This window comes from Salmo trutta, chromosome 12 (genome assembly GCF_901001165.1).
Source record: "Salmo trutta chromosome 12, fSalTru1.1, whole genome shotgun sequence".
Lineage (NCBI taxonomy): Eukaryota > Metazoa > Chordata > Actinopteri > Salmoniformes > Salmonidae > Salmo > Salmo trutta.
Genome location: NC_042968.1, coordinates 60491657 through 60563745, shown reverse-complemented (window position 1 = coordinate 60563745; position 72089 = coordinate 60491657). Strand labels below are relative to the sequence as shown.

The following is a 72089-nucleotide window of genomic DNA, read 5'->3' as shown; positions in this document are numbered from 1 at the left end:
GGTGACAAACTTTGCCCACAAACTGTAAGGGCCTACGTAAACCTGTCCCAACACATTACCACTGCTACACCTGGCTATAAGCGGAGCCCTGTCTCACATCAAAACACTTCATTCAGCCTCATTTACTGCCTTTAAAAAAACCATAGCTGATATGGCTGACTTGCTTAAACAAATATGGTTTCTACTAACAATTGAGATGTACTAACTATGGCATAAGGGGACGACAAGCGAATAAGAGGCAATCTGTAATTTCGATTAAGACATTCATGAGCGAGCGACGACGGACGTAGTCAATATAACTATTTGTTCAGCACGACCCCCCCATCCTTGGAAAAATATGATTTGTCCCCCCCAATATATCACTGAAACATAACTATGTAATTTAAATAATATTAATAATACGCAATGAAAGCAATTGTGCTGATTATAGACACTTAATAGCGCGTTTTTAAGTTTCAAAAGATTGCGACCCCCCCACCCTTTGCCTCACAATGTTTTGATCCACTGCCAGTTCCTTAGTTGGCAAGGTAACAGAGGGGTCGTGTCTACTGTCTGAAAGGCACTCAATGAACGTAACTGACGTGAAGTTAATCCAGTCAATCGCGCACACACACTAGCTGAATATGCAGAGCTAGCGCGCAAATATTAACTATTAAGCTAGCTAGTACCTATTCCATTTATGTGGCCTCGTCAAATATGGAATCTTTGCTATCGTCAATTTATTCCAAGATCAGCATGCAGATGATGTAAGTTAGTGCTTCAAAGTCCCTGCGATAAGGTTAGCGATAAACTGAAGTCCAAACTGAACAGAACTACACTCTCTTCTGCCATTGTCTTAAATATATTTAATGGTCTCGTTGCAAAAGCTAAATTGTCGCAAGGGAACTTTTATTTATTTATTTTATTTCACCTTTATTTAACCCGGGTAGCAAAGATTATAGCAAACACCACTGAATTGGTGCTCGCTAGCTTTGCAAATTCAGCTATTGTTGGAAGCCAGCCAATATGAAACAAACTATTAAAATTACAAAAGGTTGCAGCATATGTTGTGTAAATGGTGAACTCATACAGCTGTCAACTCTTGTCATTTTAATCCGTTTCACATTTGCTAGCTACCTTTTAGATCGAAGCCCAAATAGAATGATAAAAGATAAAGATGATAGAAGCCCATCTCCTACTGTAAATAACCTACACACTGTGTGTGTGTGTGTAGCCAGCCAGCCAGCCAGGTAGAAAAATGTCAGAAAAATAAAAGACGGACATCAGAGTATTTTTCAGTACACCAAAACGCAAAGTAAGAACCCTAGTAGCCTAATATCTCAAAGTCTAGTTGATAAAATGTTCATAAGAAAGAAATGAAATTCTAATGGAAATGTTTCACAATGATGTCATTAGGCAGAGCAGGCAACAGATGGCACACAGACAGCAGAGTTGGGGACAGATATGCAGGGACAGACTGGCAGAGACAGGGAGTCTCAGGTAAGTTTGTTGAGTCTTTGTTTGGCAACATTATGAAAGGTTCTCCATTTTTTTTACTTGTAAAATAGGAACATAATTGGAAAATGCCATGGATACCCCCACTCTCAACTTAAGCTGGTGACTGAACTAAGATTTGTTAAAGGCAATGGTATTGCTGTTGTGATTAGTTGTGTAGTTTTGGGTACTGGTAGTTAGGAGTACGGCAAACACCTTATTTCTTTGGTTCCTCAATATACATTTACCATATTACAATGTAGGCTATGTGTTACAGCACTACTTTTGGTGTCCCCCTCAGGAATTGCTCTTGAGAAAATGTAATGTAATTGTCCCCTCCAAAGTTGATATCAGATTTTCGCCCCTGGGCACATTGAATGCTGTTTTGGTCTTTGCGCGTCAAAAAAAGATACACATCAAATAACACTATTTGACATGTTAAATAAGCTTTTAATTTGACACGTCAAATAACACAATTCTATTATAGAAGGTTGTGTGTGCTGAAATTGCACGTGCAAGCCAAACGCCACCACTACTATCAGTAGCACTGTCAAAGCAGTACAAAAAAAAATCTGCAAACAGGAACACACTGGCCACGAACAATGTGTTTACAATACCACGTTGGTGAAAATAAAGCAAATTATTAGGGTGAGGCACATGGGCTACTAACAGCTTACTACACAACATACACTTAGTATTACTTTCTTAGCTAGAGTGTACATATCTCCCTTGCATATTGCATAATTTATGCCGCAGCATAACGTTACAAGACATCTTTTGACTCACCTTGTGCTGTGCTCACTTAAACAGGAAGGTGGCACGGCGTTCCTTTGTGGGCAAATTTTGTCATCAAAGTCTGGCATTCTCTGGATATATGGTGGGAACTCTGGAAAAAAACCACCACTCCACTGAATAGCAGGCTAATGGTTGCTTTCCATTGCTTGCAGTTAGCCACTGATTACTTCCAAATCACTCATTGTCGAATTTGCAATTTCCAACTTGTTGTGTAATGTTTATGTCCCAATGGCCGATGAGCACCGATACGTTTTATCTATAATTTCTCTTAAATATTTCTCTTCATATGACAAGGATTAAAAAGAATTTGCCAGTAGATTGTCAACTTGATTCATGATGACTGCTCACTAAGATTTTGAAAGTACTTCCCTGTGGCTCAGTTGGTAGAGCATGGTGTTTGCAACGCCAGCATGGTGTGTGCAACACCAGGGTTGTGGGTTCAATTCCCATGGGGGGCCAGTACAAAAAAAAAGCATGAAATGTATGCATTCACTACTGTAAGTTGCTCTGGATAAGAGTGTCTGCTAAATGACTAAAATGTACAAAATTTGATGTCATTTTATCTATGACCTTGAGCCGTCTTGAAGGGCTCTTCTAATGTAACTCTATGGCAGGACCCAAAGGGCTTAAATGTTCAATGTCTACTCTTACTAAGGACTTAGACTTGGCCTGTGACGTAGTGTGCCCATGAGTGACAGAATACTGAGCCGATCACAGCACAATGCTCCTATTTTCTGCTGGCTTGCCCCACCACCACAAAAAAACACTAAGCTAGGCTGAAACACCTGCATTTTGGAGCTGCTTTACCCAAGAAAACAAAAAAAGAGACCATGTTTGTATGCGGCTTTATTAACTCAATGATATATATTTTTTACATTGTTTACAAACTGATATGTGACACGTATTAATGCCAAAATAACATGCAAAATAGGCAACCCCAAAAGAAATGACAAAAATATCTATATATCTTTTTTTGTTTTTGTCATTTTTGTAATTTGTAATGATTTTTTTTTTAATGTGGGGCTCAAAACAGTTCTGCCCTGAATGATGGGTCGCCATGGTCGTCTCGCAGAGTGAAGGAAAAGCAGCCAACAAGTGCTCAGTGTATGTGGGAACTGCTTCAAGACTGTTGGAAAAGCATTCCAGGTGAAACTGGTTGAGAGAACGCCAAGAGTTTGTAAAGCTGTCATCTAGGAAAAGGGTGGCTATTTGAAGAATCTCAAATATAAAATATATTTTTATTTGTTTAACACTTTTTTGGTTACTACATGATTCCATACGTGTTATTTCGTAGTTTTGATGTCTTCACTATTATTTTACAATGTAGAAAATAGTAAACATAAAGAAAAACCCTTGAATGAGTAGGTGTTCTATAACCTTTGACCGGTAGTGAAAGTTCTCCTGATGAGAAATGTACTGAAAAACCCAATCTAAACCTGGCCTAGAGGAATGTTTTACATGTTTTAAAACCATGAGTCTGAAGTACAGGGCAAGAAACTGGAAAGATTAGACTCACTTAATGGTTTTGAATGACCTCTATTCTGACTTTCTGGTGAGGTCTGATCACCCTCGCTAGAAAGATCAGTGACATGGCTGAAATTTCAATGTAATAAGTAAATGCTGATATTTATGTTGTTTATTGTTGTTTTGCATGTTGTATGTTTTGAGAGAAGTGTTGCTCCTGACTGTGAAGAAAGCACAAAGGGAGTGGGCGGGTGAGTTACTCACACACAACAGTATATGAGTAGTGTTAGAGAAACCTGTTTGTGGTCTATTTGACTAGATCTTGAATTCCCTTATGGGATATAATTATTTCCTTATGGATTTATCAAGGGTTATAATTCAAATTTTATTCATTATTCTGATTAGTTGATTTTCTTTTTTTTGTATTCTGAAGAAACATTGCGTTACACTGACATCGCGTTACACTGACAACATTGCGTTACACAAGAGGGGAGATGTAGAGAGGTGGTTAAGCAAAGCTACTCATATGTTCCTGTGCCCTCCTTCATATTTTGTGCAATTGTGTCATGATTTTAGACTTAGAAATGTTATCCTGCAGGTGGTTTCTGAAACGAATTACATTTATGTACGAATCCATTGAGCTCCCTGGTTTGGGAGCGTTTCCTCCCAAGGTCTAGCGAGAAGGCCCTGTTATTGGCTGTATACTCCAGCCAATAACAATCTACTCTGCATCAGTGGCTGCTGGTTGATTACTGTAACTATTTAATGCAATTTCATACTCTGTTGGCTACATATGGAGAGGGTTTTACTGTAGAACGAACAACCCTTGAACGATTAGTCACCGGCACTGTTGGGTTGCCTTGGACGCATGTATCACGGTGTGAGTCTGCATCTGTTGGATCTGCATCTGTTGGATGACACTATGATGAAGTACTGCATAGCTCTGACTAACTGTATCCGAGCTGTTCGCTCTCAGATCTCTGCTGCCCAAACTCCCACAGACGACCATCACAATCTCAAGCCATTACCCACAGGCTAACTGTCATCTTGTCAGTCTGCAATGGACACTGGAGGTAAAGGATGTGTGATAGCTTAATTTCTGCTTTCACACAAACGATCCTTAATTTTTCAGCCCATCTTTAATAATGGGACATTTCTGATCTAAAGTTGTCCCTCAACACCTTGGCCACTACATTGACATTTGGCTGTAATTGATTGTGAAGGGTATCTGATGGTCTGTTTAACTTATTCCCAGACACATACAGTGCCTGCTGTAGAGGTTAAGTTCATTAGAGTTACCAGCCTCAGAAATTGCATCCCAAATAAATGCTTCACAGAGTTCAAGTAACAGACATCTCAACATCAGCTGTTCAGAGGAGACTGCGTGAATCAAGCTTTGATGAGAAGAAACCACTACTAAAGGTCACCAATAGGAATGTAGAAAATTGTAAAAAATTATGAAAAACCATTGAATGAGTAGGTGTTTCCTAACTTTTGACTGGTACTGTACACACTGAGGAGATATCAAGCTTTTGCTCATTAGCCTATTATTGCACACAAACACACCAGCCTGGTCTCATAGACTAGACGTAACATAGTAAACGTGTCGGGGACACTCAAATGAGTATGACATGTTACATTTGGTATACATAACCTACATAAGACAGAAGGATACTTGAGGCAAAAACAAAAGTAGGGTGGTTGGTCAGGGTGGATGGGTGGGTGTACAATGCGAACGTCTAGCAACCCAAAGGTAGCGTTTTTTAGTCTCATGGACAACTTTAGCATTTTAGTTAATTAGCAACTTTTCTGTTACTTTTTAGCTACTACTAAGCATGCTAGCTGACCCTTCCTCTAACCCTAACTTTAACCCCAACCTTAACCTCTAACCCTAACCCTAGCCTAGCTAACGTTAGCCACCTAACTAACATTAGTGTTAGCCACTGTGGTGGCAGAATTTGACTTAAGCTGTTGCAACTTCAAGGTTTATGCTTTGTTCTGTGTTGAACTGTGATAAACTGCATTTCATAGACTCCTGTTATGTCTGCACCCTAACACAAGGTCATTGTGTTCTGGAACGGTTGCTTTGCTTGTTTAATTTACCTGTTGTGTAAACAATATGATTGTATTATCATCTCCCTCTATATGAAGGACATGCAACCATCTCCCAGGTGAGTTCCTTCACTGACTATGCTCAGAAATAGATCTCGCCTGCAGCTGCTTGATTAAAAGTTAATAATTATACTCCAATAGTCTCTGCCTACTCTTTTCCACAACGCCACCTAGCTTACGTTAGCCACAACAAATTGGAATTTGTCACATATCAAATGTTTTGCAAATTCGTAACATATTGTATCATTTTCACGATGGAAAAACGTTTTCAGTGTATACTAAAACAAGACATATAAAGTATGTAGAAAAGGTAATGGACCCATATTATCTTTGAGAACAAACAATCACCTAAATAAAAGCTAGCATACACAAATATGTAGCACTGGGATGTGTGAAACACACACCTCAGCCTGAAGTGTACCCACTTGCATTGGTGAATAGCTGGCTTTTCGCGTGGCATGACTGGTAAGATGCTTTCAGGAGGGTGGTCATGTGTGCTAGCAAGGCAGAGGTCCTGTGTTTGAGCCTCCGTGTGAGCCGAATCAGGAGGAAGTGGTACTTGCTAAGCAAGCAGCTTGACGTCTGTTACACAAACACACACACCGGATGCCACCATTTACTTCATTAAGCACCTTCACTGTGAGGCCGCCCCCTGATTGGAGGATAAAAGTGACAGAGTGGTTGTCATGGAAACGAGCCCCTGCGGTTCCCTAATTGCAGTGGAGAGGGTGTCTGCTAACGAGCAAATGTTGTGACGCGTGTGTGTTATGTTTAAGAGCGTGTTTGTCACATCTACTCCCGCTCCCCCTCTCGATGTCATCCGTTTACTAATCACTGGCTCACACTATCATCATTACGCACACCTGGCACCATCGTTACGCGCACCTGCGCCTCATTATGTGCCTCACCTGGACTCACTTCACTGATTACCTCCCCTATATCTGTCACTCCCTTTGGTTCATTCCTCAGGGATTATTAGTTATGTCCAGACGCTACTCTTGTTTTGTGTCGTTCTTTTATTGTATTATTAAACTCACCCCCCTGCACTTGCTTCTCGACTCCCCGCGTCTCCGTTACAGTGTTATTACGCCTTTATACTTTTTGAGTTTGGATATCTGTAGATGCTCATGTTCAAGCTAAAACAAACCATTTATCCTCAGGCCTGGAAAAAGTGGTAGCCCCAGGTCCCATGATCGCTAACTTCATACTCAATCTACCTTCACTATTAGCTAAGTCGACGTCCTTAACACTGTGCATTTTCACTAACTCTCCACCCTAATTCTCCAACCTACTAACTCTCCACCTAACTCTGCACCCTCTGTCTTCAACCTGACTCTGCAGCTCTCTTACTCTACATCATAACTCTCCACCTAACTCTGTACCCTATTTCCCCATCCTAGCTGGTCCTCCCCTGCTGTGACTGTCTGTAGGAGTTTTCTCGGGCTTCAGTTGGTCCAGGAGGGATTGGAAAGTTTTACAGCTTCCTTGAAGCCAGTAAAAACATCCTGAATCTTGGTTTTCATCTCTCTCCTCTATGCACTTTCTGCCATGGCTGGTGAATCCACCCAAATCAAACTGACTGGGAGATGAAAGCCTGCACTATGCAGAGCTCTGAGATTCCTCCATGTGGATCAGTATGGTCAGGGATGAGTTCAGAAGGGGGGTGCAACTGCAACTCAATATTAGGAAGGTGTTCTTAATGTTTTGCACACTCAGTGTATATACCCATATCACTTTTATATATATATGCATATCATTGCTATACTGTAGAGATTTTCTGGTACACCCATTTTAGGTAAGCAGGCTTATATAAAATTGAATAATTTGAGTTGGCATTGGGAAACTATTCAGACCCCTTAAATTTTTCCACATTTTGTTACGTTAAAAAGCCTTATTCTAAAATGATTAAAAAAAATATTTACTCATCAATCTTCACACGATGCCCTGTAATTTTCGCAAATGTATTACAAATAAATACAGAAATATCACATTTACATAAGTCTTCAGAGTCTTTCCTCAGTATATTGTTGAGGAACCTTTGGCAGTGACTACAGCCTCGACTACAGCCATGGGTATGACGCTACAAGCTTGGCATGCCTGTATTTGGGGAGTTTCTCCCATTCTTTGCAGATCCTCTCAAACTCTGTCAGGTTAGATGGGGAGTGTTGCTGCACAGCTATTTTCAGGTCTCTCCAGAGCTATTCGATCGGGTTCAAGTCCGGGCTCTGGCTGGGCCACTCAAGGACATTCAGAGACTTGTCCCGAAGCCACTCCTGCGTTGTGTTGGCTGTGTTCTTAGGGCCGTTGTCCTGTTGGAAGGTGAACCTTCGCCCCCAGTCTGAGGTACTGAGCGCTCTGGAGCAGGTTTTCATCAAGGATCTCTCTGTACTTTGCTCCGTTCATCTTTCCCTCGATCCTGACTAGTCTCCCAGTCACTGCCACTGAAAAACATCCCCACAGCATGATGCTGCCACCACCATGCTTCAGCATAGGGATGGTGACAGGTTTCGTCCAGAATTGACTCTTGACATTCAGGCCAAACAGTTGAATCTTGGTTTCATCAGACCAGAGAATATACATTTCTCATGGTCTGAGAGTCCTTTACGTGCCATTTGGCAAACTCCAAGCGGGCTGTCATGTGTCTTTTACTGAGGAGTGGTTTCGGTCTGGCCATCCTACCATATAGGCCTGATGGATGGATCACTGCAGAGATGGTTGTCCTTTTGGAAGGTTATTCCATCTCCACAGATGAACTCTGGAGCTCTGTCAGAGTGACCATCGGGTTCTTGGTCACCTCCCTGACCAAGGCCCTTCTCCCCCGATTGCTCAGTTTGGCCAGGCGGCCAGCTCCAGGAAGAGTCTTGGTGGTTCCAAAATTCTTCCATTTAATGATGGAGGCCACTGTGTTCTTGGGGACCTTCAATGCTGCATAATTTTTTTGGTTCCCTTCCTGAGATGTGTGCCTTGACACAATTCTTTCTCTGAGCTCTAAGGACAATTCCTTCAAACCTCATGGTTTAGTTTTTGCTCTGACATACACTGTCAACTGTGGGACCTTTATATAGACAGGCGTGTGCCTTACCAAATCATGTCCAATCAATTGAATTTACTGCAGGTGGACTCCAATCAAGTTGTAGAAACATCTCAAGGATGATCAATGGAAACAGGAATCACGTAAGCTCAATTTCAAGTCTCATAGCAAAGGGTCTGAATACTTATATAAATAAGGTATTTCTGTTTTTCATTTTGAATAAATTAGTAAAAATGTGTAAACACCTGTTTTTGCTTTGTCATCATGGGGTATTGTGTGTAGATTGACGAGGAAAACGATTAATTTAATCGATTTTAGAACAAGGCTGTAAAGTAACAAAATGTGGAAAAAGGGAAGGGCTCTGAATACTTTCCGAATGCACTGTATGTTTGACATTTGAATGTGTGAAAATATTACATCACAGATACCTTTATGAACTGCTTTGAGCTTGGATAAAGAATCATCAAATATATAACATACTGTATATCTTAGATGTTCTCAATTCAAGTTTCAAGTTTTAATGTCACATGCACAATTGCAGTGAAATGCCTTTCTTGGAAGCTCTAAACCCAACAATGCAGCAATCGATAATAACGTAATACTACAAATAACAGAAGACACACGAGATATAGAAATAAGAACATGAGAAAGTAAGTAAGCACACTATGTACAGAATCAGTCAATTCCAGTACCAAATGTACAGTGTGCAGGGATACTGCAGTGATATAGGTAGATACTACAGTTGAAGTTGGAAGTTTACATACACTTAGGTTGGAGTCATTAAAACTCCTTTTTCAACCACTCCACACATTTCTTGTTAACAAACCATAGTTTTGGCAAGTCGGTTAGGACATCTCTTTGTGCATGACACAAGTAATTTTTACAACAATTGTTTACAGACAGATTATTTCACTTATAATTCACTGTATCACAATTCCAGTGGGTCAGAAATGTACATATACTAAGTTGACTGTGCCTTTAACCAGCTTGGAAAATTCCAGAAAATGATGTCATGGCTTTAGAAGCTTCTGATAGGCTAATTGACATAATTTGAGTCAATTGGAGGTGTACCTGTGGATGCGTTTCACGGCCTACCTTCAAACTCAGTGTCTCTTTGCTTGACATCATGGGAAAATCAAAATAAATTGACTAAGACCTCAGAAAATAATTGTAGACCTCCACAAGTCTGGTTCATCCTTGGGAGCAATTTCTAAATGCCAGAAGGTACCACGTTCATCTGTAAAAATAATAGTACGCAAATATAAACACCATGGGACCACGCAGCCGTCATACCACTCAGGAAGGAGACACGTTCTGTCTCCTAGAGATGAACGTATTTTGGTGCGAAAAGTGCAAATCAATCCCAGAACAACAGCTAATGACCTTGTGAAGATGCTGGAGGAAACAGGTACAAAAGTATCTATATCCACAGTAAAACGAGTCCTATATCGACATAACCTGAAAGGCCGCTCAGCAAGGAAGCTGCTCCAAAACCGTCATAAAAAAGCCAGACTATGGTTTGCAACTGCACATGGGAACAAAGATCATACTTTTTGGAGAAATGTCCTCTGGTCTGATGAAACAAAAATAGAACTGTTTGGCCATAATGACCATTGTTATGTTTGGAGGAAAAAGGGGGAGGCTTGCAAGCCAAAGAACACCATCCCAACCATGAAGCACGGGGGTGGCAGCATCATGTTGTGGGGTGCTTTGCTGCCGGAGGGACAGGTGCACTTCACAAAATGGATGTCATCATGAGGAAGTAAAATTATGTGGATATATTGAAGCAACATCTCAAGACATCAGTCAGGAAGTTAAAGCTTGGTCTCAAATGGGTCTTCCAAATGGAAATGACCCCACACATACTTCCAAAGTTGTGGCAAAATGGCTTAAGGACAACAAAGTCAAGGTATTGTAGTGGCCATCACAAAGCCCTGACCTCAATCCTATAGAACATTTGTGGGCAGAACTGAAAAAGCGTGTGCGAGCAAGGAGGCAAAATTGACTCAGTTACACCAGCTCTGTCAGGAGGAATGGGCCAAAATTCACCCAACTTACTGTGGGAAGCTTGTGGAAGGCTACCCGAAACAGTTGACCCAAGTTAAACAATTTAATGGCAATGCTACCAAATACTAATTGAGTGTATGTAAACTTCTGACCTACTGGGAATGTGATGAAAGAAATAAAAGCTGAAAGAAATCATTCTCTCTACTATTGTTCTGACATTTCACATTCTTAAAATAAAGTGGTGATCCTAACTGACCAAAGACATTGGATTTTTACTAGGATTAAATGTCAGGAATTGTGAAAAACTGAGTTTAAATGTATTTGGCTAAGATGTATGTAAACTTCCGACTTCAACTGTATATGTATAGGGGTAAAGTGACTAGGCATCAGGATATATGATAAACAGAGTAGCAGCAGTGTATATGATGATTGAATGTGAGTGGGTTAGCGTGTGTGTGTGTGTAGAGTCAGTATAATTATATGTGTGTGTGAGCAAATTATGACTTGTTTGTGTGTGTGTTGGACTGTCAGTGTGCATGATTGCATAGGGCCCCATGACTGTGTCTCTCTCTCTCTGGCTCCTTGTCTTTCTCTCTCTCTCTCTCTGAGAATCTCTTGGAGACTTTATAATGTTCTTCTGTATGATTCGATATCTGCCTAAATCTCACTCTGACTCACTCAATAAAAGTAAATTTCCAGAAACGGGTGGCTAGCGACCACAACAGAATCTCAATGTGAAAATCAAACCAAAGAAGCAATACCAAATAATGTTTAAAGTGTGTTCAGTTAAATGTTTCTTATTTTCCGGAGTTCCCATGAAGTACCCCTTCATGTGCATTTTACCATAAAGCCTATAGTCTCATGAGTTTTCTCAAGTACCCCCTGTGGATAGGCCAAGTACCTAGTCCTAGTACCCCTGGTTGGGAATCACTAGTCTAGGATGTCTGGGATGGAGTTGATGTGTGCCATAACCAGCCTCTCAAAGCACTTAATGATTAGAGATGTGAGTGCTACAGGGCGATAGTTAATGTGGCATGAAACCTTAGAGTTATTGGGAACAGGAATGATGGTGGTCATCTTAAAACATGGGGATGACAGACTGTGACAAGGAGAGTTTGAAAATGACCCTGTCTCAGCCTCCAGTATTTATGCTGCAGTAGTTTATGTGTCGGGGGTCTAGGGTCAGTCTATTATATCTGGAGTATTTCTCCTGTCTTATCTGGTGTCCTGTGTGAATTTAAGTATGCTCTCTCTAATTCTCTCTTTCTTTCTCTCTCGGAGGACCTGAGCCCTAGGACCATGCCTCAGGACTACCTGGCATGATGACTCCTTGCTGTCCCCAGTTCACCTGGCCGTGCTGCTGCTCCAGTTTCAACTGTTCTGCCTGCGGCTATGGAACCCTGACCTGTTCACCGGATGTGCTACCTGTCCCAGACCTACTGTTTTCAACTCTCTAGAGACAGCAGGAGCGGTAGAGATACTCTCAATGACCGGCTATGAAAAGCCAACTGACATTTACTCCTGAGGTGCTGACCTGTTGCACCCTCGACAACTACTGTGATTACTATTATTTGACCATGCTGGTCATTTATGAACATTTGAACATCTTGGCCATGTTCTGTTATAATCTCCACCCGGCACAGCCAGAAGAGGATTGGCCACCCCTCATAGCCTGGTTCCTCTCTAGGTTTCTTCCTAGGTTTTGGCCTTTCTAGGGAGTTTTTCCTAGCCACCATGCTTCTACACCTGCATTGCTTGCTGTTTAGGGTTTTAGGCTGGGTTTTTGTACAGCACTTTGAGATATCAGCTGATCTAAGAAGGGCTATATAAATACATTTGATTTGATTTGAATATGCCTGCCAGCTGTTTTGCGCATGCTCTTTGAATGAGCCCTGGAATACTGTCGAGCCCCGCGGTCTTGCGGGTGTTGATCTGGTTAAAGGCCTTACTCACGTTCGATCACCCAGTCCTCTGGGTTGGTGGCGGACCTCACACTCGGCACAATGTTGTTATTGTCGAAGCGTGCATAAATTGCATTGCGTTCATCTGGTAGAGAGGCAACGTTGGGCAGATCACGGCTGGGTCTTCCTTTGTTATCTGTGATGGATCGTAGCCTCTGCAACATGCGGTGGGTGGCGGAGCCTGTGTAATAATATTCCACCTTATTCCTATATTGTTATTTTTCTCGTTTGATGACTCTGCGGAGGTTGTAGCGGGACTTCTTGTACTTGTTCCTGCCTTCAGCCGTAGCATCAGGTTTGTCTGTGATAGCCCTGTGTGTGGTAGCCCTGTCCTTTAGTTTAGCACCAACCTCTGTGTTAATCCAGGGCTTTTGATTGGGCTTTTGATTGGAGAAGCAGCAAACATTTACTGTGGGGACAACGTCACCTATGCATTTCCTAATGAAGCCTGCGATTGAGGTGGTTAGCTCGTCAATGTTATTGGTGGAGTATCGAAACATATTCTAATCAGCGCTAGCAAAGCAGTCCTTTAGTATACTCTCTGATTCTGGTGACAATTTCTCAATGGAGTGAATCACGGGTACTTACTACGCAGAGTACGCAGTCATGATCTGATTTGCCGTATTGTGGATGAGGGTAGATGGTTGCTTGCTTGTGGGTAGAATAACACTGGTCTAGGACTTTATCGTCCCTAGTGGCGAAGGAGACGTATTGATCGAAGTTGGGCATCACTTGTCTTTATGACGTGGAATTAAAATCGCAGGCAACCAGAAAAGCAACCTCCGGATGTACATTTCTTTGCTTGTTTATAGCCTCGTACAGTTCTTGCCAGTTTGTTATTTTTCTTGTCCTGAGGTGGAATGTATACAGCAATCACGATAACAGCTGAAAAGTCCCTTGGTAGGTAGAAGGGTCGGCATTTGACCATCCGGTATTCCAAGACGGGTGATCAATAGGTCAACACTCCCACTGCGCTTGATTCAAATCAAATCAAATCAAATCAAATTTATTTATATAGCCCTTCGTACATCAGCTGAAATCTCAAAGTGCTGTACAGAAACCCAGCCTAAAACCCCAAACAGCAAGCAATGCATGTGAAAGAAGCACGGTGGCTGGGAAAAACTCCCTAGGAAAAACTCCTGAGAAAGGCCAAAAACCTAGGAAGAAACCTAGAGAGGAACCAGGCTATGAGGGGTGGCCAGTCCTCTTCTGGCTGTGCCGGGTGGATATTATAACAGAACATGGTCAAGATGTTAAAATGTTCGTAAATGACCAGCATGGTCAAATAATAATAATCATAGTAATTGTCGAGGGTGCAACAAGCACGTCCGGTGAACAGGTCAGGGTTCCGTAGCCGCAGGCACACCAGTTGTTGTTGATGAAGAGGCAAACCCCTCCCCCTCTCGATTTCCATTACTCCACTGTCCTGTCCGCACGGTGAATAGAGAATCCATTGAGTTGGAAAGCTATGGGAGGTATCTTGTCCGAGAGCCATGTTTCAGAAAAGCAGAGAATATTGCAGTTTTGAGAGTCCCGTTGATAGAAAATCCGCAATTGGAGGTCATCCATTATTATCCATTATTATTATCATGTGACTGTATATTGGCCAGTAGAATGGAGGGAAGAGGTGACCAGTTTTCCCTTCGCCTTAATCTCACCAGCATCCCCCTCTCTATTCTGTTAGGAGTGTAAAATGGACCTTGATGGCTAGTGTTTTTTCTCTCTCTTTTTCTCTCTCTCTCTCTCTGAGAATCTCTTGCAGACTTTATAATGTTCTTCTGTATAATTCGATATCTGCCTGAATCTCACTCTGACTCACTCTATAATAATCCATTTCCAGAAGTGGGTGGCTATCGACCACAACAGAATCTCAATGTGAAAATCAAACCAAGTAATTTTTATTATTTTCACGCTTCATTTCACTCACCCTCATGCACACAGCAGTGGCTTTTCCCCCCAGTCTCTCTTTTTCCTCACCTTCCTGGTTTTGACCCTTGCCTGTCCTGTCTCTGAGCCCGCCTGCCTGACCACTCTGCCTGCCCCTGAGCCTGCCTGCCGTCCTGTACCTTTGCCCTACCTCTGGATAACCAACCTCTGCCTGACCGGACCCTGAGCCTGCCTGCCATCCTGTACCTTTCCCCCACTTCTCTGGACTATTGACCCCTGCCTGCCTTGACCTGTCTATTTGCCTGCCCCTTTGGGATTATTCAACTATTGGTTATCCAACGTGGTCTGCATCTGGGTCTTACCTTCATATCTGATAACTGACACACATCTACTGGTGCACTTATCTAATTCAATGATTTCCCTATGGAACCAAATCTCATTCATCTGACCCCTCACCTTTACATTGTAATAACATCTGTCTCACACATATGCTTACAGTTGACTCCCTTGATCATGCTTTGTCAATCTCATCAGGTGTGACTAGGCAGTGCATGTACGCATACACATACATGAGAACGACCTGAAGTTCAAGTAATGGGTAGGACAGACGTGTTTCATGGAGTTAGAGAGAGAGGGGGAGAGAACATTTTTCAGATGGAGGGATAGCAAGGTGTGATAAGCTTCTCTGGCAGTAGAAGATTGAGTTCATATCACTTCAGTTTTCTGATGGTTTGGAGAATATTCCAACAAACTTACACAGAACATTACCATACATTTGGTGACACTTAACTCTTCTAAATGCAAATATGCAGTGAGCCAAGTAATCATAACTTCTTTTAATAGGAAATATTCAAAAATTTGTTTGGAGAACTGTCAATGTTTTGTGTTCTCTCTCATTCCATTTCATTAGAGATGACACCCAGCGACACTCACTCTCTCAGCGGACAACTGTATGTTTTAAACATTGGAATGTTTAAGAATAAAATCCCATCAAAAACTTCCCAGCTAACAACCAACGTTCCCACAACTTTAGAGAACGTTGGAGAAGTTTAGTCTCATTAGGTCATTACCTAATGTTTTCAAAGGAATGTTCCAGTGACGTGCAAGGACGGTTTCCAAGAGACCATTCCCTTAATGTCAAACAGAACTTACCCAGAACGTGGTTACCATGTTCTCAGAATATTCAATATTAACGTTCTAGACACATTTCACAGGAACAATGGAAGAACATTCATGATGAAGGATGGAGAGAGAAAATATTATTCAAATGGAGAGAAGAGATGATAACTGGGTGTGATAAGCTTTTTTGGCAGGAGAAGATTGGGTTCACATAAAATCCCATTTCATGCGACTGCTCCCCCTCTCACCCCTACGTATCCCTACATGATCCCATCTCTCCTCTCCTCTGGCGTGTAATATTAGAACGTTGAGCTCCAGGCTGTGCCACTCCCAGGGGAAGGAGCGAAGATGATTTTGAAGGAGCTAAGATGATTTCCCATCCTAGAGGTCTCCAACTGGGGCTCAGATACCCATCAATCAGCCTGTGTGGAGCTCTGGTATTGAGAGTATTACTAAGAGAGAGAAGTAGAGAGAGAGGGCGGGAAAAGGAGAGAGGGGAGGAAGACAGAGGAGAGAAGAGACAATAGAGAGAGACTGTCCTCCAGATCAATGAAGATGCAGCTAATAAAAAAACAAATAATTTCTGAAGTCTTTTTAATGTCACTGAGAGATAACGGTTGGAGTGGATATTGTGGATATTGTGTTGATGAGCAGAGATCAGGATGTGTGTGTGTGTTAAGATGGTGGTTGGCTGCAGAAGTCCTGTCTGCTTGATTATCCACTCACAGCTGCAGGTGTTTCTGAGGGCTCTAAGCTGCGACGAGCAAGCGAGCAATTGCACTCGTCACACACACAAACACGCACACACACACGCGCATACACAAGGCATTTTTGAATTCATTATTCATTATGTGGGCTGAATGCCTTAACAACACAGAATAAAACAATTAATACAAATTCTGTGATGGAAGTGACTGCCCATTACTGCTTATCACTTATTAACCATATTTCGTTCACATTACTTTTCTTTAATAATATATAACTTTTTTTATTTAAAGACTTTATTATTTAATTCCAAGTCATCATCTCATCTCTATAGAGCTACTGCCTATGCACTATTTTAGGAGTTCTTCAAAGTAAATAAGCCATACCTTTATGAATGCAGAATACCAATTATCAATAATTTTGACCATGTATTTTCAGGTAGAGATACCTCATGAAGCAACTGCTCTCTATCCCTCTTGATCACGCATTGTTCTGTCTCTTTTATGTAGCAGGCGTAAAAGAAACATTGACCGGACAAGTAGGCAGGCAATGGATTATGGTCATTGTAGTTAATTACCATGTTTTCTGCACTAAACTATGTTGAATATTGGACTGTTAGTAACAACAACTCCCTACTACATTGCACGGTTCGGGCTTGATCTGATTCATCTCTAGAGAAACTGTGCAAAGTGCGCTTTGAGCTCACAGAAAAAAACGCAAACAAAATGGAATTCAAATAATTCAACAGATGTCAGTCAATTAGTTGTTTAAAAAATGAAAAATAACCAGCATGTCGGTTAATTGCTCAGTACTAATGGCCAGTTTGTTTCATATATGAATAGGACCTGGAGATGATTGAGAGCATGTGTGTTATTTCTGTACCCTGATATGACATCTCCCATCGCTGATATGGCCCTGTGTGTGTGTGTGTATATGTGTGTGTGTGTGTGTGTGTGTGTGTGTGCTGTTCGTCTCCCACCTTCATCCAACGTAGTGGCTGATGTCACAGAGTGGATACACACACACACACACACACCCTCATGCCATCTGGCCTCTGATGAGATAAATCCTCTGTGTGAGTGAGTCAAAAGATCAAACCATTATAATCTGCTGAAATTATCTCTTAAAGTCTGACTATTACTGTGGCTTGTCTCTGTTAAAGCCTTTGCAGGCTGTACGATTTTAGCCATTTTATACCTGGATTTTGCTGTCCAAGACAAAATGTTAATGTCGTGGGCAAATTATTGGTTGTAAACAATTGTCAGTCATCTTGGCTCGTTCAGTGTAACAGGGTCTAGGTCTGCCGATTAAGTACCACTACGTGTGGTCGTAGGCTCAGACAAAGTTCTGATCGTGTCAGATTTTTTGGGCCTTTATCGTGTAGCATGGCTGGTGTTATGAGCTGATCCCGGTGAATGACCAATAGGAACACGATCGGCACTGAGTATGCACACAATAATACGATTATTGTGAATGGTCAGATTAATATAATAGTTCAAGTTAAACATTAACATGCTGTGCAAGAAGAACGATTTCCCTAATAATCTTGTTTACATGCCACATCTGAAATCAGCCTACCTGTTGGGATTTTGATAAATGCATAAAAAAGCCAATCAAAATAAACGTTCCACCACAGCAACCATGTTCTTTTGGGGAAGCCTATTTGATTCTGAGTTCGGACATACAATGAGTGTACAAGAAATTAGGAACACCTGCTCTTTCCATGAATCCAGGTGAAGGCTATGATCCCGTATAGAGTACCACAGTACGAGTCATAATACCCATAAAATCTAGCTGTCAAATAAGGAAATGGTTCCAATCGTTTTCCACCATTCATTTTTCCCATAGGGGATTTTAGAAACACTTCAAATAAGGGCTGTGTTTCTTGTAGGCTTACCCTGACATGACATTTTGATAACTGTGTAAATCTCTCTAGGACAAGGTGACTTTTATCAATACATTTGCCTGTATTTACCCCACCAAAAACGCACAGAATATGGTTGCCATGTTCTCAGAATATAAGATATGACTAGTGTAACTTGCTCTCTTTTACTCTCTCTTTCTCTCATTTCTCTCTCTCATTCTGAGAATCTCTAGATAATCTCCCTTCAGCACTATTTATACTCATGAACAAACTAGGTGTCCCTGCTCTCATGGTGCAATACGCTGATCATGACCTTGCGCACATAGTTTCTTGTCACACCCTGATCTGTTTCACCTGTCATTGTGCTTGTCTCCACCCCCCTCAGGTGATGCCCATCTTCCCTATTATCCCCTGTGTACTTATACTGTGAGGGGGAAAAAGTATTTGATCCCCTGCTGATTTTGTACGTTTGCCCACTGACAAAGAAATGATCGGCCTATAATTTTAATGGTAGGTTTATTTGAACAGACAGAATAAAAATAAAAAAAAAACGCATGTCAAAAATGTTATAAATTGATTTGCATTTTAATGAGGGAAATAAGTATTTGACCCCCTCTCAATCAGAAAGATTTCTGGCTCCCAGGTGTCTATTATACAGGTAACGTGCTGAGATTAGGAGCACACTCTTAAAGGGAGTGCTCCTAATCTCAGTTTCTTACCTGTATAAAAGACACCTGTCCACAGAAGCAATCAATCAGATTCCAAACTCTCCACCATTGCCAAGACCAAAGAGCTCTCCAAGGATGTCAGGGACAAGATTGTAGACCTACACAAGGCTGGAATGGGCTACAAGACCATCGCCAAGCAGCTTGGTGAGAAGGTGAAAACAGTTGGTGTGATTATTCGCAAATGGAAGAAACACAAAAGAACTGTCAATCTCCCTCGGCCTGGGGCTCCATGCAAGATCTCACCTCGTGGAGTTGCAATGATCATGAGAATGGTGAGGAATTAGCCCAGAACTACACTGGAGGATCTTGTCAATGATCTCAAGGCAGCTGGGACCATAGTCACCAAGAAAACAATTGGTAACACAATCCGTGAAGGACTGAAATCATGCAGCGCCCGTAAGGTCCCCCTGCTGAAGAAAGCACATATACATGCCCGTCTGAAGTTTGCCAATGAACATCTGAATGATTCAGAGGACAACTGGGTGAAAGTGTTGTGGTCAGATGAGACCAAAATGGAGCTCTTTGGCATCAACTCAACTCGCCGTGTTTGGAGGAGGAGGGATGCTGCCTATGACCCCAAGAACACCATCCCCACCGTCAAACATGGAGGTGGAAACATTATGCTTTGGGAGTGTTTTTCTGCTTTAGGGGACAGGACAACTTCACTGCATCAAAGGGACGATGGACGGGGCCATGTACCGTCAAATCTTGGGTGAGAACCTCCTTCCCTCAGCCAGGGCATTGAAAATGGGTCGTGGATGGGTATTCCAGCATGACAATGACCCAAAACACACGGCCAAGGCAACAAAGGAGTGGCTCAAGAAGAAGCACATTAAGGTCCTGGAGTGGCCTAGCCATTCTCCAGACCTTAATCCCATAGAAAATCTGTGGAGGGAGCTGAAGGTTCGAGTTGCCAAACGTCAGCCTCGAAACCTTAATGACTTGGAGAAGATCTGCAAAGAGGACTGAGACAAAATCCCTCCTGAGATGTGTGCAAACCTGGTGGCCAACTACAAGAAACGTCTGACCTCTGTGATTGCCAACAAGGGTTTTGCCACCAAGTACTAAATCATGTTTTGCAGAGGGGTCAAATACTTATTTCCCTCATTAAAATGCAAATCAATTTATAACATTTTTGACGTGTGTTTTTCTGGATTTTTTGTTGTTGTTTTTCTGTCTCTCACTGTTCAAATAAACCTACCATTAAAATTATAGACTGATAATTTCTTTGTCAGTGGGTGTCACGGCTGTTATAAGGAGCGGACCAAGATGCAGCGTTTTCGTTCCACATATTTATTAGAACCGTGAAACGTGATGCAATACATAAATACTTTAACTAACAAAAACAACAAACCGTGACGCAGGAGGAACATACCCACTCACAAAATAAAATCTCCCACAAACAACATGAAGAAACACCCCTACTATATATGACCACCAATTAGCGGCAACGAGGACCAGCTGCCTCCAATTGGAGGTCAACCCAATAAACCCCAACATAGAAATAGACAAACTAGAGCTACAACATAGAAATAGAAAACATAGAACACAAAAACACATCCACACCCCCTGTCACGCCCTGACCACTCTACCATAGAAAATAACAACTTATTATGGTCAGGACGTGACAGTGGGCAAACGTACAAAATCAGCAGGGGATCAAATACTTTTTTCCCTCACTGTACCTGTGTTTTCTTTTGTCTGTTGCCAGTTTGTCTTGTTTGTCAAGCTTACCAGTGGTTTTGTGTCAGCCCCTGCTTTTCCCCAGTCTCTCTTTTTCCCGCCGTCCTGGTTTTTGACCCTTACCTGCCCTGACCCTGAACCCACCCACCTAACCACTCTGCCTGCCCCTGAGCCTGCCTGCCATCCTATACCTTCGGTAGAAGAATGTCTCGCTTATTAAAACGAGGGTTCAGCTGATGATAGTCCCTGAACAGAACCATCAATTCTGTTTCAGTGTTTCCAAGGACTCTCATTCTTAGCACCACAAACCCTCCCCAATTAGGTGGTAAATTATAATAAGCAAATCGGCCACCCAACAAAGGGATTGCCAACCCTTACATCTTCAGGTGGTCCTGGCCATTCACTCTGGTCATCTCCATCACCAGGACAGTCCCTTGCTACATATCCTGGCTTGCCACAGTTGTAGCAGCTCCAGTCTCTCCCTCCAGAGGCACCTTGCGCTCCTAGCCCTCTCTCTGCCTCTTCCCTTTCCTCTACCTCCTCCTCGGCCTCGTCCTTGACTTCCACGGTATCCTCTTCCACCTCTCCCCGCGAAAAACTGTGCAACTGTGCAGCTTGTAGTTTAGCACCAGTCTTGGAGTTCTTTGACCTGCTCTGTCTTTCTGCATGGGTGATGTGAGGTTTACATCAGCAAGGGTCTTTGTCTCCCACTCAGTGCGTGTAGCGGTCACAGCTGTCTTCAGGTCTTGTCGCAGGCCAGTAACCACGACAGGCCACAGCAGGCTGCCACATGGTTCTTCATCAGGGGTCAGACCAAAGTTCTGGAGGAAGATCTTCTCAAATCGTTCTTGATTGTCCTCCAAGCTCTCATCGGCCTTCATCATGGTGGAATGTATTTTCTGCCAGTCTGTGTGTTTTGGGTATATTGTCTTTACATTATCTTACACGGCATTGAGTTGGTCAGCACAGTTGACTCTGGTTGCGCATCACTCTTCCAACCTCCCTTACACTGGTTCCACTTGAATTTCAAACACCGACGGAGTATTTCCTCACTTTCACGGGTGGTGGGGTTATACATGGCAATTATTGCTCTCACCTCTTCAAACTTCACAGCATCTTTCGTGGGGTACGTCACGTCCTTTACAATGGCTTTCACCTCATCCACATCCCAGAGTCGATCCACAGTAATAACAGCTCCCCCCTGAGGGTTTGGATATGAGGGGGAAGAGCTTCTTGAGTGGAGGCCGCTCGTCTACTTTGCGGTCTTTATCATCATCATCTTCAAAGCTGGATGGTCAAACTCTTCTCTCAGCCTTCTTCTAGTTCTTCCTTTGGTTTGTCTTCGTCTTTCTCTTGCACTTGCATCAGTCCCTTTTGTCACACCCTGATCTGTTTCACCTGTCTTTGTGCTTGTCTCCACCCCACCCCAGGTGTCATCCATCATCCCATTATCCACTGTGTATTTATACCTGTGTTCTCTGTTCGTCTGTTGCCCGTTCGTCTTGTCTTACCAGCGTGCTTTCCTGTCTTCCTTTTTCTCAAGTTCTGTTTCCTTGTTTTCCCAGTTCTGACTATTCTGCCTGCCCTGACCCTGAGCCTACCTGCCATCCTGTACCTGCCTGACTCTAACCTGATCACGAACACCTGCCTGTCCTTGACCTGCCCTTTGCCTGCCCTGTGTTTACAATAAATCATCTGAGAACTGTACTATCCGCCTCCTGTGTCTGCATCTGGGTCATATCCTGAGTCGTGATAGTACGAACTGGCCATGACTGACCCAACAGACTCAGACCAGCTCCACAATGCTGTCTCCCAGCAAGGAGCCACCATTGAAGACATGAGGAGTTACTGCAATGCCTTATAGAGGGACTCCATACCCTGGTGGAATGCCATGACCAGGCATTCGATACATTTCTGGAGCAATTCAGCAGATTCCCTACTAGGCAGAGGGCCACACCAGTAATCCCCCAGACTCTCAGCAACCCCACCACCAGTGGCATTTCTTCCCAGCCTACCCCAGTGTCCCGTGAACCCCCGCTTACCTCCTTCGGAGCACTACATTGGAGATTCTGGAACCTGCCGGGAATTTCTCTTCCAGTGCTCCCTCATCTTTGGGCTGCAGCCTTCTTCGTTCCACTCGGACCACTCGAAGATAGCATGCCTCATAATGCTGATGTCCGGGAGGGCACTTGCCTGGCCTACAGCAGTGTGGGAGCAACAGTCCACCGTCTGCCTCAGTCTGGAGGAGTTCCTGGCGGAAGTACGGAAGGTGTTTGATTCTCCGTTGTCCAGGAGAGAGGCTCCTTGTAAGCTGCTACATCAAGACTCCTGTAGTGTGGCAGACTATGCAGTGGATTTTCATGAGTTGGTGGCTGAGAGTGCCTGGAACCCAGAAGCATTGCTCGATATGTTCCTTCACGGATTATCGGAGGTGATCAAAGATGAGCTCGCAACACGATTCCCTGTTCTGCTACGGGCCGCTTGTCTTTTGAGTGTTCTCTAGGTTATCAGCCCCCGCTCCTCTCGAAGCAAGAGGCAGAGGTCAGAACACCTTCTGCCCAGGTGGTCATCCATTGCTGTTGAAGTACCTGGAAGAGAGCCCGGGCCGCTCTTCTCAAGACCGCATCCAGGTACCGATGACAGGTGGACCGCCACCGGACCACTGCTCCCCGCTACCGTCTTGGGTAGAGGGCATGGCTGTCCTCTCGGGATCTGCCCATCCGGGTAGAGTTCCGCAAACTGTCCCCCCCGTTTTATTAGCCCTTTCCCATTCTCCAAGATCCTTAGCCCCTCTGCTGTCCGTCTTCTGTTGCCCCAAACCCTCTCTTTACATCCCACTTGTGTCCAGAATTAACCTCTCTTGGGTAGGGGGAAGTATTTTGAATTTTGGATGAATGAGGTGCCTAATGTAAACTGCCTGTTACTCAGGCCCAGAAGCTAGAACTGCACTATCCCCCTCCTGTGTCTTCATCTGGGTCATATCCTGAGTCGTGATAGCTTTATTGTTTTCTCCTTCAGAGAATCCGCTTCTCTCCCACTTTCTAAAATCATCCCACTTCACTTTAATCTTTATATTACTTTTCTCTTTTCCAGCTGTTTTCTATTTTCCTCCAATTTGTCAGAGCTCAGGGTGCCATCCTCAGGGAAACCACCATCAGTTCATGCTGTCCAATCTTCTGTCTGGCACAGTACCCCATTAACAAATGTATTTTCCATCGCTTTACTGTGTCCCTTTGGTGCCTAATCTGGGTCTTCATATCTTCTTTTACGGTTCCCTTTCCCCATTCTTACTTTTAATTATACCTTATCAATTTACTTTACTCTAACAATTATCACGTTCATGCCTCAATCATTCTGGGAACTAATTTCCCTTTTCAGTAAATTAGGTAATCATACAAACATCATTCCACTCAATCACTTACTATTCTCTAAATCCTAAAATGGAGTTCCCAGAACTTCCATGTAGTTCCCAGAACTTCCATGTAGTTCCCAGAACTACGTAAATATTCCCTGAATACCTACAGACAATGTTGCCAACGGGGTCTCTCTACCTCCATCTTGTCCCATCTTGGGACTCTGGATCCTTTTCTAAGCTTCTCAAAACAGTTCTTATTGTTCAAAATTGATTTAAATTGACAGTGAAATTCAGTTGTCAGTCCTTCCAGGTTTCGTAGATGTGTTTTGGTCTGGGTGGGTCCTCGTCTTTGCCCAGACGGGAATTTCCCTTGCACGCCTTCACATGGAATACGCCGCTGGTGTTCCCTCACAGACCCTCACAGCCGAGCTTCACAGGTCGAATCAATCATCCTGTTTCATGACGCCAAATCGTTGTGGAAATTACCACTACGGACTCAAAGTCAAAGTAAATAAACAGTTCTTTATTATCACGGCCGGCGAGGTTATAACAAATTTAATTCTCCAAGTACAAGTCTGTCAGAAGCTCTGAAGGGAAGCTCTCCCTTCAGCACTCTTTATACTCATGAACAAACTAGGCGTCTCTGCTCTCAGTGTGCAATACGCTGATCATGAACTTGCACACATTGTTTCTAGGCGTTGGGCCAAAGTAACAATGTGTTCCCATCTTTCTGTTCTTGATTATAAGATATGAATGTTAGACACATTTCATGGGACGTTGCAAGAATATTCATGTGTCCAGTGTTCTGAGGGTTGTGAGAATTGTCCTTTTTTTCCACACTAAGCTTGGTGCAAAACCACAACCACGAGTAACCTAGCAACATTCAAAGCCACGCTGATTAGTCAGAGTTCAAACATTTCCTCTGATTAAATAAATGCGTGTGAAAGAGGACGAACGCTAAAGAGGGAATCCCCGAGAACGGGGAGTTCGGAGTTTGTTTGTGCCATGCCACAAACCACAGGAGATGCAGTTTTGCAGCCTTGTTTGAAATGATCAAAATAAAAGTTAACAAACAAGTGACTCTGTAGATAGCTAACATTGCATGATTGTCAGTAATAGTGAATCAATGTAGCTAGCTTTGCCCTTCAGCTAGCTAGCTATGCAGCATCACTTTTAGTTGCCAACTAGCATAAATGTCATGTAGCGAAGTATCTCAACAGTCCTTTCTCAAACACTTAGATAACAACACTAATTCAACACTAGACAGCTTCAGCCCAATCAATGTTGTAAGATAGCGATAACACTTAATATAATTCACAGCTTTCATACCTCCAAAAACAATGCAACTATCCATGATGTTGATGCTATCCATCTGGTCAGGCTGGCTTCAATCACTCACTAAAAAGCTGCATATTTTAATGCAACTTCATATCCAGATTCGGGGAAAATGCAAGGTATGGATGGCAAAGTTTTTCTTGGTAGGAAATCCATCTCTAGAGTTTAACCTTCTCTCGCGCGCTTTTACATCATCACAGGGAACAACCGAATTCTGCCCAATCAGCACAGCATTGTATATTGCTAGGTTTTCTCATGGGTGTGGTTTTGCACCAAGTTTGGCGTGGATAAATAGTAAGCATAAGAGAATATTCTATCTACGTCACACCAAGCATACACAGAACATGGTTGCCATGCTCTCAGAATATAAGATATTAATGTTCTAGACACGTTACTTTGGAATGTTGCAAGGACATTCCTGTCTCAAAGAATGTTTAAAATGTAGGACATTCTGTCATGGTCCCCTGGAGGTTTTTGTCTAGTTCCCAACCTGTTCCGGGGATGTTCCTAAAGATATGGTCCCGAAGAAATGTTGTCAAGCCCATAAAGCTTTGTTTGTTGGCAAGGTTAGGGACACCCCACATACACAAACAGTGTATCAACATACAGCTTTTTCAACTTACATATTTTACACAATTTGACATGCATCAGGAATGGGTAACTTTGATGGGGGGTGGGGGCCACAAAAATATCTGAACTCATGATGAGGGGCCACAGTTGCTCAGGGGTCTGCTTACCCACGTGTGCACCCCTGACTGAGTCAAAATATATTTATAATATTTTTATCACTTCATTTATTGATTCGAGGGACTTCAAAAGAGGGGCAGTGGGCTGCATTGCTGAAACAAGTAAATCAAATCAATAATGAGAGATTATTTAGATTAACGGATAACAGACATGGTGTCATAGCAGGAAGATCGGAATGCCATGACCCAAGAGGTTGTTAGTTCAAATCCCAGTTGAGGACATGTTGAATAATATTTACTGTATAAATTAACATGCACTATGTAATCATGTGTGTCAAATATGTAAGTTGAAAACATTGTATGTTAAAAGCACTGTGTGTGGTTGTCCTTAATGTTGCCACAGACAAATCTATAAATAGATTATTTGTTTAACAATCAAGGCCTTGATGGCCTCGGCAACAGTAACAAGGGGTGGTATGTAAAAATGTGTTTTATGGTGGAAAACGTTTCTTTGGGACCATCAGGGGACATCCTATAAACGTCTTAAACTGCCCCGGATCAAGCTGGGAACTAGACAAAACATAAGGCTCCTATGTTTTGCATGTCATTGGTTACAGGAATGTTCTAATGTTCTTGCAAAGTTCCAATGAATCGTGTCTAGAACCTTAATATTGGTTATTCTGAGAACACGGTAACCAGATTTTGGGTAAGTGCTGTTTGACATTAAGGGAATGGTCTCTTGGAAACAGTCATTGAACATCACTGGAACATTCCTATGAAAACATTAGGCAATGACCTAATGAGACTCTTAAATGGAACATTCTCTAAAGACGTGGGAACATTTGTTGTTAGCTGGGATCTTTGTGTGTCTCTCTCTCCCACCCTGTTTCCCTCCACCCCTCTCTCTCTGTATTTCTCTCTCAGTATGCAATCCATCTCTGAGAATCAGAAACTCATTATCAAAGTAAATTGCGAACAGTTGTGAACAAAGGCAGCTCTGCAATCTGCTTGTTTCATTTCTCCCAAAGTGGCTTTTTGTCAGCATACGCAGCAGTTATTCTGAACAATGTGTAAACTCCGATTGCACAGTTAAAGGTGCTTCACTGGAACTTCTATATAATATTAGCAAGGATTTTATTCCCCAAATGATGTGGCCCCCATGGAGACGTGTGGCATCATGTCCATACAGACACCTCAAAGAGAGAGTAGAGGCCTGCTGAGCACTGACACACGCACACACTGATTCCCAATTACTCATGGCAGACAGGAACTCTACTTACATCTACCTCAATGTAGCGATTGTTGAAGACAGCGGGGGTTCAACAGGGCTTGAACCAGCAACCCCACGAATAGGGCAACCAAACTACCTCCTGCACTATAAAGGTGTAGACCTCTGGTCAGGGTTTGTAGTGTACTCACATACAGCCAAGATACATCACAAACATGTATTTAGGTGAGAGAGTGGCTAGCTGACAGGTTGACATGATACCAAGGGAATGCGTCCCACGGGAGGTGATTGATCTGAGAGGACAGGTGAGGGACGTTCTGACCTTTTACACTTGATAGATGTGGACCTACCAGCTCCTTTTACTGACAGGAATTCAATTTTCTGGCAACAGCTCTGATGGACATTCCTGCGGTCAGCATGGCAATTGCACACTCCCTCAAACTTGAGACATCTGTGGCGTTGTGTTGCGTGATAAAACTGCACATTTTAGAGTGGCCTTTTATTATCCCCAGCACAAGTTTCACCTGTGTAATGACAATGTTTAATCAGCTTCTTGATATGGAAAAACTGTCAGGTGGATTATCTTGGCGAAGAATAAATCACTAACAGGAATGTAAGCAAATTGCTAACACGAAATTTGAGAGAAATAAGCTTTTTGCTCGTATCTAAAATGTCTGTGATCAACACTTTACATGTTGCATTTATATTTTTGTTCAGTGTAGTTGATCACACAAATGGGTAGACTATTGCTTAAATCAAATGTATTATAACAATTGGATTACTTTAGGAGTTTCAGTAAGCAACAATTTGAAGTCTTCAATTGTATTATCCTACTTTGTTCCAATATTTTCATAATTCAGTGGTCTTTATTCCCACAGTAATTATTTATGGGTCCATCCAGTTTTGGTTAAGAAAAAAGTGACATGCCTCGCAAAGTTTAGAACTGCCAGGATGATGGTAGTAACATGCGCTGCCAAGAAACCATCAAGAGATTAAGAGCATTACCACAATCATGACTAGCTATTTGGTGAAAATAAAAGTACAGTGCATTCAGAAAGTATTCAGATCCCTTCACTTTTTTTCACATTTTGTTACGTTACAGCCTTATTCTAATGGGTTAAATTGTTTCTTCCTCATCAATCTACACACAATACCCCATAATGACAAAGAAAAAAACGTTTTTTCGAAATGTTAGCAAATTTATTCCCTGTAGCTCAGTTGGTAGAGCATGGTGTTTGCAATGTCAGGGTTGTGGGTTCGATTCCCACGGGGGGCCAGCACAGAAAAAAAAACATGTATGAAATTGTATGAAATGTATGCATTCACTACTGTAAGTCGCTCTGGATAAGAGCGTCTGCTAAATGACTAAAAAAATGTACAAAAAAATAAATTAAATGTCATAGCAAAGGGCTTGAATACTTATGGAAATACGTTGTTTCTGTTGTGTTTTATTATACATTTGCAAAAATGTCTAAACCTGTTTTCGCTTTGACATTATGGGGTATTGTGTGTAGATTGATGAGGATCTCTTTTTTTTAAATGTATTATTATTATTTCCGAATAAGGCTTTAACATAACAAAATATGGATAAAGTGAAGGGGTCTGAATACTTTCCGAATGCGCTATATAAGCTTTGTCACTGGCAATACCTTTCATATATAAAGAAAAGTTGGTGAGAAAACGTCTTGGTTGGTTTGAATGGTGTATTAGTTCACTAAATGCTTTTTGGGGGGTGGGATTGTTTACTATACACTTTAAAGAGGTAAGGTTTCAACTGTCTTCAAAGATGGGCTGGGACTATGCCGGCAAAGCTTCAGGAGGAAGCTGGCTCCACCATTAGAGTGCCAGGACAGAGAAGAGCTTGGATTGCGCTGAGCGGAAGCTGCCCTCTCATAGGGGTGGGAGGACCAGGAGACCAGAGGCGGCAGAGCCCTGTGGGACATCAGTAATGAGAGTACGTGGTGCAGACACAGATCCTCTCTACGCAGTGGTGGAAAAAGTACCCAATTGCCATACTTGAGTAAAAGTAAAGATACCGTAATAGAAAATGACTCAAGTTAAAGGATTTCAAAATCCTTATATTAGGCAAACCAGACGGCACAACTTTCTTTTTATTTAATTTTACGGATTGTCAGGGGCACACTGCAACACTCAGACATAATTGACAAATGAAGCCAGATCAGAGGCAGTAGGGATGACCAGGGATGTTCTCCTGATAAGTGTGTGAATTGGATCATTTTCCTGTCCTGTTAAACATTCAAAATGTAACGAGTACTTTTGGGTGTCAGGGAAAATGTATGTAAAAATATAAATAGTAAAAGTACAGATACCGCAAAAACGACTCAAGTAGTACTTTAAAGTATTTTTTACACCACTGTCTCTACGTCACCTGGTAGGAGTGGCCTGCCAGGTAGGATGCAATCCAAGAGTGTGCAGAGCCTGAGACGCCCAGCCCTGAGAGGGTGGAGAGGAGGATCTGAAGATTCATGGTGTCGAAGGCAGTGGATAGATCTAGGACAGGGATAGGCAACTTTGATGGCGGTGAGGACCACAACACAAATCTGAAGTCATTGCAGTTTCTCGCAGGGTCTGCCTACACACATGTGCATCTGTTTTACAGCTAATTTCATGCAATTCTACACATTTGCCATAAGGTGAAGAATGTTTGCAGTTTTTAATTAATATGATATCTGAGTGAGACTAACTAACAAAATCAATGGGGACCCCCGGCCGGTAATTCGACCATGATTACTAAGTTTAGATAGTTGGCAGCTAGACTAACTTACCAATATAAAAACATTTAGCTGATGGGCTAATTGATTGACTTTCAGTGACTGACATAACAAGAGAAAACTGCTGATGCACAACCAAATTTCGAAATTGCACCTTGTGTATTCTACTACTGTAACTTGCAACGGAAGGTTGAGACCCCAACTGAGTTTTTATTTTAATGCATCCAAGGGCCTTCAAAAGAGGGGCCGTGGCCTGCCAGTTGCCCATCCCTGATCTAGGAGGATGAGGAGATAGAGTCAGCTTTGGCAGTACGGAGAGCCTCCATGACACAGAGAAGAGCATGCTCAGTTGAGTGACCTGTCTTGAATCTTGACTGGTTAGGGACAAGAAAAATGTTCTGAGAGAGATAGCAAGAGAGTTGGTCGGAGACAGCACGCTCAAGTGTTTTGGAAGAAAAGAAAAAAGGAATACCGGTCTGTAGTTTTGGTTTTTGAAGGTGGGGAGCAATTTCTGCCTGTTGAAGTCAGCGGGGACGTAGCCAGTGGCCAGGGATGAGTTGATGAGGGAAGTGAGGAATGGGAGAAGGTCTCCACAGATGGAAAAGAGTTTCCTATGGTGGAGGCAGGAGCATGAAATTTAGAGTGATAGAAAGTGCCTCTAGCAGCGAATACAGAGGAATAGGAGGTAGAGAGGAGTAGTTGCCAAAGCTACAAAAGAGCAAAATGAGATCAGCTGAAAATAACTAGGTAAACGAGTGAGTGGTATGGAGCCTTCCTCTTTCCTTCCACAAATAGCTCAGCAGAACCATCTTTGTTTCAGCGACGGTCTTAGTTTTGATGAGACCGCCGTTGACACAGACAGTATTACCAAAACCACAACAGTTAAATTGCCCTGCCCTTTAATCCTGGTTGATGTGTCAACAATCATCTGCAAGTTATGAGCAGTAAGCAGTTCACGCACCAAGTAGGCTCCTGTGACGACAGGCAGCACTTAAAGTGGAGGGTCCTAGTTACGAAAAAAAAAGATAGTACTAGAGAGGTGGAAAAAGTATCCAATTGTCATACTTGAGTAAAAGTAAAGATAACTTAATAGAAAATGACTCAAGTAAAAGCAAAAATCCCCCAGTAAAATACTACTTGAGTAAAATTCTAAAAGTATTTGATTTTAAATATACTTAGGTATCAAAAGTAAATACAACTGCTAAAATATACATAACCATTAATCATTTTTATCATGACACTAGACGAGACCAAAATGCAGACACAGGAGGCAGATGGTTGGAGTTTAAGACGTTTAATAAATCCAAAGGGAATAGGCGAGAGAATGGTCGTGGACAGGCAAAAGGTCATAACCAGATCAGTCCAGGAGGTACAGAGTGGCAGGCAGGTTCGAGGTCAGGGCAGGCAGAATGGTCAGGCAGGTGGGTACAGAGTCCAGAACAGGCAAGGGTCAAAACCGGGTATTGCCTAGAAAAAGGAGAAAAGGCAAAGTAGGAAAAACCGCTGGTAGGCTTGAACATACAAGACGAACTGGCACAGAGAGACAGGAAACACAGGGATAAATACACTGGGGAAACAAGTGAAACCTGGAGGGGGTGGAGCCAATAACGAGGACAGGTGAAACAGATCAGGGTGTGACAATTTTAAATTCCTTATATTAAGCAAACCAGATTTTCTAGACGTTTTAATTTACGGATAGAGAGGGGCACACTCCAACACTCAGAAATAATTTACAAACAAAGCATTTGTGTTTAGTGATCAGAGGCAGTAGGGATGACCAGGGATGTTCTCTTGATAAGTGTGTGAATTGGACAATTTTTCTTGTCCTGCTAAGCATTCAAAATGTAACAAGTACTTTTGCCTGTCAGGGAAAATCCATGGGGTAAAAGTACATTATTTTCTTTAGGAATGTAGTGAAGTAAAAGTTTTCTAAAATATAAATAGTAATATACATATACCCCAAAAGACTACTTAAGTAGTACTTTAAAGTATGTGTACTTAAGTACTTTACACCATTGGTACTAGACAATAACAAATTAAGACAACAATTATACTTAGATATCAGGAGTCCTCTAGCTACTGAATAAAGAATACTGTGTCCATTCCCGCCAAACTCTTTATTTTCCCCTAGTCTAGGCCTATGTTTGTCCCTCTCTAAGAGTATCCAATGTCAATAGGCTAAATAACACTTGTCTGACTATTAACTTCGTTTGACAGTCTCTTCTAGATAAAAGAAGAATATGCACAAATATGATGACTCATGCCTTCATATGTAATTTCAGATGATTAGACATATTCACACCAAAGGCAGGATGCCTCTTTTAAATGTTTTATCTTCCTCTTGATTTAATCATCTTTTTAAATGTCTTAGAAGAAATGCACGTTTTTCCCAAGAAGTTACCTTATTAACCCCCCCTCCACTTCTCGCTCTCTCTCTCTCTCTCTTATCATAAGACTCGCTGCCGACTGCCCCCTACTTGTCTCTCCCCTCCCCTGTTTCTCCCCATGTTCCTCTCGTTATAAAGCCGCGTTGACGCGCAGTGAGTCCCTCCACACAGCACAGCCCAGAGGCGGCAGCAGAGAAGCACCGACATATCACACACAAGAGAGAGAACGAATCTGTTCTGTCCGTGTAGCCTACAGCAGGTGACTTGGCTGAGCGTTCGGAGATAGACACAAGGTAAATGTCCTCTCAATCTCATTCAGACATTTGGTTTCATTCTTCACCGAGATTTGTGTTGTCCAGCTCTGAAGCTCCTGTATTCTCTCCGATGCTACCGTTTATTCGTTAGTGTAGTTGTTGTCTTCTTGAAATCTTGTCTTTTTTAAGATGTTGTCAATCACTTGGTTTCGGGTAGACAGCTGTTTCAGCACGAGGGAACCATACTGACTCTGATAAAGCGTGAATGGTTCTCACTCACGTACAGTGATCTGATTTACTGATACGCTAATGAAGTATAGAGAGAGAGAGAGAGAGAGAGTGAGAGTGAGTGAGTTCCAGGCGTGCTGTTTACCCAGGCTACTCCTGAGAAAGGAGCCAGACATCGTGTAACTCTTTGTCTGTGTGTGCATGTGTGTGTTATAACATGTACAGTGTTGAAGACAGACCATTTTCAGTAAAACACATACAGTACAGTGTAAAAGCAAACAACACATTACCCAGAGCAGGCCAAAAACATACACCATGAAGTCTTACACAATAACACAGCAGCTAACACTGCAGAATAGAACACTGAATATGGAGGACATTACTGCAGTTGAAATCACTGTGTGTGTGTGTGTGTGTGTGGCAGCTATGCCATTAGTCATAGAGTTAGACCACAATAAAGTGAATTTGGAAAGTATTCAGACCCCTTCACTTTTTCTAAAATTGATTAATACATTGTTTTCCTCATCAATCTACACACAATACCCCATAATGGCAAAGCGAAAAGAGGTTTTTGCAAATGTGTTAAAAATACTTAACAGAAATACCTTATTTAAGTAAGTATTCAGACCCTTTGCTATGAAACTCGAATTTGAGCTCAGGTGTATTCTGTTTCCATTGATCATCGTTGAGATGTTTCTACAACTTGATTGGATTACACCTGAGGTAAATTCAATTGATTGGACATTATTTGGAAAGGCACAGAACTGTCTATAAAAGGTCCCACATTTGACCGTGCATGTCACAGCAAAAATCAAGCCATGAGGTCGAAGGAATTGTCCGTAGAGGTTCTAGACAGGATTGTGTCGGGGTACAGATCTGGGGAAGGGTACCAAAGCATTTCTTCAGCATTGAAGGTCCCCAAGAACATAGTGTCCTCCATCATTCTTAAATGGAAGAAGTTTGGAACCACCAAGACTCTTCCTAGAGCTGGCCACCCGGCCAAACTGAGCAATTGGGGGAGAAGGGCCTTGGTCAGGGAGGTGAGATTTAACTCTTTGGCCTAAATGCCAAGCGTCACATCTGGAGGAAACCTGGCACCATCCCTACGGTGAAGCATGGTGATGGCAGCATCATGCTGTCGGGATGTTTTTCAGCGGCAGGGACTGGGAGACTAGTCAGGAGTGAGGCAAAGATGAACGAAGCAAAGTACAGAGAGATCATTGATGAAAACCTGCTCCAGAGCGCTCAGAACCTCAGACTAGGGCGAAGGTTCACCTTCCAACAGGACAACGACCCTAAGCACACAGCCAAGACAACGCAGGAGTGGCTTCGGGACAAGTCTCTGAATGTCCTTGAGTGAACCAACCAGAGCCTGGACTTGAACCCGATCAAATACCTCTGGAGAGACCTGAAAATAGCTGCGCAGCAACGCTCCCCATCTAACCTGACAGAGTTTGAGAGGATCTGCAGAGAAGAATGGGAAAAACTCCCCAAATACAGGGGTGCCAAGCTTGTAGCGTCATACCCAAGAAGACTTGAGGCTGTCACTGCCAAAGGTGCTTCAACAAAGTACTGAGTAAAGGGTCTGAATACTTATGGAAAATGTGATATTTGAGTAAAAAAATATATTTAAATTAGCACATTTCTATAAAACTGTTTGCCATTATGGGCTATTGTGTGTAGATTGATGAGGGAAAAAAACTATATAATACATTTTAGAGTAAGGCTGTAATCGTAACAAAATGTGGAATAAGTCAAGGGGTCTGAATACTTTCCGAAGGCCCTGTATGTACGGAGCAAAATGTATTTACAGTTTTATTCACGGTTTCAAGTACTGGTGACAAATAATGCATTCCGATTATTGCTTAGATTGTAATGGACACATATGATTTGTGTAAAATACTTTTTTGAAGGTTGTACTGATTATAATGAGCTAATGCTAAGCTATTTGCCAGGTATGTGTGGAGCCATGTTTGTTGACATTATACAATGCATTCTGGGTGTCACGTAAATGTCTGTCTTTCCAAAGATATTATTATGAGGTGAAGGAATGGTTCAATCATCTCTCAAGTAAACTTTGTTTTACTCAATTATTTTGATCAATTTTAAGGTTACCCGTATTGTGTTGAATTATAAACAGTAATTGCTATTAGCTAATTCCATATTGTAGTTTCTGACAGCCAAGAGTTATCTAAATATGACGGCTTGTGTTACGCCAATCTCTCCTCAGTTAGCGCTAGGACTAATGTAGCCTACATATTCCAGTTTGGATGATTGTGTATGCTGTCGCTACTTTTGTGAATGTCTGAACATTGCATCCCCCCAAAAACTGTATGGCTAGCTCAAATGCTGACTGTTGCCTTAATCGAAACGGTACGTTCTAAATGAGCGTTCTAATCACACCGGTTTGAGGGTAAGCTGCAGGGACCACTGTAGAATGATCACACCCATTTGTTGGTTTGTTGGTACGTGTTTTGGGGTGCTGGGTTGAGCGTGTAGAAATAAACATAGCAAAGAAATTCACTTAGATTTGGCGCGGTCCTTCTCCTCTACTTTTGCTTGGTGTCGGTCTCTCCCCGTTCTCTCTCGCGGTATGCCACAGTGCTCCTTTTATTTGACCTCTACGGCTGGTTGGCACTTTCCCCTAATTACCTCCACTTGGAGCTGTCCGTGTCGGGGTGCCCAGCTCCCGTATTCGCAGCAGAGGGAGCCAACATTGCCTCACGTACCTCCCCTCTATTACCATCCCCAGGGGTAGACCTCCAGGTATACCACACCCCCCTCCCCTTAGCTCTGACTGGGAGGGAGGCATGCTCAGGGCTAGATTTGCATCCCTCCTGGAGAGGGCGTCAACATTGCCGCGCTGGGCCCCTGACCTGTGGATGACAGAAAGAGAATCGCTGTAAGGACAGGAACCAGCGGGTGACACGGTCATTCGTGTCCTTACCTTTTGCCATCAACACACGGGGGGCGTGGTCAGTGAACAGGTTGAACTTCCTCCCGAGGAGGTAATACTTGAGGGTGTCCAGTGCCCACTTCACGGCGAGGCACTCCTTCTCGACAATCAAGTATTGCTTCTCCCTCGGGAGGAGCTTCCTGCTCACATACATGATTGGGTGCTCCACTCCTTCCTGCTCTTGGGACAAAACGACCCCTACCCCTGTGTCAGACGCGTCTGTCTGGACCAGGAGGTTTTTTGAGGAGTCCGGGGTGAAGAGTACCGGATGCGAACATAGCACATCCTTCAGGGCCTGGAATGCCGCCTCTGTGTCCTCCGTCCATCGGACCGTCTGGGGTAGTCGTGCCTTCATTAAGTCCGTGAGGGGAGTAGCTATTGCGGCAAAGTTAGGTACAAATCTACTGTAGTACCCTGCTAACCCCAGGAATTACTTCACCTGCCTCTTGGTTCGGGGGACCGGCCATCCCCTAATGGCAACAAAAAAAAAATTATTGGGGTTTGACATTTCCCCTCCCGATCTGATATTCCAGGTACTCCACCTCAGCGTAGCCCAGCTTGCACTTGTGGGGGTTCGCAGTCAGACCTGCATCCCTTAGCGCATCCACCACGGCCTGTAACCTACAAAGATGTGACTCCCAACTGTCACTGTGCACAATTATGTTATCCAGATAAGCAGCTGCGTACTCACTGTGCGGCCGCAGGACGCGGTCCATGAGTCGCTGAAAGGTTGCTGGTGCCCCGTAGAGCCCAAAAGGCAGAACCCGGTAGTGGTATAGCCCCCCCCGGGTTGGAGAAGGCAGTCTTCTCCCGGGTGGCACCTGCCAGTACCCCTTCGTCAGGAAAAGGTGCTGCTGTATCTCGCCATTCCCAAGTGGTCGATCATTTCGTCCACCCGGGGCATGGGGTAGGCATCGAACCTACTGACCTCATTCAGGCCCTGGAAGTCATTACAGAAGCGGATGGTTCCAGGTCACCATGCTGCCGGAGTCCAGCAGAGGGCTGGTGTCAATGCCATTGACACCAGGGCATGGCCTCCTCCCGGCCGGTACAGCTCCACGCGAGGTGCCCCGGCTCACCTCACTCATAGCAGCGTCTCTGATCTGGGTCCAGCAGCCGCCGACGTTGTCAGTTTGGGTCACCCTCCCGCTACCACAGCCTCGGCTCATTCCGTCCGGGCCCCCTTCAGCCCTCGCCTCTCTTTGTGTTGTTTGTCCCCCTCGCTGCGTGTCCTCTCTCCGCTCGGGCCCCTCTCAGCAGGTCCTGGGTGTTCTGGTGAATTTCCACCGCGGTCAGCAATTCCCCCGGGCTCTGCATGTTTACCGTCTTCTTCATCTCGTATCCAGGATGAGCTTCGGGAGGGATGGTACTTCCATCAGTAGCCAGCCCTTGGTCAGGTTGCTCATCTGAGCACGGGGGGAAAGGGTGGGGTCAAAGGCCCTGTCGTGCATGGCGTGTGAGATTGAACCCATAACGGCTCAGGATCTCCCGTTTGAGTCCCTCTTTTTAAGGAAAGAAGTATTTTACTAGGCAAGTCAGTTTAAGAACAAATTCTTATTTTCAATGACTGCCTAACTGCCTGTTCAGGGGCAGAATGACAGATTTGTACCTTGTCAGCTCGGGGATTTGAACTTGCAACATTTCGGTTACTAGTCCAATGTTTTAACCACTAGGCTACCCTGCTGCCCCACTTAATTCAGGCCTGGTCAGCGTTCAAATCAAAGTAGACCTTCTGGGCCTTCACAGAGAGGTAGGGTGCCAACAGGCTGGCCCACTTGGGCTTGGCCATCCTTCCCTCTGTGCCGTCCTCTCGAAGGTGTACAAATACAACTCCACGTCATCTTCCTCCCTTAACTGAACCAGGAACTGATTCGGGCCAGACTCCTGAGCCCTCCCAACCTTCAACTGGGCTACCTCCGCTACCAGTCTGCGGTTTTGTTGGTGCTGCTCCTCCAGTGCTTGCTCCTGGAGAGTCTGTTGCTTCTGCTGGCTGAGGATGAACTGAGCCACCAAAACATAGAAATGTGCAACTTTCACATATGTTGATGTTGCGGTGGTGCTGGAGATGATGAATATGAAATTGAAAAATGCCCCTTTAAGTTAATGGTTAAGGTTTGGGATAGGGTTAAAACAGAAACAACTTGACAGTTAAGTTTCGACATTAATTACGACTGGTAAGGGTTAAGGTTTGGGATAGGATTAAAACAAAACAAATAAAAAGTAGTGCCTAGCACTGGGATTGAACCCGCAATCCTCAGAGCTGGATTACACAGAAGTATATATTTTTAAACCTGTATATTTAGCTAAAAAAATCCAGGTTAGCAGGCAATATTAACCAGGTAATATTAACCAGGCAATATTAACCATTGTGTCATTTTGCGTTCATTGCACGCAGTCAGGGTATATGCAACAGTTTGGGCCGCCTGGCTCGTTGCGAACTAATTTGCCAGAATTTTACGTAATTATGACATAACACTGAAGGTTGTGCAATGTAACAGGAATAACGTTTTGTTTTCGAGATGATAGTTTCCGGATTCTACCATATTAATGACCTAAGGCTCGTGTTTCTGTGTGTTATTATGGTATAATTAAGTCTATGATTTGATAGAGCAGTCTGACTGAGCGATGGTAGGCACCTGCAGGCTCGTAAGCGTTCATTCAAAATAGCACTTTCGTGCATTTTGCCAGCAGCCCTTCGCAATGCATTGCGCTGTTTATGACTTCAAGCCTGTCAACTCCCAAGATTAGGCTGGTGTAACCGATATGAAATGGCTAGCTAGTTAGCCGGGGGCGCGCTAATAGCGTTTCAAACGTCACTCGCTCTGAGACATGGAGTAGTTTTTTCCCTTCCTCTACATGGGTAACGCTGCTTCGAGGGTGGCTGTTGTCGATGTGTTCCTGGTTCGAGCCCAGGTAGGAGCGAGGAGAGGGACGGAAGCTATATTGCTACACTGGCAATACTAAAGTGCCTATAAGAACATCAAATAGTCAAAGGTATATGAAATACAAATCGTATAGAGAGAAATAGTCCTATAATAACTACAACCTAAAACATCTTACCTGGGAATATTGAAAACTCATGTTAAAAGGAACCACCAGCTTTCATATGTTCTCATGTTCTGAGCAAACTTAAACGTTAGCTTTTTTACATGGCACATATTGCACTTTTACTTTCTTCTCCAACACTTTGTTTTTGCATTATTTAAACCAAATTGAACATGTTTCATTATTTATTTGAGGCTAAATTGATTTTATTGATGTATTATATTAAGTTAAAATAAGTGTTAATTCAGTATTGTTGTAATTGTCATTATTACAAATAAATAAATTAAATAAATAAAATCGGCCGATTAATCGGTAGCGGGTTTTTCGGTCTTCCAATAATCGGTATCAGTATCGGCGTTGAAAAATCATAATCGGTCGACCTCTATTACTCACCATATATGGGGTTTTGCTGAGCAACTACATTATTTACTTCCTTTACTGACAGTATATACTTCCAAATAAAAATGTACAAGCAAATTAAAAAATGCCTCTTCGGCTATTGTAGACTTCCAACCTGTGTATGGCAGTAACGAGTGATTTACATTGGAGTTGCCAAATAGGCATTTCTTTGGTCACTTCTAAATTATTATTTAGACATTTTTTGGATGTACATATCGGGAGGGTCACTAGAGGCTATACTGGATTAACATAAAGAAGCGTTAGAAGGTTTACATCATACTGGAAGTAGAGAGTACTAATATGTACCAGGAAGTACTCATGGTCTATTGCCCCATATTTAGTATGTTATTAGGATCCCCAATTAGCCACTACCAAGGCAGTGGCTACTCTTCTCCTGGGGTCCAAACAGGAAACAAAACAGAACAAATAAAATACATAATATAGATAACACTACATAATACAATACAAAATACAGTATAAAATATATAAAAATGGCTGTCTTCACAGTCCCTGTTGTGCCATAAGGTGTTCTTTTATCTGTTTTTTTTCATCTGGTTTTATTGCTAGCTTGAGTTACCTGAGGTGGCAGAGTTCCATGTAGTCTTGGCTCTATTTAATACTGTGTGTTTCCCAGCCTCTGTTCTGGACCTGGGGGTCTGTGAAGAGACCTCCTGGCTGCATGTCTCATGTGGTATCGATGAGTGTCTGAACTGTGTGCCAACTGCTTGAACAGACAGTTCAGTACCTTTTAACCCATCAGCACCTCACACAAAGACCAATAGTGATGCAATCAATCTCTCCTCAACTTTGAGCTAGGAGAGATTGACATGCGCACCACTGACATTCGCCCTCCGTGTACATCTAAGTGCAATACGTGCTGCTCTGTTCTGGACCAACTGCAATTTTCCTATGTCCTTTTTTGCTGCACATGACCACACAACTGGGCAGTAGTCCAGATGTGACAAAACTGTGGCCTGTAGGAGCTGTCTGGTCGATATAGTAAAAAGGTAGTGCACTATATGGAGAATAAGGCTCAAGTGGAAAGCACTATACTGCATGTGGAATAGCGTGTCATTTGGGACTGCATTTCAGTCTAAACCAAAGCCCTGTAAGTGTCAGATCACAACTAATGTCATGCTGTTTCTTTACTGTTGTTCAGAACTCACAGTGATGTTCTCAGTTAATTATCAACCTAAGCCAATTGATATTAGATTCTGGGAGCTGTAGCTTTGAGTTGATATGAATAATAAACCATATAGGACTCCTGATGGTTCTCATCAGATTGTAGTGTGTGTGTCTGCGTGTCTCTCTAAGTGTGTGTATTTGCACTTGTTTTCCTACATTATCAGGACCCCAATGTCCTAACATTTCACCTTAATGTCCTGAAAAGGTAGATAAACAATAACTTTTTTGAAATGTTAGGTCTTTTTTCAGGTCCTGAATTTGTTAAAATGCTATTTTAAGCTTAAGAGTTAGGTTTAGGATTTTGGGTTAGGGTTAGGTTTAGGGTGAGTTTTTTGGGGGTTAGATTAAGGTTTATGGTTAGGGGTTAGGTCAAATATGATTTTTTTTATTGTATAAAAAAAAAAAAGTACACTCAAAAGTCATGACATTACCTGAAAACACAGCTGTGTGTGTTTGTGTAACACACCATATATATGAGATTGTCTTGAGACTCGTTCTTGTAGAAAACAGTGAGAGAACAAGATCTCTCTCCTGAAACACAAAGCGGTTGCATCTCATTTTTTTCATATAGATGAGTACACTGTGAATGAAGCAACATGTGATGGGAGCTAAGGCTTTAAGGGAGGGAATGCTCTACTAGCAATCTGGAACTGCACTGTTAGGCTGCCCACTTCCCGGTAACAAGGTGCATGATGTGTGATGAATGTATTGTTGAAGAAAAAGTTGAGCAGAGGCATTTTTAGGCTATCCACCCATGGGGAACATTTGTTAGCAGGGCCCGGAGAAGAATTGGCCTTTAAAAATGCATTTGTACTTAATTTACATGATAGAAGACATTAGCTAAATCTTTTTTTAATACTACACAAATGACTGAAATTAGTTGCTCCTCTGACGCTGACAAACTGAGATCAATCTGGTCTTGAATTCAAAGAATGATAGTATTATTGTATATATATATACACATACTGTATATTGTAGACTAGAGTAGACTGACTCACCTAATGATGAAGTTGAAGCCATAGGCTACTACTCAAGGTGATGGTCGATGCGTCTTGGCAAAAGCCTATCTCAAGATGAGCTTCTTTGAAAAACAATGCTGCTGTTCGCCAAAAATGTGTGAGTTGTTGAGAAATATTTTTTTCTATTGGCTTTACATACAGATTAGTCTTCTCTTTTCAACAGTAGGTCATTTGCTCTCCAAACTGTCCATTTTTCCTGCGATTGTATATTGAAATTTGCAAAAGACAAAGAGCCACAACCAACCACTGAAATATAATCCATAGATGGCAGTTCCCATTCAAGTCAGGAGTGGTAGCCATTGCTAGTGTGCCCATGACTTTAATAGTCAAATTGAAAAGGTAAGAGGTTCCAAAACCCTTTTATGGATTATACATTGAACAAAAATATAAACACAACATGTAAAGTGTTGATCCCATGTTTCATGAGCTGAAATAAAAGATCCCAGAAATTATCCATACACACAAAAAGCTTATTTCTCTCAAATGTTGTGCACAGATTTGTTTACATCCCTGTTAGTGAGCATTTCTCCTTTGCCAATATAATCCATCCACCTGACAGGTGTGGCATAAGAAGCTGATTAAACAGCATGATCATTACTAGGCGATTTTAGCATGTAAATCCTGGTGGGGCAAACCCCCCCCCCCCCCACCCCCGACATTTTTTTTTTATGTATGTCAGGAAAGCAACTACACAACACAATAACAATACATGAATTGTACTATAATGGTAACAAATGGTGCCCACAAACTGTTAGGGCGAACATAAAGCTGTCCCAACAGCAGAGGTTTCTTTTCAGCACAATGGAGCGAATCCTTACCACCGCTACACCTGGCTATCAGTATAGACCTTGTCTGGCAGCCAAACAGTTCATTCAGCCTCATTTACTGCCTTTTAAAAAAACATAGCTGATATGGCTGACTTGCTTAAACAAATGTGGTTTCTACTGACAATTGAGGTGTACAAACTATGGCATAAGGGAACGATGAGTGGATAAGAGTCAATGCATAATTTCGATTAAGACATTAATGAGCAACCTAAGACAGACGTAGTCAATATAACTAACTATTTCTTCAGCACATTTGAAATGTACAGTGACAGAATTTAGAATATGGGCCGTTCTTACAATATTCTCCCTGTACACCAAGTCAGAATAAATAAAGGGGGGATATAAGCAGACAATGAACGCTCTTACAATGTTCGATGATGACATTTCTCTAAAACAGGCTATAGGCTGCATGTGCACAACCAAGTTAGAACAGTAGGCTAAGTTATGAGGGGGAAAGGGACCAAATTATTAGGGTGTGGCACATGAGCTATTAACAGCTTACTATACAACATAAACTTAGTATTACTTTCTTAGCTACAGTATACATATCTCCCTGGCATATTACATAATTGATGCAGAAGCATACAATACATTTTTGGACTCACCTTGTTGTGCTGTGTTCACTTGAACAGGAAGGTGGCGTGGAGGTCCTTCTTGTGGGCAAATTTTGTAATCAAAGGTTGTCATCAAAGTCTGACTTTCCCTGGATTTATGGTGCTTTCAAGACAACTGGGAACTCTGGGGGAAAAAAAGCTCTAGAAAGAGGCCAGAGTTCCTGGCTTGGAATTCCGAGTTGGTTGACCATTCAAAACTTATTTTCCAAGTCGGAGCACATTTTATTGCGAGTTCCCAGTTGTCTTGAACTCACTGAAGTCTGAGATTTCCTAGTTCCAAGTTCCAGCTGTTTTAAACACGGAAAAAGTAATGCTGGATTGACAGCATGGCCAATGTATTCAACCTTTTCTGGCCCATGGTGTTGAATCTGAATGCTTATCCTTTTATGCTTGGCAAAGAGACCCTTACACCTAGCCTTAGACCATACACCCTCTCCACTGAATAGCAGGCTAGTGATTGGTTTGCAACGCTTGCAGTTAGCCACTGATTCCTTCCAAACCACTCGTTATTGAATTTTGCAATTTCCAACTTGTTGTGTAATGTTTATGTCCAGTGGCCGATGAGCACCTATAACATCTCTTCAAATGACAAGGCGTGAAAAGGATTTGCCGACTTGATTCATTCGATTGTCGACTTGATTCATGATGACCGCTGGTCTAGCTTGCTAGCTAAGATTTTGAAAGTATGATGTTGACATGATCAGTCCAATCAAAGCTACGGTAGATATAATGTGATTTGATGTCATTTTATCTGTGGCAAATGACTTCAGCTTTGTTGGATAGGCACTTCTAATGTAAACCTATGGCAGCACCCAAGGGGCTTGGATTTTCGAGCTCTCCCCATAGATTTTGCGGTGGTGTATTGTTCCCATGACTGACAGAACACTGAGCCATTCACGGCGCAACTAGAGAACATTACCAACCCCTACACTCTGTATTTTCCATTGCCTGCCCCTCCACCACAGAAAGCACTGAGCTAGGCTGAAACTCTTGTATTTTGGAGCTGCCTTACTCAAGAAAGCAAAAAAACGACCATGTTTTTATGCGGCTTTATTACCTTTTTAAACTTAATTTTAAATTTTTTACATTGTTTGCACACTGATTTGTGATACAAATGAATGCCGAAATAACATGCAAAACAGGCAACAAAAAAAGTACATACAGTTCCAGTCAAAAGTTTGGACACACCTGTTTTTTCTTTCTTTTTACTATTTTCTACATTGTAGAATAATAGTAAAGACATCAAAACGATGAAATAACACATGGAATCATGTAGTAACCAAAAAAGTGTTAACCACAACATTTTTTTTTGATTTTAGATTCTTCAAAGTAGCCACCCTTTGCCATGATGACGGCTTTGCACACTCTTGGCATTCTCTCAAACATCTTCCCCTGGAACACTTTTCCTACAGTCTCGAAAGAGTTCCCACATATGCTGAGCACTTGTTGGCTGCTTTTACTTCACTCTGCGGTCCAACTCATCCCAAACCATCTCAATTGGGATGATGTCGTGTGATTGTGAAGGCCAGGTCATCTGATGCAGCAGTCCATCACTCTCCTTCTTGGTCAAATAGCCCTTACACGGCCTGGAGGTGTGATGGGTCATTGTCCTGTTGAAAAACAAACCAGATGGGATGGCGTATCGCTGCAGAATGCTGTGGTAGCCATGCTGGTTAAGTGTGCCTTGAATTCGAAATAAATCACTGACATTGTCACCAGCAAAGCACCCCCACACCATCACACCTCCTCCTCCATGCTTCACGGGGGGAACCACAGATCATCCGTTCACCTACTCTGCGTCTCACGAAGACACGGCGGTTAGAAGCAAAAAAAACAGCTTTCCACTGGTCTAATGTCCATTGCTCGTGTTTCTTGGCCCAAGCAAGTCTCTTCTTCTTATTGGTGTCCTTTAGTGGGGGTTTCTTTACAGCAATTCAACCATGAAGGCCTGATTCACACAGTCTCCTCTGGACAGTTGATGTTGAGATGTCTGTTACTTGAAGCATTTATTTGGGCTGCAATTTCTGAGGTTGGTAACTCCAATGAACTTTAACCTCTGCAGCAGAGGTAATTTTGGGTCTTCCTTTCCTGTGGCGGTCCTCATGAGAGCCAGTTTCATCATAGCGCTTGATGGTTTTTGCGACTGCACCTGAAAAAACATTCAAAGTTCTTGAAATTTTCCGCATTGACTGACCTTCATGTCTTAAAGTAATGATGAACTATCGTTTCTCTTTTCTTATTTGAGCTGTTCTTGTCATAATATGGACTTGGTTTTTTACCAAATAGGGCTTCTTCTGTTTAACCACCCCTACCTTGTCACAACATAACTGATTGGCTCAAACACATTAAGAATTATATTTTAACAAGTTAAACCTGTTAATTGAAAGGAATTCCAGGTGACTACCTCATGAAGCTGGTTGAGGGAATGCCAAGAGTGTTTAAAGCTGTCATCAAGGCAAAGGGTGGTTACTTTGAAGAACACTTTTTTGGTTACTACATGATTCCATGTGTTATTTCATAGTTTTGATGTCTTCACTACTATTCTACAATGTAGGAAATAGTAAAAATAAAGAAAAACCCTGGAATGATCATTACACAGATGCACCTTGTGCTGGGGACAATAAAAGGCCATTCTAAAATGTGTAATTTTGACACATAACACAATGCCACAGACCTCAAGTTTTGAGGGAGTGTGCAATTGGCATGCCGACTGCAGGAATGTCCACCAGAGTTGTTGCCAAAGAATTGAATGTAATTTTTTTTACCATAAGCCGCCTCCAACGTCGTTTTAGAGAATTTGGCAGTACATTCAACCGGCTTCTTAATGCTACAGCATACAATGACATTCTAGACGATTCTGTGCTTCCAACCTTGTGGCAACAGTTTGGGGAAGGCCCTTTCCTGTTTCAGCATGACAATGCCCCCGAGCACAAAACGAGGTCCCATACAGATTGTTTGTCGAGATCAGTGTGGAAGAACTTGACTGGCCTGCACAGATCCCTGGCTTCAACCCCATTGAACACCTTTGATTTGAAATGGAATGCCGACTGCGAGCCAGGCCTAATTGGCCAACATCAGTGCCCGACCTCACTAATTCTCAGGTTGCTGAATGGAATTAAGTCCCCGCAGCAATGTTCCAACATCTAGTGGAAAGTCTTCCCAGAAGAGTGGAGGCTGTTATAGCAGCAAAGGGGGGACAAACTCCATATTAATGCATATGATTTTGGAATGAGATGTTCGACAAGCAGGTGTCCCCATACTTTTGGTGGCCTCGCCAGTCTCATCCTTGATAGGTATCATACAAAACAAAAGAGTTGGTTCCAAGCACCCTTAATGGGTTACAGAAGGGAATTTAGAGTTAAGCACGTTCTCTTCCTTTACTGACCTTAATGGGTATTTCCTCGCCCTCCACCCACTTGGTAAAGTGATCGGTCGTCGTCAGACATCAGCTGTTGCCATTCCTGGATTCCATGAAGGGTCCGATGTTGTCCACGCCCTAATATTTAAAGTATTAGATAGATTACATCATTCTTACCCATATCTGTGTCGTACAGTATGCAGATGTTCATATTTGTAAGGATACTGACACACCCCCATTCTATAATATTGAACTTTGCTGTGGTCAAATAAAGCATCCATTACAAAACAACTTATCAGGGCAAAACGTGAATTGTGCCACTTACTGATCATGTGCCATGGTGAAACAACTAATGGGCTTCAACTCCGGCGCCACAGTCTTCACCCTCTCAAACTTCTGGTAGGCTAGACAGGTACTAACTTTTTAAGCACAAAGTGACAAATTTAAACATAGCGTGTTCTTTGATTATGACATTCATTGAAATAATAATAATTTCAGATATAATAGAATGTGATTGATAAACAAAAGGTTATTTCACTTGCCAAGCTGTCCACATCCTTGACAATCCCACAACAGAAGAAGCGTAGGTTGAGTTTGGCAATCATGTGCTTCACTCCAAAATGGCAAGCATGCATTTCGGTCAGCACAGCCTCCTTCTCGCCCTTAGTGAAAATCAGCCTCCTGTGTGGCTGGCCATCCTTCCCCCGCATGTGATTGCCTAACAAGTTGGAAGAGAAGAGTTGTTGAAATACGCAAGTCTAAGTACATTTTCACTGCTGTTTTTCGCTCTCTGTTTCTCTCTCCCTCTCTCTCTGTCTTCCACTCTCTTCCCACCTCTCTCTCTCCCTCTCTCACTTTCATCCTTTCTTTCTCCCCCCCCTCTCTGTTTGTGTAGTCTAGCTAAGAGACCTAGTTAAGGGCAGTTGGAATTACCATAATTGCTTCCACCTATCCATTTGATTGATCAAGTTTAACTTATAGCTCGATACCTCAATATGACAGACATATAACTAACTGCATGTATAGCTAGCAACATGTAAATGACCAACTAGCTAGATGGAAAATGGTTGTTGAAAAATGGTTGTACATAGCTAAATCTGCTTAACGTTACCCTGAATTGTGAATTTCTGTTGTCGAGATCAGTGGTGCCTTCATAGTACTTCGCCTGGTTGGAAAGATAAAAGAAAATCATTGAAGTGCAAGTTACATACAAACAGAAAACTACAATAACAGTTAGTTAGCTAGCTAACAATAGCTAAATAAAAAAGTCTGGCTATCTAGCTGAGTAGGCAGGCTGAGCTAAATAAGTACATTAGCTAGCAACGTCAATCTGAAAAAAGCTTAAATTATTTCTTCCTATTTAACAATATTTTCTTATATAAAGGCATGTATATGGTAAAGAAAGTGTTCTCTTTCCAGTCTTTTCGGTCCTCCGAAGCAGTAGGTAGCAGGTAGTCGCCGTCAAAAACACCGTCCTTGGGGAGCAATTCTGAGCTAATAATTTTGCGCAGACTGAGCGAGCGCTGATAAGGTGAAATAGAACTAGAACTGCCCGCGTCCTCTGTCCTCCGTGACCGCTAGGTAAAATGGAGCCAAGCAACCTGCAGAGCAATGGACGCTTTGGTTCATTACGTAGACCGGTCAGAATTTTGCAAGTTCTAGCAACAGCCCTAGCAACGGAAGCTAGAACTCATTGAATCCCATTGTGAGGCATGAAGAGACACTTTATGGCAGGTGAACACTATTTGGAATGACAAGCCCCCGACAGGCCTGGGCCCAGGGGCTTCAGTGCCGGTAAGCCCCTGCATTAATCCGTCCCTGGGGCAGCCTGCTGTGAGATACTCAAGTCATTAGGGATGTAGTGGGAAAGTAAAGGGGAGAAGAGAGATGAGGGGTTAGGAGAGAAATGGGGTTAGGAGAGGAGGGTTAGGAAGAGGATCATAGCCCGACCCTACCTTCAGGCTATGCTCAAACCCTACCCTACCACCTCTGGTCTCTGGGCCCTCCCACCCCAGATTCTGCTCACCCCAGTCCAAGCTCTTCTCTGTCCTGGCACCCCAATGGTGGAACCAGCTTCCCCCTGAAGCAAGGACAACAGAGTCCCTGCCCATCTTCAGAAAACATCTGAAATCATACCACTTCAAATAGTATCTTAAATAATCCCATCCACCACCAAATTGATCTGACCCATTCTGATCCTCACAGGACAGTCATGACACATAATATTGAATGAGTCCATATCCAGCCATACGAAATGTGCATGTGTGATATTCAGAGTAATCCCAATATCATATATGTTTAAAGGACATATCTGGTTTCAGAATTTTCAGGAAATGGTACATATCCACAAAAATCTAAATATTCTTTGGAAATGGTCTGTATTCTTTAGAATATAAAAAAAACATGTCATGCGTTGTGTAAAGTTATCCCCTGTAATGGACCGTTTTCGCCCAGTGACTAAAAAGAGAAGAGGGGTTAGGAGAGGAGAGAATAGGGGTTAAGAGAGGAGAGGGAAGGAGAAAAGAGGGGAGGTGAGTCAGTATTCTACCGTTTGAGAGAGAGTACACCTTGCTAAATTTTCGGCTGGTGTTAAGGCGGCGCTAGTGTCAAACGCATGTTAGTTTGTAATTTTGTCATGTAAAAACTGGTGCACTGGCATTTTCCAGCCCTAACGCCAGGTTCAGTAATTTACCTGTCTCGTTGCAACTCAGTTGCAACTCACAGCTCGCTTGCGCTCAGATAGGTGTGGTGGAAATATTTGAGATGTGTCCTTAAAAGCATGATCCAAAGTACTAATTTCAGGCAGCGCTGATCGAATATATTAGACCAACCAAAAGCTGGTTTTAGCGGTAACACAGTTGGTTATGGCATGAATTTTGACAGCAGAAACGCAGACTATTCGGCTGTGATGCACACTGCCCATATGCGCATGAAACAAGAGTAGCCCAATGTGCTTTTTTTGGTGCCTGTATACTTCGTATTTAGAAACATACTTTTTTTTTATTAAATAGTTTTTTCCCATTTCGTTTTATTTGATTAAAAACCAAGCATATCCTCCCCTCCTCTCAATGAAGGCTTTTTTTCTGCCCAATGCAATCTCATAGTCAAAACTGTCGATAATGGGTTTGGCTCCGAAGACCATTTTAAGTTTGAAAGGAGTAAAACAGTGAGCTGACGTTCCCTTTTTATCTCTTCATTGTAGGTAGGCCCACATTATTTTAGCCGTGCAGTTCCCGTTTTGGACGTGCGTAAAAAACCCTCCATGATGTAGGCTACGTGTCCATGCCCATTATGAAATGAGCGATACGTACCTTGGTGAATACCGGTGAACCTCGTATTTAGAAGTTATCTGTAACCTGTTTTTTAAAAAAGCCATCCTTTGTCCTATTATAACAAAGGCTGGTTCAACAGCAATGTGTCTTTTTTATCATTACATTTTACATTTATTTATTGTAGTTGTTAAAAAAAACTGCTTGTTTTTCGTTTAATGTTATTACAACCAAACTTATTAGAAGGATTCATCTTCCTGGTTTTATGGTGACAACGTCCGTGGCGCACTTGCAATGCAACTTCTGGAGATGTGTGAATGCGATCTGATCTGTAAAATGGTTGCGATTGTGTTCATAAAACAGGTCTATTTGGGAGCAGTATAACGGCGAGTGGACATTCTCCCTCTCTTTATATTCGATCTTTGTCCAGCTACTGTGAACATTTTGGATATGCATAGAAAAGGTAATATTATATGCCCACGGGGAGAAATGATGATGCATGTGTGTGACAGCCTATTTAAAACAAGTTGTGTTTAGAATTTGATTACAACTATTTGTTCTTTTTTAGGCCTTATCAATAATTAATTTAATATTGCTTATTGACAATGTTTGGCATGTCCATGAACAGCCATAATGCAATTTACAGTAGGCCCCTATATCAGTGTGAATGCTATTGAGGCCATGCAATTACTTAGAACAATGTGGACTGCAAATGGGTTCAAGTGAACATATTTAGCATAGATAGGTCTACGTTTTGTTATTTTCTTTCTGTAAGCAATTGAACTAACTATAACGCACTAACATTGCAATTGGAGTTGATTCCAAGGCAATACATAAAATACCATACCACAACACATATTTCGCCATGGAGCACTTTCTGATTGGCCAGTCAGGGGCCAAGCCTCGACATACACACACACACACACACAACTTGATTATTCATCAAAACTCAGCCTTTTCGCTCCAACGCCAGCATGTGCGCCGATAATTGTGATAGTGAAAATAGCTCAAATATTTCTGACACACTCTTGAACCAATAGTGCTACCGCCTGCGCTTAGAATTACCACTGCGATAGGTTTGTTAAAATAGAGCCCTCCGTGTCCATTTCCACTAGAACACCTATGGAGACACAAACGCTAGTGTGTGTGCGTCTGTGTGACAGGGTTAGTTGTTTATCCAAGCAGGGAGTTCTGGGGGATGTTGGATGGAGGATATTTGCTTGATTATTGTCTTCCGCTGGATAAATTGTTTCCACTGAGTGACTCAAGTCTCATGTCTTGCACACGCTAAGAAAGACGCTTGGCGAGACTGAGACGTGTTCTTCAGGCAGACAAATCCGATTGAAATCACTGGTCCTGTAGCATTTGTGTTCTACCTTTTTATAATAAACCAGCCGTATGCTGCTCATCAACCTCTACCTGCTGCTTTAATGACTGAACAATATCATCAGACAGAAATAGAATGGGGAGAGAGAGAGAAGCAGGAGGGAGTTAAAGAGAGCCAGAAAAAAAAGGAATTGGTGGTAAAAGATAGGGGAGACAGGGGGGAGTGAGGGAAGATGCGGGGGAGTGTTAAATCTTGATGAAAGCGACTGGTCATTTGAGAGCAATATTCAGAGCACAGTAAAAAAAACACCCAGAGAGTAGCTGGCGAAACAGAAGAGAGATATTAACGTTGTTTTTCCTGATTAGTGTTCGCGATAAGTGTCTGAGTTAATGAGACGGTGTCAAAAACATGATGTATTGTCTTTCAAAGTAGATTTAATTAAACAGCTTTCTCAAACCAGGACACCGCTGGCCTGAGGGAGAGCGTAAAAGCATGAACCAGATAAAGTAGGAGGGAGAAACGCTCACTGTGTTTGCGTACATACAGCATGTGTGTGCCGTGCATATTTGTGAGTGTTCATACTTGCGTGTTTGTGTGCATCCGAGCATGCATGCGTGTGTTATTAAATGTGTCTGGGAGCCATTGGTATTTTTAGAGAGGCCAGGGATTTCAGACAGGGAATATTCTACTACAGTTTATCTGTGTTCTACAGCCTATTCTATGTGTGCGTTGTCTAGCTATACTGTTGTATATATCTACTACAAACTGTCTAGACTAATCGAAGGAGACACACGGGCGTGCATGTACGCGCACACACACACACACTTATTTTAGGGTCATATTAAGCCATTTGTCTCTAGTGTTTAATCTCATCAGAGGAGCCAGTAACTAACACCATTAACCTGAGGGCAGTGTGTGTGTTCCCAGTCTCTCTATAGTTGCCCACATCTCTCCTCTCCTGTGTGTGTGTGTGTGCGTGTGTGTGTGGTGCTTGTTTCCTGTCCTAATGGGTAGTGTATGTATGATTGCATGACTTCATGCCTCATCTGAGCTGCATTCTCTCTTTCATGCAAATGAGCCAGAAATGACTGTTGCGTCCAGCATTTAGCTTTGTGTTTGCTTGCATGTGCGTGCGTGCGTGTGCGCAACCTGCTGGGAAAAAAGAAAGAAACAAAAGACATGAAAGATGTTCTGAGGAAAGAGAGATGATAAGATGGTTACAGTGGAGAGAGGGAGACAGACAAAGAGGTAGACAAAGAAATAAGATGAGAATGAGCGGAAAAGAGAGACAGCGAGAGAGAATCTGTAGTAATTGTTAGTCATACAGCGTTAAACAGAGACCTGCTTTCTTGAGGGAAGATAGACCGACATAATTATAGTCTCCCCTCCTCTTTCTCCTCCTTTAATATCTATCCCTGAGCTCTTCAACACTGGCTAGAGACTTAATACATTTGATGCATATTAAGTGGACATGTTTATATATAGTGGACAATGAAAGCCTTTCCTCCCTCTTATTTTCTTCTTCTCTTCTCTTAGTTATCCCCCTCTTCTCTCTTTTTCTGTTCAACTTTTTTCAACTCCTTTTTTCCAAATCTCAACCCTTCTCATATCTTCTGTCTTCATCTAAACTCTCTTTTCCTTTTTCTCATTTCCTTTTTCATTATCCTCTTGTCCTCTCCTCTCTTCTAGTCTCTTCTCTCCTCTCATCTCCTGTTCTGTCTTTTCACATGTTCTCTCTTCATCTCTACATCCTTCTTATGGTCTTTTCAAAGCTATATTCTCTTTTCCTCCATCCCCTGCCTTTATTTTTTTTTATTTGTAGATTATTCTCTACTCTTATACAGTAAATAGACTGTGAGATTATCTTCTATTGTCTTCCCTGTTTTACACATAGAGACTTTGAGCTGATCCTGAGCCAAGCCAGTCACAGTGTCTCCAGCAGACCGAGGGAGTGGGCTCAGCCAATAAAAGTGATTAGCAGACTCGGACAGCCAATCACGGCGACTCTAGCAACATGACGACCAACCAGCTGTGGCCAACTGAGAAGGGTATAGAAAGACTATAACTGCCTGTCTACCCCATCACCCTGTACCCCTCTACACCGCCTTGAACTCTCTCTCGAGCCCCCCATCAACTCCCAGTCTCTACCCCCTCAGAGGGAGTTCAGTAAGCACCCTCTAACAGCCTTCAAAGCCCTTCTTCCACCATGACCAATAACAGCAGCTCCCCTGGCATCTGGGAGACCACTGATTGGTCCGAGTCAGGCCAGTGCCCGCCCTCAGTGTGCGGGGCCACGTTCCTTATTGTGGCCTACAGCACGGTGATTGCGGTGGGGTTACTAGGCAACGTGGGCCTGGTGTTCATCATTGGGCGGCAGAAGGAGCTGCGTAACGTCACCAACATTCTGATCGCCAACCTGTCCTGCTCGGACATCCTGATGTGTGTGGTGTGTCTGCCAGTCACCGTCATCTACACTCTGATGGACCGCTGGGTATTGGGGGAGGCACTCTGCAAGGTGAGAACACAGTTCCTGCGCCTGTATGTTTGTTGGATAACCGTTCCGTGTTTGTTTGTGTCTGTAATCTGTCTTTTTTTCTCCTCCCGCTCCCTCTCTTCTCCCTCATATCTCTTCTCTTCCCTCTCAGGTCACTCCGTTTGTACAGTGTGTGTCAGTGACGGTGTCTATATTCTCCCTGGTGTTGATTGCGTTGGAGCGCCATCAGTTGATCCTGCACCCTACTGGCTGGTCTCCAGCAGCAGGCCACTCCTATCTGGCCGTAGGTCTCACCTGGTTGGTCGCCTGCTTAATATCCCTCCCCTTCCTATCCTACAACATTCTGACTGACGATCCCTTCCAGAACCTCACACTGCCCGCCAACCCCTTCAGGTTAGTGTGTGTGTGTGTGTGTGTTTGATTGTGCATGCCAGATGTAGCACTCTCTCTCTCTTCCTCTCTCTCTCTCTCTCTCTCTCTCTCCTCAGAGACCATGTGATCTGTATGGAGAAATGGCCGACCGATAGACACCGTCTGGCCTACACCACTTTCCTGCTGCTGTTCCAGTACTGCGTCCCTCTGCTATTGGTGCTGCTCTGCTACCTCCGCATTTTCCTACGCCTACGTCGACGCAGGTGACACACACGTGCACGCACACTCACACGCAAGCAGGCGCACACACACACACACACACACACACACACACACACACACACACACACACACACACACACACACACACACACACACACACACAGGACAGTCAAAGAATTGGCAAATTAATGAGTCGTTCATAGTCAATGGAGTCATTGTGAAGAAAAGTTGAAGACAAATGAGAGTCTGCTTACTCAGACGCAGGTAATACATCAGGACAGGATTCAATGAATGGTAGTCAATTAATTACCAATGATGAATTGGAGAATGAAATAAATGAATGAGTGCAGTAGTAGTTCAATGATTATCAAAGAGGATAGCCAGTGAACAGTTAATGAGTAAATGTTAATGAAGTTAATGAGTACCTGGTATAGTGTGGTATAAATCCCATCCATCTAGTCCGTTCCTGTGCCCCCCCCCCCCCCCCCCAAGTACAAATAAAAAGTCAGTTCCTGTGTTTCTCCCATCCAGGGACATGGTGGAGCGGAGCCGGAAGGCCCGAGGAGCCCAGAGGATCAATGCTATGCTGGCGGCCATCGTAGCTGCCTTCGCCCTTTGCTGGTTGCCGCTCAACGTGTTCAACGCGATATTCGACTGGCACCACCAGGCGCTGCCCGCCTGCCAGCACGATGCTTTGTTCTCTGCCTGCCACCTCACTGCCATGGCCTCCACCTGTGTCAACCCTGTGGTGAGTGGACTGGACTAGAATTGAACTTAACTGAATTGAAATTAAATGAAGAAAAAAAATATTTGAACTCAACTGTATTGATACAAATTGTGGAAATGGAAATGTCATTACAAACATGTGCTGGTGCTGTACATTAACACCTTTTCTACACACACACACACACACACACACACACAGGTGTACGGCTTCCTGAACAGTAACTTTCAAAAGGAGTTGAAGGTTCAGCTGCAGCGCTGCCACTGTGGCTTGGGGGCGCCAGAGAGCTATGAGAATTTCCCGCTCTCTACCGTCGGCAGCGAGGGGATAACCAAGATGTCAACGCTGAACCGGGCACGGTCAATGAGCACCGCGCTGCCTCCACGGGCCGAGCCCATTGTTAGCATACGCAGCTAACGTCTAGCCAACAGAGTGGCTAATGCTAATGGATAAGTAGTGTAGCGTGTACAGCTGTCAGACAGGGATACAGTTCATATCAAGTAAGCAGCAAACAGACAAACCCCCAAATGAACAGAGCTGGCATAGAGCAGCTAACGCTAATGGACAGAGCTAGCGGCTGATGCTAAAGAGAGACAGAGTGGAAATAAGCAGCTGGACAGACAGAGCTAGTTGGCCCCAGTCTCCATGAGGTTCAGTCAATTTCTGAATTCCTATAAAGCATTGCAGGCCGAGCAGACTATACAGAACTAATGTATGCACTTAGCTAAAATAAAAATGAACGAACAGATCCATACAGCTAATCAACAGTGCAGCTCGTGGACAGAGTGCACACATGCAGCTACGCTAGGTAGCACACAGCTGGAGAGACTGCGACAGAGAGAGTGACGGACCCAGGGACGTGTGGGCTCTGTTTCCATGGTGATGGTGTATTTCTGAACTAAGTCAGTTTGTTCCCAGAAGAATTGTCGTCACCAGAGTTTGACATCATCCTAGGGTGTTAAGCTGCTGTCACGCCAGTCGGATGGATGGACGGACAGTCAGTCAGTCAGTCAGACAATTCTGAACTCAGGGCTGCCTTGAGCTGATATGACAGCTGTCTCTCTAACATCAGAATAACCTGTTGACACTGACAGTCCTCCCTCTCAGTCGCTGTCTCCCTGTGAGCTGTTCAGTAATCAGAGAGATCAGTCTGAGACATGCTGATGAAAGAGACAGAGAGAGGGGAGGAGAGAGAGAGAGAGTCCCTGACGTTGCTTACGCATTGCAGACAGATCATACACACACAGAGCAGGCTGACCGGACTGGCTGTCTGGTCTACTGACTGTCTGGCTGATCTACTGTCTATCTGTCTGGGTGGCTGATTGGTTGGCTGGCCTACTGTAGGTCTTCGTCATTAATCCAAATCAACTTTATGATTGTACAAAACAGTGGAAATGGATGTAAAAAAAAATATATATATATATATATATCATGATTTTTATATTTTTGTCTAAAAGTGAAACAAAATTCCACTTCTTTCCATTTGTGGTGAAACTGCCAAGGCTCCAGCTTGATGTTGTGCATCTGTAAATGTATATATGGAGTGTTTTTGTTATTGTTTTTAGTTGGCTCTGATTTTAATGATCCAACCATATCGCTCATGTATAAAATTAGTATTAGCTTTGGTGTGTGTGTGTGTGTGTGTGTGTGTGTGGGGGGGGGGACCCTCTTAGGTGTGTGTTCAGGATATAATCACCTCAGCCCTTCTCATTGGCTCCTGCCCCAGACATTGAGGCCTGTTTGAATCTTAACGTCAGGCAGTTTCCTGCTTCACTAGAGCCAATCATGTGTTAATATGTAAATGCTGCTACATGCTAACGTGTTAGCTTTGGCCAGTCCAGAAACAATCCTGGCCCCTAACTCCTGGGCCCTGAACTAGAACAGGATCCTAGTGCAGATATGAACTCACCATTGTAGTACAGATGTCGGATTTTAATTTGATCACTCTTTTGTCCCTCTCTCGCTCGCTCAAACACAAAAGCACCAGACAGTATATCTTTTTTTCTTCCTACTGCTGCTGTAGACCTATAGGTCCTATTACTGCAACATTAAAATGTACAAAAATGTATCTGAAATGAACCTATACACGTCAACAACCGTTGTTTTATATAGCTTAATAACAAAAGATAAAAATTGGTCCACTACGACATACAAATGTCAAGTGTAGCCGAAATGCAGCCGTACAGTAGGCTACACCCAAATTCTAGCCTACTGTAGCCTATCAAAACTAATTGCACACACAGGCCTATAACATTAGATGTAAAGGTGAAATTGAGAATAGTGAGGTAGCCTACGGAATGGAGCGTAATGCCGCATAAGAGAGCGACTGATTCAAAATACATTTTAAAAAATCTAAAAGGTTACGAATCAACTATCAAAATGTAGTTCAGTTATGGCATGGGTTGGTCTAGCAGTCAGGGCTGCTACCTTCAGTTATGGCATGGGTTGGTCTAGCAGTCAGGGCTGCTACCTTCAGTTATGGCATGGGTTGGTCTAGCAGTCAGGGCTGCTACCTTCAGTTATGGCATGGGTTGGTCTAGCAGTCAGGGCTGCTACCTTCAGTTATGGCATGGGTTGGTCTAGCAGTCAGGGCTGCTACCTTCAATTATGGCATGGGTTGGTCTAGCAGTCAGCGCTGCTACCTTCAGTTATGGCATGGGTTGGTCTAGCAGTCAGGGCTGCTACCTTCAGTTATGGCATGGGTTGGTCTAGCAGTCAGGGCTGCTACCTTCAATTATGGCATGGGTTGGTCTAGCAGTCAGGGCTGCTACCTTCAGTGCCGTGTAGGCATGGGCTTGATTCTGGCACACACCCTTCTGACACCCACATCCTTCAAACCACCCGATTGACTTGATTTAGTTACACATTTCAAATACTTACACATTTCAAATACACATCATTATTTTATTTTTTAAAGAGACCATACCAGATACTAATATTTTAAAGACTTTTGCATTTAATGGAACATAAATAGGAATTATGAATACCAAATAATAACAGTAGGCTACACCAACATTAGTTTCCATCCATACAACGTGTTGGGTAAAATGCCACAGTAGATTTGCCATGGTAAATGAGGAAATACTTGATTTCAATTGTACTGAATGCTTGTAAAACACATAACTCACCCTTAGTCTGTTCGAAAAGGACAGAGGCCTAGGTTCAATCAGATCAACCGTTAACCGGAGAAAGCAGACACCCGCATAGTCGATGCTTTGGCGTTGTTGGAGGTGGAACTGCACTGGAGCCATCAAATGGTGAGCAGCTGCTCTTGCAATCATTGTCATGAAGCCACACCTGCCACCCTTGAATTATGAAATTCAGAACGAGGAAGTGTACGCTATATAGAAATAATTATGCTCAAATTGAAAATCATGAAACAAAATAATGAAGGTTTCTATCATCCTAATCGAGATGTATAGTACATCTCAAATTCCAGTGTTCCAACTTCTAAACAAGGCTGCATGGGATTTCTGTTAATGCGACTCCGTGCAGCCAATGGCAATGTCCGCTTTAGGTATAATCAGTGGTGTGCATTCATGGGTGCCAAGGGAAGCCAGGCTTCCCAAAATATACAGTACCAGTCAAAAGCTTGGACACACCTACTCATTCCAGGGTTTTTCTTTATTTTTACTATTTTCTACATTGTAGAATAATAGTGAAGACATCAAAACTATGAAATGGCACATATGGAATCATGTAGTAACCAAAAAAGTGTTCAACAAATCTAAATATATTTTATATTGGAGATCTTCAAAGTAGCCACCCTTTTGCCTTGAAGACAGCTTTGCACACTCTTGCATTCTCTCAACCAGATTCATGAGGTGGTCACCTGGAATGCATTTCAATTCAAATCAAAATCAAATCAAATTTATTTATATAGCCCTTCGTATATCAGCTGAAATCTCAAAGTGCTGTACAGAAACCCAGCCTAAAACCCCAAACAGCAAGCAATGCATGTGAAAGAGGCACGGTGGCTAGGAAAAACTCCCTAGGAAAAACTCCCTAGAAAGGCCAAAAACCTAGGAAGAAACCTAGAGAAGAACCAGGCTATGAGGGGTGGCCAGTCCTCTTCTGGCTGTGCCGGGTGGATATGATAACAGAACATGGTCAAGATGTTAAAATGTTCATAAATGACCAGCATGGTCAAATAATAATAATCATTGTAGTTGTCGAGGGTGCAACAAGCACGTCCGGTGAACAGGTCAGGGTGTGCCTTGTTAATTTGTGGAATTTCTTTCCTTCCTAATGCGTTTGATTCAATCAGTTGTGTTATGACAAGGTAGGGGTGGTATATAGAAGATAGTCCTATTTGTTAAAAGACCAAGTCCATATTATGGCAAGAACAGCTCAAATAAGAAAAGAGAAATGACAGTCCATCATTACTTTAAGACATCAAGGTCAGTCAATCGGGAAATCATCACTCCTATCAAATCCCATTGAGAGCATACGTCATTGACAGAAAAACTTGAATTGTTGCATCTCGTTGTGTTGTCCTCCGGTGGCTAGCTAGCCATCTCCTAAAATTGTCCTTTTCCTAAATTAGCCATGTATGGAGATAGGGATTTAGATTTGTGGTTTTACTTAATTCTCTGTACTGTTCAATGATTATAACGAAACAAGGTTCTCTGGTCTGATGAAACCAAAATGTAACTCTTTGGCCTGAATGCCAAGTGTCACGTCTGGAGGAAACCTGGCACCATTCCTACTGTGAACCATGTTGGTGGAATCACGCTGTGGGGATGTTTTTCAGCGGCAGGGACTGGGAGACCAGCCAGGATCGAGGCAAAGATGAACGGAGCAAAGTACAAAGAAATCCTTGATGAAAACTTGCTCCAGAGCACTCGGGACCTCAGACTGGGGCTAAGGTTCACCTTCCAACAGGACAACGACCCTAAGCACACAGCCAAGACAACGCAGGAGTGGCTTCGGGACAAGTCTCTGAATGTCCTTGAGTGGCCCAGCCAGAGCCCGGACTTGAACCCAATCGAACATCTCTGGAGGGACCTGAAAATAGCTGTGCAGTGACACTCCCATCCAACTTGACAGAGCTTGAGAGGATCTGCAGAGAAGAATGGGAGAAAATCCTCAAATATAGCTATGCCAAGCTTGTAGCGTCATACCCAAGAAGACTTGAGGCTGTCATTGCTGCCAAAGCTGTTTCAGCAAAGTACTGAGTAAAGGGTCTGAATACTTATGTAAATGTCATAAAATTCTACAAATCAGTTTTTGCTTTGTCATTATGGGGTATTATGAGAAAAAAAACGATTTAATCAATTTTAGAATAAGGCTGTAACGTAACAAAATGTGTAAAAAGTCAAGGGGTCTGAGTACTTTCCGAATGCACTGTATATGTGTACATATAGGTAGGGGTAAGGTGATTAGGCAGCAGGATACTAGGGTCCCTTCGGTAGGGCATGCAAACCAGAGTTGGCTCGGCTGTGCATCCTGCTGGAAGCATGCATTGTCCAACCGGATCCTGAAGGCATGGTCAATCAATATAGGGCTTTTCAGTCTCAAAAGGCCGTGATCCTTTGAATGTGTATTACCATGAATAAACAGAATATTCCTCATTTAAGTTCATACTGTATGGGTTAAATGGAATAGTAACTGAAATATGGACACTGACTACAGGCCTATAACCTCTCACATAGCGTAATATAATATATAATATAATTATGCATTTCTTGCAGTAAAATTATACAACAAATGTTAATTTTGTCTTAGGAACAAGAGAGGAGAAATATGATTCTTTCAGCATCTCTTGAGAAAATGCAAATGCGCATGTAATGTGTTATCTTTCTTTGACACTGTTATGCAAGCAGACAGTATTTCAACCACATAAAATATGCACCCAAGATGAACTGAAGTCTTTCATCATTTTCTCAGCTTCTTCATTTTCATTAAACCAGTCAAACTGATGACATTGGACATTTTGCACAGGACCCAATCTTTCCGCTGTTTTGAAATTCTTGATATTTCTCCCAGGTCCCTAAAATGAAACAGACAACTATACCTGTGTTAACTAGATTACTAATGCATTCATTCTATCAATGTAAAACGTTATTCTGGTGAGGACGACTTTATTTAGTCTTCTGGGGCAACAAGTTAGGACAGAAGAAAAGCTGCATGTAAGCCTATCTAACTATAGTCCGACAAACAAATGGTTTACCAAATGTCGGGAAATATAATATGGCCTACCAAATGTCGGGAAATATAATATGGCCTACCAAATGTCAGGAAATATAATATGGCCTACCAAATGTCAGGAAATATAATATGGCCTACCAAATGTCGGGAAATATAATATGGTCTACCAAATGTCAGGAAATATAATATGGCCTACCAAATGTCGGGAAATATAATATGGCCTACCAAATGCCGGGAAATATAATATGGCCTACCAAATGTCGGGAAGTATAATATGGCCTACCAAATGCCGGGAAATATAATATGGCCTACCAAATGTCAGGAAATATAATATGGCCTACCAAATGTCGGGAAATATAATATGGCCTACCAAATGTCGGGAAGTATAATATGGCCTACCAAATGTCGGGAAGTATAATATGGCCTACCAAATGCCGGGAAATATAATATGGCCTACCAAATGTCGGGAAGTATAATATGGCCTACCAAATGTCGGGAAATTATAATATGGCCTACCAAATGTCGGGAAGTATAATATGGCCTACCAAATGTCAGGAAATATAATATGGCCTACCAAATGTCGGGAAATATAATATGGCCTACCAAATGCCGAGAAATATAATATGGCCTACCAAATGTCGGGAAATATAATATGGCCTACCAAATGCCGGGAAATATAATATGGCCTACCAAATGTCGGGAAATATAATATGGCCTACCAAATGTCGGGAAGTATAATATGGCCTACCAAATGCCGGGAAATATAATATGGCCTACCAAATGTCGGGAAGTATAATATGGCCTACCAAATGCCGGGAAATATAATATGGCCGACCAAATGCCGGGAAATATAATATGGCCTACCAAATGTCAGGAAGTATAATATGGTCTACCAAATGCCGGGAAATATAATATGGACTACCAAATGCCGGGAAATATAATATGGACTACCAAATGTCGGGAAATATAATATGGCCTACCAAATGTCGGGAAGTATAATATGGCCTACCAAATGCCGGGAAATATAATATGGCCTACCAAATGTCGGGAAATATAATATGGCCTACCAAATGTCGGGAAATATAATATGGCCTACCAAATGCCGGGAAATATAATATGGCCTACCAAATGTCGGGAAATATAATATGGCCTACCAAATGTCGGGAAATATAATATGGCCTACCAAATGCCGGGAAATATAATATGGCCTACCAAATGTCGGGAAATATAATATGGCCTACCAAATGTCGGGCAATATAAAATGGCCTACCAAATGTCGGGAAATATAATATGGCCTACCAAATGTCGGGAAATATAATATGGCCTACCAAATGTCGGAAATTATAATATTCTAATCAGATGAAAACATCATCATACAACACCTATGATATGTAAAACAGCCTGCGCAGCCTGTGAAAAACAACAGTAAGCGGGAAAAGAAGTTTACATGCCACAGTATCCCGTCTAAGATCAGCATATCCCTTATATGGGTTTCTCATATCCGGATACAAGCTTTTTCGGGTTATTGTAAACGGGATATGATGTTTCTATGCGTCAACTCAGAAAACAGAATACTTGAGTATCCTGAATAATAACGGGGATATTGGTGTGCATGTAAACGTGGTCATTGTAATCCAAACCCAACCCAACATTTACTCATTGTGACGCACCCAGGTTCCAAACTCCTTTTTCGATGAGACTTAACTTTATGTCAAAAATTATCCTATTTACAGTTTGTAGTCAATGTTGTCACTAGAATAAATGTTTCGGACTCATTTTGATGCCACAGAGGCCGTTTTCAAAGGGATTAGTTCTTTTTTAGGGGAAGTTGCTCTTGAAAGACTTTGGTTGCAAGCAGGACTAAGGTAACACAGACATCTTTTAGGGATAATGAGGTAACCAATATGGTTGCAATTGAGATCAGCTGTGCGTGTTAATTTAGCTGTTATTGATGGTTTAACGAGACATCAACTGACGATAATCTAATGCCATCGATGGTTTGCAATAGGCCTCTTGTTTTTTGATTATATTCTAATACATTATTTATGCTACCCGTTAGCCTGTCCATTGTTACATACTGTAATAAAAGGTGTGAAAACCAATAATAGCCTACTGTTTGTGTTTCCCTGGCTGAGTTGATGAGCTGATTTGAGCCATCAGTTGATTGACAGATGTAGGCCTACTGTAGAAAGATAAACCTTCCTCCAGTGTGGATGCTCGCCCATGTTTTATAGTTAGGCTATTTACAATACCTTCAGAAAGTATTCATACCCCTTGACTTGTTCCACATTTTGTTGTGTTACAGCCTGAATTCAAAATTTATTACATAGATTTTTTTTCTCTCTCACCTATCTACACACAATACCCCATAATGGCAAAGTGAAAACATGTTTTTAGAAATGTTAGCAAATGTATTGAAAATTAAATACAGTAACATTTAATATACATAAGTATTTACACCCCTGAGTCAATACATGTTAGAGTCACCTTTGGCAGTGATTACAACTGTAACTATGCATTTCAGGAACATTCAATGTTCCTGGTAAGCAACTCAAGTGTATATTTGGCCTTGTGTTTTATGTTATTGTCCTGCAGAAAACTGAATTTGTCTCCTCGTGTCTTTTGGAAAGTAAACTGAACCAGGTTTTCCTCTAAGATTTTGCCTGTGCTTAGCTCCAGTCCATTTATTTTGTATCCTTGCCGATGACAAGCATACCCATAACATGATGCAGCCACCACCATGCTTGAAAATATAAAGAGTGGTACTCAGTGATGTGTTTTTGTTGGATTTCCCCCAAACATAATGCTTTGTATTCAAGACATAAAATTAATTTCTCTGCCAAATTTTTGGCAGTTTTACTTTAGTGCCTTATTGCAAACAGGATGCATGTTTTGGAATATTTGTATTCTGTACAGGCATCCTTCTTTTCACTCTTTCATTTAGGTTAATATTGTGGAGTAACTACAATGTTGTTGATCTATTCTCAGTTTTCTCCTATCACAGCCATTAAACTCTGTAACTGTTTTAATCCCGGGGCAGTTTCCTTCCTCACCGGGAAACTGGTTTAGGAAGGACGTCTGTATCTTTGTAGTGACTGGGTGTATTGATACATCATCCAAAGTGTAATTAATAACTTTACCATGCTCAAACGGATATTCCAAGTCTGTTTTTTTGTTTATTTTTTATTCCATCTACCAATAGCTGCTCTTATTTGTGAGGCATTGGAAAACCTCCCTGGTCTTTGTGGTTGAATCTGTTTGAAATTCACTGCTCAACTGCGGGACCTTACAATTATCTGTATGTCTGGGTTACAGAGATGAGGTAGTACTTTAAAAATCGTGTTAAACATTATTATTGCACACACAGTCAGCCCATGCAACTTGTTATGTGACTTGTAAAGCACATTTTTACACCTCAACTTATTTAGGCTTGCCATAACAAAGGGGTTAAATACTTTACTGACTCAAGACATTTCAGCTTTTCATTTGTTATTCATTTGTAAACATTTCTAAAAACATAATTCCACTTTGACATGATGGGGTATTGTGTATAGGACTGTGACACAAAATCTCAATTTAACACAACAAATTGTGGAAAAAATCAAGGAGTGTGAATACAATATAGTTATGGTCTGGTGTGGATATCCCTTACTGTTGGTGAGATTTCCATTGCTAAGCTGTTATGGTCCGGCTACAGTAGCATAGGCCTACTGTACTTTCAGTTTGATGCCGGCATTTTAAGTCATTCTTATTGTGAATTTTAAAGCCTGTATTGTATGGCTTTAATATTTCATTTCATAAAGGTGTCAAGATGTTGCATATGCATTTGAGCCTATCCAAAGAAAATGTTGTTGAGCTGAGACACTTTTCTTTGATGTGTAAATGATCAGACTATTCATTTTACTTCTTGAAAAAAAATTATTAACTTGTGTGCCTAAATTAATTGAAAAATGAACGATCCAATTGTGGAACTTTTCCACTCATTCAGTGTGTGAATCAAAAGTGAAAGGGAAAACTTGCAATGTATTCAAGACTTAAAAGTCCTCTGAAGTGTTTCATTTCCTACTCAAAATATTTGACCTGAATTCCAGCACACAGAGTTTATTTTCTATTTCTTTGTTGGTTTTCTCTTTCAATGGTGGAACATAGCATATATTGTTGCTTGCTAGATTTGTGCATGTTCGATTAATCAGTTTAGCCTACCTTGTATTTAGCCTAATCATGTTTTATGTTGGACATGTGCTCACAATCAAATTGTTATTGTCCAATGATTTATTCTTTCTTAAAGGTATTTTTTTACATGTTCGTAATTTTGTAGCTTTTATTGTAGAGATAGAACAGTGTTGGAAAGACGGGGAAGCTGGGGGAGTTAAAGGGAAGTGGAAATGTACTGTATTGCTTGCCTTGAACATATAATAAAACAATTGATTAAAAAAATTCCCTGACAAAAAAATACAACTAACCCCAAAATAAAATATACATTTATTATAATCCACATAAGAATTCACACGAGACGTGCTGTATCCTGCACGTAGCCTACATAGGCTACTTGAACTGGTGCCCAGCGGAACTGCAGTCTAAGGTGCAATGTATGTACAGTACTGCATTGTATACAAACGCCGCTTCCAGTTGTCCCCTGGCAGCGATTCAAAATATTTCTTCAGACATTCAAATCCCCTTGCTGCAGGATTATTTTCCTTCTGTGACAAAACGGGTCAAATTAAGATCCGACATCTGTAGGCGTGCTACAGAGGGTCATATAATATTGACTATGTTTCTAGTCTACAGTCTATCTGGTCATGCTGTTGATACTCCTATATCACATATTGATATAGCTCCAGTTCTCATGGTAATTGGGCATTGAGGATAATATGTTGGAATCTGAATGTATTGAAGAGAGAGAACGATGAAAAGAATACTACTGTAAAGTACTGTTAGTCAGACTGGTTGGTATGACAACCACAAGAAGTTGTCTTAAGCAGAAACGATCAGGCTGTAGATCAGAGGGGCTAAAAGGATAACAGGTCCTGGATCAGATAGAAGAGGGTTAGATTGAGGGAAACTTCTGTACTCTAGCTCACAGACTTGAACTGTCATCCTTTCTCTCCACTGTAACTCTCTACTGTATCTCTCCACTGTACTTACATGCTTTACTCACATGCTTACTGTATTCTGACAAATTACTGTGCTGCTGTAAAAATACTGTACTGAGAAATACTGTACTGAGAATTACTGTACTGAGAAATACTGTACTGAGAAACCGGGCATTCTTATACTGAAGTGTTGGGAATAACCCTGCCTCATACTTGTTGTAGATGTTCATACGTTGAAATAAGAAATCCTGAATTTAAATTCCTGTTTCAGAATAGATATAATTATGGTGTATGCACTTCCAACACACTTCACCGGGTCAGAGTACAAAACATGCCATGGAAAAGAAACACTACACACATGCACAACAGTGTGTGCACACACACACACACACACACAGAGGAGTTAAGACTGCTGTCACCAGCTGTTCAAATCGCACACAACAATTTGACAAGACAAATTTGACTCAGCATCTCTGGATGATTTCCTTGCCAAGAATATACTGTTTAAACCATCAACTCCAAGGGCTAAACACCCACGCACACACACACACACACTCACACAGTGACACACACACACTCACACAGTGACACATTCACACACACATCCATTTTGCACCAGAAAGATCTCACAGCTAGGTGAGGAGAGAATCACGGTTTTATTTCTGGTTTTGTTTCCAATCATTTTTATTCATCTGAAAAGATGAGGTGCAAACTCTAGATATGTTAAGTTGTGTTTCTCTCTGTGATATGACGATCTCTCTCTCGCCTTGGTGCCCCATGGTGCATCACTCTGTATGTTGTGGAGGAGTGTTTGGTAGGCTGATGCATGTTGCTGGTTAATTTAAGACACGTGCGCATGCGCGCACACATACTCACTCAAGGACATGAGTTAAAAGATAGATAACAGGTGGTTAAGGCTGTATGAGTCACAACAACATAAACATAATCATTGTGTGTGTGTGCGTGTTTGTGCGTTGCATAATCACTAGCCTAAGTGTGTTTGCCCTCACTAATGATCACACACTCATACATACAGGGACCTTGGCATAGATTGCAGGTACAGCAAACACAGACATTTAATGACACTACAGTGTGCTGGACATGACTACAAGACATCTGGACAATTGATGTGTGTGTTTTTGAGTGTGTCTGTACCGTAACTTTCAGAGAGAGCAGTTTATTATGTTGAAGTGGACTGAGATTCTTTTTAAATGCACTTTAACCCCCCCCCCCAAAAAAAATAACGTTTATCTTTCTTTTTCTTCTGTTTCCTGATGAATGTAACAGAGCCTCAAGCAGATATAGCCTCTGAACTAAGCTTTCCTTTTAGATGTCTTAATTGATTTCTAATATACTTTCCATTATAGATTTTTATGAGGCTGAAATGTTCTGTAAATGTGTTTGAATACAAGAGTCCAACCTGTATCTCTGTGGTTTTGTGTTCTTTCAAGGATTCATTGCTAAAAAAATATGTTCTTTTTCTGTTTTGCTGGAATGTCACAGGTCAGATGAGGATACTCGGCTTGAGAGAGGGATGGATAGGAGTCAGGGCTTAAAGAAACAGGACCATCATGTTCGAAGAGAGCTTGTTGCCTCCTGCTCGTATTCCTTTCCCCTCCTCTGTAATTCCTGCAGATCTCAGTCTCCATGGAGCAGATTACAGTGCCTGTGGAGTAATCTTTTCTCTTTTTTTCCCTCGCACATATGGGCCTGCTTGCGTTTTGCGTTTGCGAGAGAGAGCAAATGTGTTTGCGTTAGGGTGTTACTCTGTCTCCTCTTTGTGTAGTCTGTCCCTGATATTTCAGTGGTTCTTTCCTCCCTCTCGCATGGCGGAAGATTTCACGGATGGCTGCAGGAACAGGTCTCTCACCTCACTGGTGTGTTAAACATGATGAGCGACAGAGAGGCTAGCAATTACTGATGCAATGCAGTTTCCTTGACTTCACGTTCTTCCTGCTCCCCCTTGTCGTTCCCTGGGCCCCCCACTCTGTTCTCTCCTCATTTATCTCTTGATAACTCATCCATAATTCATCATGTTATTTTCCTTCAAAATAAAGACAGAACATCAGACTTGCCAGACAATTTTTTTTGTAAATTTATACTCTCTTTCTCTCTGTTCCTCCCTGTCTCTCCCATCCCCTCTCTGTTCCTCCCCCTCTCTCTGTCGTCCCCCCATAACTACCATGACAACACCATGGTGAGACAGACACACACACCCACGGAAACACACTGCCAGGTCTGAGTGTATGCCAACCACTGGCTTTAAAACATTGAAGCGTACTCTTTTATTACCTTGTCTGTCTCTCTGTGTTGGTGACTGGGGAACTGGGCATGAGACATTTGCACAGTCACGCACGCACGCACACACACACACACACACAATGCCACAGCAAAGATAACTGCATAGCAACTGTGTTAACACCGATAACACGATGCACACTTGAACTGTCCCCAACACTACGGTGGCCCTCTACTCATATCTGTTCTAATATCTGTCCGCTTGGACATACCATAGATCCGTGTTTGTGTGCATAATAAATAAATCAGGTTTGATATATCCCTCAGAGAAGAATCCCTACAGACTGCCATGGTAAGTCTGGCTTACTGCTGCTCGTTACTCCTCACAGTTCGTCCAGCTCCTGTTGTAACAGAGACACCTGGTGGTGAGAGGCCCATTGTTAGACTAGCTCACTGATGAAAGTGGCACGTCAGCTCTGTACTGTAGAAAACCCTTCAAAACAAGAAATGTCTTACAAAATAAATACTTTTTTATTTTATTTTTTAAACAAAGTCAGTCTCAGGTGGTGATTGTCAGTGTTCCATTGGGATAGAGTCCCCGCATCAATGGGAGACAACACAGTGCTAAATGTAAGCTTCATTCATATCACTGATTACTAATGGGCTCAACTAACAAGCACATAATATACACAAGCGTTACTCATTAATCCTTCACTGTAGAGTAGTCTCCGAAACCAGGAACCAAATCTCACGTTAGCGGCATGCTGCACGTCTGTACACAATCAGACTACTGCAGAAATTCTGTATGTTTAAGGTTTCAACATTTACAGCAGTATGCCGGTGAACTTTGATCGTTGAAGGGTTGGCAAAATAAAGCTAATGACACTCCTACCTTGCTCTTACACTTGTAATATAGACTTCTTCCTAGTTCTGTTTCAGTCTCTCTATCTATCTTTATTCTCCATCTGTCTGTTGAACTCCCTCAGCATCTTTGTCTGTTAGATCATGATGTTCCTCTGTAAACTCAGGAAGAACTATCTTCATCAGGTTTCTCTCTGCTTCATGGTTCTCCATGATCTCCTCAATCTCCTGTCTGTGTCTCTCCTTCCTCTCCCTCCTCTAATTCTCTCTAAATCCTCCCTACTATCAGACTTTCTCTTCAGCTCCCATCTCCAGCTTGTTTCTTCTCCTCTCTCTTCTTTCACCTGTCTCTCCAGTTCAAATCAAATCAAAGTTTATTTGTCACGTGCGCTGAATACAACAGGTGTAGACCTTACAGTGAAATGCTTACTTACAGGCTCTAACCAATAGTGCAAAAAAGATATTAGGTGAACAATAGGTAGGCAAAGAAATAAAACAACAGTAAAAAGACAGGCTATATACAGTAGCGAGGCTATAAAAGTAGTGAGGCTACATACAGACACCGGTTAGTCAGGCTGATTGAGGTAGTATGTACATGTAGATATGGTTAAAGTGAATATGCATATATGATGAACAGAGAGTAGCAGTAGCGTAAAAGAGGGGTTGGCGGGTGGTGGGTGGGACACAATTCAGATAGCCAGTGTGCGGGAGCACTGGTTAGTCGGCCCAATTGAGGTAGTATGTACATGAATGTATAGTTAAAGTGACTATGCATATATGATAAACAGAGAGTGGGTCTTTCTCTGAGTGTTCTGATATCTACCTCATATATCACCCCCTCTATCTTCTTTATGAGTCCTGCAGCTCCCTCTCAACCCTCTGTCTCATCTCTTTCCTCTCTCTGTGTGTATTATTCCTTCCATATCTCTGACCTGGGCCTCTGCCTCCTAGTATATCTGACTGCTGTAGAAGCTCTTTCTGTTTCCTGGCAACATCTCCACTACCTGCTCCAGGAACTCTGAGACCTGAGTGCCATGTCCTTAATGTTGAAAACATGGTACCTGCTTCCACATTTCTCTACAAGCTGTTGGAGGTCCTGGCTCCCTGCTTGGAGAAATTGCACAATGCTCTACTGGTAGGATCAGATGGAAGGCATAGGGTCCCGGGGTCAGACAGACTAACACAGAGCCACACATCCTGTCTCATCTTCTCCAGAGAAAGTCCAGGGCAGATTCAGTCTGGAGTGTCCACCAGCACCAATTGTCATTTACATTGAATTATAAACTGGGTGGTTCGAGCCCTGAATACTGATTGGCTGACAGCCGTGGTATATCAGACCGTATACCACTGGTATGACAAAGCATTTATTTGTAGGTCTCTAATTACATTGGTAACCAGTTTATAATAGCAATAAGGCACCTCGGAGATTTGTGGTATGTTGCCAATATACCACAGCTAAGGGCTGTGTCCAGGCACTCTGTGTTGCGTCGTACATAAGAACAGCCCTTAGCCGTGGTATATCCGCCATATACCACACCCCTTGTGCCTTATTGCTTAAATATATCGTGTTTGGACAAAATGAGGTTTTATTAAACCCTTATTTTACCAGGTGAGTTGACTTAGAACACATTCTCATTTACAGCAACGACCTGGGGAATAGTTACAGGGGAGAGGAGGGGGATGAATGAGCCAATTGGAAGCTGGGGATGATTAGGCGGCCATGATGGTATGAGGACCAGATTGGGAATTTAGCCAGGACACCAGGGTGAACACCCCTACTCTTACAATAAGTGCCATGGGATCTTTAGTGACCACAGAGAGTCAGGACACCCATTTAACATGCCATCCATAAGACGTCCACCCTACACAGGGCAATGTCGGCCTGGGGCATTGGAATATTTTTCCTCCTACTGGCCCTCCAACACCAAATCGAGCAGCATCTGGTCTCCCATTTAGGGACCAACCCTGCTTAGCTTCAGAGACAAGCCAGCAGTGGGATGCAGGGTGGTATGCTGCTGGCCAATATAATAATAACCTCACAATATAATAATATGCCTCAGTTTCATAGCCATGTTGATATAGGTTCTGAAAAATGCAAACAATCAAATGCTATAAATGGATTGGATTATTGGTGTGATGTCATGCCTGCTCATTAATACACTAAGTGTTCGTGTTCCCCTCCAAATCCCTTCATAGAGTTTATGCTACATCGAAACATTTCTTTACATATCTAGTTCTCTCACCAGAACATTGCTGTAGTTCTCCAATTCTGTGAAAGTCGTTGAATTGTTTCGATACATTTGAGATATTTTTGGGATATTTAGCAACGTCTTCTTTATGAGCAGTGTGTGTCAAATTGACACGTTGGAAAAGACCGCGCTAAAATAAAACCAACCATCCACTGGGAAAAAACTGGTTGAATCAAAGTAGTTTCGATGTAATTTCAACTCCCAAAAAATCTGTGATGAAGTTGAATCAACTTGGAAAACTGATTGGATTTGCAAAAAGTTCTCAACGTAAGTGCATTTCGTATTTTTTTCATCCAGCTTTCAACCTAAATCCAATGACGTGGAGACATGTTTAGTTGATTTCCTGTTAAATGCACGATAGTTGAAAACTCGATCAAATGTAAAACAAAATCAAGACTCTCCTTTCAACAGATTATTTATATTCACAAATGCAAAAAAAAAACACCTAGGGGATTTAAAGCAGAGAGCTCGAATGTTTACAACCCGGGTGTGACTTCCGCTTCTGCTTCCTATTATAGTGAGGAAGAAGAAAAATTGGCAATCAAGTGTGACAACCTAACGGATGCTTTTGGCCCCATCAGGTGGCTAAATAAACCTGGTAATTGACTGCAGCTGCACACTACACACCTGGCGGCAATTAGGGCTGCAGCAGC

At 42.4% G+C, this 72089-nt stretch overlaps 1 protein-coding gene across 3 annotated transcripts; it reads left to right on the top strand.

Annotated features, from left to right (window-relative positions):
• Window positions 1-32695: 32695 nt before the first annotated feature.
• npy8ar (neuropeptide Y receptor Y8a) lies at window positions 32696-68156 on the top strand. 3 transcript variants are annotated; one of them, XM_029769003.1, is made up of 6 exons: window positions 32696-32845; window positions 52928-53548; window positions 53679-53920; window positions 54016-54162; window positions 54653-54869; window positions 67592-68156. In XM_029769003.1, exons 2-6 carry the CDS (start codon window positions 53240-53242, stop codon window positions 67598-67600), a joined length of 924 nt encoding a protein of 307 aa, XP_029624863.1. In that variant the 5' UTR covers window positions 32696-32845; window positions 52928-53239; the 3' UTR covers window positions 67601-68156. The 3 variants fall into 3 exon arrangements, with proteins under 3 accessions (XP_029624863.1, XP_029624861.1, XP_029624862.1); XM_029769001.1 differs by lacking the exon at window positions 67592-68156 and adding an exon at window positions 55047-57186; XM_029769002.1 differs by lacking the exons at window positions 32696-32845; window positions 67592-68156 and adding exons at window positions 50072-50169; window positions 55047-57186.
• The last annotated feature ends 3933 nt before the right edge of the window (window positions 68157-72089 follow it).

Bases quoted from the DNA above. Each gene is read 5' to 3' on its own strand.
- npy8ar (XM_029769001.1), top strand. From the start codon at position 53,240: ATGACCAATAACAGCAGCTCCCCTGGCATCTGGGAGACCACTGATTGG. The intron at 53,921-54,015 runs GTTAGTGTGTGT...CTCTCTCCTCAG, and splicing joins CTGCCCGCCAACCCCTTCAG to AGACCATGTGATCTGTATGG. The intron at 54,870-55,046 runs GTGAGTGGACTG...ACACACACACAG, and splicing joins CCACCTGTGTCAACCCTGTG to GTGTACGGCTTCCTGAACAG.